At 37.3% G+C, this 72,089-nt stretch overlaps 3 protein-coding genes and 1 pseudogene across 4 annotated transcripts; all 4 read right to left on the minus strand.

The window, feature by feature from the left end:
* Positions 1-18,263: 18,263 nt before the first annotated feature.
* Positions 18,264-22,419, minus strand: LOC122116882 (lithostathine-1-like). Its single transcript, XM_042690459.1, has 6 exons — positions 22,341-22,419; positions 21,948-22,051; positions 19,940-20,061; positions 19,504-19,641; positions 18,698-18,809; positions 18,264-18,504 (listed from the first exon to the last, which is right to left on the minus strand). The coding sequence occupies exons 2-6, from the start codon at positions 22,015-22,017 to the stop codon at positions 18,437-18,439; spliced, it is 510 nt and encodes a 169-aa protein (XP_042546393.1). The 5' UTR covers positions 22,018-22,051; positions 22,341-22,419; the 3' UTR covers positions 18,264-18,436.
* Positions 22,420-34,945: 12,526 nt separating this feature from the next.
* Positions 34,946-37,204, minus strand: LOC122116863 (regenerating islet-derived protein 3-beta-like). The gene is made up of 5 exons (XM_042690434.1): positions 37,126-37,204; positions 36,540-36,658; positions 36,207-36,344; positions 35,483-35,609; positions 34,946-35,212 (listed from the first exon to the last, which is right to left on the minus strand). The coding sequence occupies exons 1-5, from the start codon at positions 37,199-37,201 to the stop codon at positions 35,145-35,147; spliced, it is 528 nt and encodes a 175-aa protein (XP_042546368.1). The 5' UTR covers positions 37,202-37,204; the 3' UTR covers positions 34,946-35,144.
* A 3,141-nt stretch (positions 37,205-40,345) lies between these two features.
* On the minus strand, positions 40,346-41,487 carry LOC122116765 (annotated as a pseudogene).
* Positions 41,488-44,446: 2,959 nt separating this feature from the next.
* On the minus strand, positions 44,447-47,236 carry LOC122116864 (regenerating islet-derived protein 3-beta-like). 2 transcript variants are annotated; one of them, XM_042690435.1, is made up of 6 exons: positions 47,172-47,236; positions 46,800-46,977; positions 46,343-46,461; positions 45,288-45,425; positions 44,940-45,066; positions 44,447-44,724 (listed from the first exon to the last, which is right to left on the minus strand). In XM_042690435.1, exons 2-6 carry the CDS (start codon positions 46,858-46,860, stop codon positions 44,657-44,659), a joined length of 513 nt encoding a protein of 170 aa, XP_042546369.1. In that variant the 5' UTR covers positions 46,861-46,977; positions 47,172-47,236; the 3' UTR covers positions 44,447-44,656. The 2 variants fall into 2 exon arrangements, with proteins under 2 accessions (XP_042546369.1, XP_042546370.1); XM_042690436.1 differs by having other exon boundaries at positions 46,800-46,921; positions 47,172-47,187.
* Positions 47,237-72,089: the final 24,853 nt, after the last annotated feature.

Consider the following 72,089-nt stretch of genomic DNA (forward strand, 5'->3'; position numbering starts at 1 on the left):
TTTTTTTCTTTCAATGATAAAATTCCTAAACGTTCCCTAAAAGTTGATCTCTCTGTCCATTTCCCACTCTTTGTGTCATCCACTCTTCTACCTCTTCCTTTGTCCGAGGTGAGAAGATTTGCCCTTTGAATGGATATTCACTGTCCCAAAGGCTCCCAGGCCTATGTCTTCAGTTGCTATGCTTTGTTTAAGATGCAAAAATACTGGACAGATGCTGATGTGAGTGCTATGCAGTAGACTTGTAGGTTGACAAGTATCACAGGGAAGTGGGTAACTCACAGCTCTGCTGGGATTGATATATACACCTTTGTTTTTCACATCTCACTTTCACCTACCTCTGCCTAATCGTTTTCTTGGTAAGAGGGAAGGTTCAGGCTCCCTCTCATTCTGTCTCTTTCTCACCACAGTTGGCCCGCCAGAAGTGGCTCTCAGGCGCCTGGTGTCTGTCTCAGTGGAGCTGCAGCATTCATCGTGTACACTGGTCAACAGTATTTCAAACAACTATCAATATGTCTGGATTGGGCTTCATGACACCACACTGATGAGATTCCATCTTCTATGTTTATCCCTCATGTGGCACTCAGACTTGAGTCTATTCTCTTGTGACTACCCAAGAAAAATCCTGCTGGAGACAAAGAGCTGAGATGCTAGATGATATTTGGGTTGTAAAGGATGTCCTTGACTAGTTACATGCCTGAGTTCTATAGTTATAATCTTCATGCTACATTAATGTGCTTGTTATTAACTTTTACACATTTCTCACAAGAGACCTTGGAAATCAGCTCTGTGAACTTCATACTGGTTGTGTCTAGTGTTTTGAGGGAATTCTAAATGAAAAGAAGATGCATATAGGTCGTTATCAAATAGAGAACTGATTTTGAGGTTCAGAGAAATTTACAATACACAATCTGTGCATATGCTCTGAGTCATTGCATGTTTTTTATGATTACTGTCTGGGATTTACCAACAGGAGAAAGGGGTCAGCAGTGAATGTCATAGGTCTCTGGGCAGAATGTTAATAGGCTGACAAAGCTGTACATCAAGGTTTACTTCTACAAAGCAGAGTTCTAATGGCCTTTTACTTCAAATGGACACTACTTGTACTTAGAGAATGTACTGTACTTTTTAGTAATTAATGGCTCAAGCAAAGAGAAGATTAGGGAGAATATAGTTGACCTCACCAGCACTGTCAATCAATTTAACTTAGTTGACATTTAGATAATTCTCCATCCAACATTATAATGCACATTATTTTCAAGCCCCTTTGGAACAGTCACAGTGAGAGGCCAAATATATCTGAACTAACTTATATCAGTAGAAATCATTATGTCAGTAGAAATCATTTTATAATGGTGAAATCACAACGGAATTAAACTAGAAATCAAAAACAGAAGTGAAGTGGGGGCGATTTTTAACATATTTGATGATTCAATAGCACAGTTGTCAATAAGACATGGAGAAAGAAAAGTTACAAGAGAACTTAACATAGTATGAACACAATATAAATGCAAGCCAGGTGCCGGTGGCTCATGCTTGTAATCTTAGCTACTCAGGAGGCTGAGATCTGAGGATAGCAGTTCAAAGCCATCTGGGCAGGAAAGTCTGTGTTCAAGCCCCAGAGTTCAAGCCCCACGACCAATATATATAAAGGCAACTTATTAAAATGTATGGCATGCAGAAAGAGCAACATATATAGGGAAATTGATATCGTTAGTTGAATATATTAACAGAGAAAATTAAGTTGATCCCAAAGCAAGAACCCAAGTTTATTCTATAGAAAACTACAGGTGCCAGGCGCCCGTGGCTCACGCCTGTAATCCTAGCTACTCAGGGGGCTGAGATCTGAGGATCATGGTTCAAAGCCAGCCTAGGCAGGAAAAGGCCGTGAGACTCTTATCTCCAATAAACCACTAGAAAATCGGAAGCGGCACTGTGGCTCAAGTGGTAGAGTGCTTGCCTTGAGCTGAAGAGCTAAGGGACAGTGCCCAGGCCCAGAGTTCAAGCCCCATGACCAAAAAAAAAAAAAAAAAAAAAAAAACTACAGGGAAAAAAAGACAGCTTATATGCAAAGCAAACCAAAGAAAAATATGAGAGTAGAAATAAATGAAGTTGGAGTCAGTAAAACAATAAAATATATATAAATGGATAATGCATAGAATACATATTTCTCCTTTGAATAAACATTGGCTAACAAACTAAATGAACAAAAGATTTGATTTCACCTGCTAAAAATCAAAAGGAAATGAATGTGTAATAAAAGTATTAAAATTTACAACTCCAGTAAATCTAAAAGTTACTAATATCAGATATTAAGTAAGGATTTCAGTAGAGTGAAAACACATTCCTTCAATGTGTCTGTCTACTTCCTAGACTTTGTGAATAGTTTGTTACCTTATAGAGAAAAACAAACTTTGCAATATGATTAAGCATTCTCTGGGTGATTATCCTGGATAAGTTAATGTGAACATAGGTACTTAGGAAATCTTAACATCACATGATGTCTTCTCCTCCTAAATTCATCTTATCTCATTGGATCTTCCCTAACTTAATGTTTTCCAGACTTTTCAGGGTTCTGCTTCTCTAGATACCATTGACAAATACATGGCTCCTCTCTAAAATTGGTAACTTTCTTGTTTTCTATCTCTAAAAACTTTTTTGACATAATATCTTGTACATCTCATTGGTGCAATGGGTCCACCTCTATCCCTATTTAAACAATGGGGGGTGAGGGGGGGGGTGGGGAAATGGGAAGGGATGGGAAGGGGAAACAAAGGAGGAGGCAACAATGCTTGATAAGAAGTACACTCATTACCTTGCCCATGTAATTGTAACCCCTCTGTACAGTATTTTCACAATAATAAAAAATAAACCTTCTGAATTTTTTTGGAAGACATGAAAGTTGGCATTAAAAAATAGCCTTTGACATCTCCAGTGAATATGAGACCCTCTGTGTATTATATCCACTGCCTGAATTTGCTCTATTTCTAATTTCAGAGTTTATACCCAAAGGTTCTTGAACTTTAGACTGAACTTAAAACAAAGTGAAATTTATTGATATACAACACCTGCATGCATACTAACTCAAGTAAATAAAAATATTTTTGGAAGGACTCAAGTATCTCTTCAAGTTCCCAATATTTTTTTGTGTGTGTCTTCTTTTTTATTATGCAAATACTGTACAGAGGAGTTACAATTACATGGGCAATATAATGAGTACATTTCTTATCAAGCATTGTAGCCTCCTCTTTCTTTCCCCTTTTCACCCCTTCCCATCCTCCCTGCGCCCCCCACCCAATCCTCCCCCCCCCTCCCCCCCCTCCTCCCGCCCCGGACGAAAGTTGTAAAGTTCCTTTTCGACTTAAGGACTTGTACATCTCATTTTTACAATGAGTCCAACTGTATCCCTATATAAACGATTTGTTTTTTCCCTTCCCCTCCACAAATTATACCAACATCAAATACAGTGAAAGCAGGTGTTACACTGTGGGGGAGGGACATACAAAGCAACAAAGAAATAATCTTATAAAGATGTTAGAAACAATTGCATGAAAGAAAAAAAAAACATTTGGATACATATCTTAGGGTTCATTTTCCTAACATCACCTTATCTAACCTTTTCTGCTTGACTCAGACATATACTAGATATTGCAAATAAGGGAAACCATGAGACCTATGTTTCTTTGGGTCTGGCTTACTTCACTTAATATAATTTTTTCCAAGCCTTTCCATTTCCTAACAAATGGGACAATGTCATTCTTTCTGATGGAGGCATAGAATTCCATTGTGTATATATACCACATTTTCTTGATCCATTCATCAACTGAGGGGCATCTGGGTTGGTTCCATATCTTACCTATAGTAAATAATGCTGCAATAAACATAGTCGTGCTGGTAACTTTAGTGTGGTCTTGTTTGTAAACATTTGGGTAAATGCCCAAAAGTGGGATTACTGGGTCATAGGGGAGCTCTATGTGGAGTCTTTTGAGGAACCTCCATACTACTTTCCAAAGTGGTTGAACAAGTTTACACTCCCACTAAAAATGCAGTAAGGCTCCCTTCTGTCCACATCCCCTCCAGCATCTGTTGTTATAAGAGCTCTTGATTTTAGCCATTCTAATTGTAGTGAGGTGGTATCTCAATGTTGTTTTGATTTGCATTTCTTTTATGGCTAGGGAGGTTGAGCATTTCTTCATGTGTCTATTGGCCATCCTTCTTTCCTCTTCAGAGAAGTTTCTCTTTAAGTCTTTAGCCCACTTAGTTATTGGGCAGTTGTTTCTTTGAGGATTTGTTGTTGGAGGATTTAATTTTTTGAGTTCCAAGTATATTTTAGATATGAGACCCTTGTCCATTGTATGGCTAGTGAAGATCTTCTCCCAATCTGTGGGCTTTCTATTGATCTTGTGAGCTATGACCTTTGCCATGCAGAAGCTCTGCAATTTCATGCAATCCCATTTGTCCAACATTCCTTTGATTTGTTGTGTTTGTGGGTCTCTATTAAGAAAATTTCGGCCTGTGCCAAGGAGACCTAGGGTTTCTCCTATTCCATCCTGTAATGTTTTCAGAGTGTCTGCTTTGTCTCTGAGGTCTTTGATCCATTTGGAGTTAATTCTGGTGCAGGGTGATATATAAGGATCTAGTTTAATTTTCTACAAGTAGTTAACCAATTTTGCCAGCACCATTTACTGAAGAGGCTGTCTTTCTTCCATTCTATTTTTTTAGTTCCCTTATCGAAGATTAGATGGCTATAGGTCTGTAGGTTCATTTCTGGGTTTTCAATTCTATTCCATTGGTCCTGAGGTCTGTTCTTGGACCAGTACCAAGCTGTTTTGATTACTATGGCTTTATAGTAGAGTTTAAAATTTGGTATTGATATTCCTCCAGCAATGTTCAAGCTCCCAATATTAAGGCACCTGACCAAGGCTTCTGGGGTATCAGAGAATGAGCTAACCAAGTCAAAAATGAAGTTACTTTTATTTTGTGTTTCATCACTATTGATTTCCAAAGAACTGGTTCATACTCTTAAGTAGTTTGCTTGCCTTTGAGGTATACACATAATGATCAAACATAGATTATTCATTATGGTTCTACCAAACATTTCACTGAAAGGATTTAAATCTTAAATGCTCTCAGTGAACAGATCCCATTTGCAGAGAAAGTCTGTCAAATGCAGCATTTGTTCAATCCATTGCGACTAGGAATTTGATATTTGTATAAGATTAATGGTGCTATTCCTCCTTCTTAAATGAGACCTGTAAGTGAGACGCAGTTTTTACAGAACTGGAAACCCGATTCCTAAGACATCTACTGAGGCAGCCTCCCATGCTGACCTTGGCTTTTGTTCTGACCTAGATTTCCTTCTTTGCCTACTGACATATTATCTCAGGTACCTTAACTATTCCTGACATCAGACTACACTTCCACAAATTGTCCAGATGGCTACTACACTCACTAATCTCCTTGTATTTATTCAATCCTTATCTGGCCCCAATTATGTATTTTACCTGTTATAGTTTAGATTTTTTCCCTGTCGCTGTGATGCTGTGATCCAATGAACTGGACAAAGACTTGTACCAAGTTAGATTAACAGACTCTCTGAGACTCCTGGATCTCTGGTCATTCCCTCTATTTCTTACTTGGCTTTACATGAGTCAAAACTAGCTGATAGCAGTATGGATCCTCAATACATCTTGGCAAATTACTTGAGTCAGAGGGTTCTGTTTTCTGGTATTTCTTAATATATAAGGTGATAATACACCCATTTTAACATTGAGAGTTCTTCCTTCTATACTTTTACTAATCCTACCACCCATTTACATTTGTCTATTCTTCCAAACTGGTTTATAAAAACACATACTAGCATACTACTGTCAATTAATTGTATATATCACTACTATAATCTATATGCATATTGGGTACTTCCTTTGTACTTACTTGTCATAACTTAACTTGAATTCCTTATAATGTCATTTCTTGAATAATCATCTTTGATCTACTTACAGATTTGTTTAATTTTGCTGTAAGAATATATTTTGTAAATACTCCTTCATTGTATACTTAGGGCATTCCAATGAAAACTTAGATTTTTCCCAAGTTGTTGTGTGAAAACCTACTATGAAAATAATAGAAAGTAATAGGGATTTGTTAGTTTTGGGGTATTTGGCCAAGAGTGGCTTGTTATTTTGTGTGTGTATTGACATTTTCAGTATACTATTGAGATATGGTTTCTAACTTAGTGATGATTCGAATTATCATAACAATTTTGTAAAGAATAAGGATTTTCTAAATAAGAAAATAGAAAATACTACTGTATACTCTTAGGGAAATGTTATGAAAATCTTATAAAAGTGTTATGCTGGGTGAAAATGTTATTATGATTTTATGTGCATATGTGAATTGTATTACATAAAATTATTCTTTTGAATTGCACACAAACTTGTAAATCACTGATCGAGAGCATAGACTTTCTGTTAATTCTGAGTGGATTAAACAAACCACCACTAGAGGGAGAGTTGGACCAGCACTGAGTCTGGTTCTGAGAAAAATAAAAAATTGAGCTGAGTAATAGCCTAAAGATTAAGAGCAAATAATAATAATAATAATAATAATGACATTAGGAAAATAAACATATTTGATCTTCTTGTGTACCTTCTAAAAGTAATGTCTACTATAGTCCTTTCCACAGAAATGAAGGAGCCAATCTTGCAAAAGAAAATGTACAATAAATAAGTAGCAGAGGGGTCGGGAATCAATTGTTCTTAGCTCCTTAGCTAACTAGAGAGGCAGCAGATGCAGAATGCAGTTTGCAAGAATAACTGTATAACCTAGAATTCAAAAGGTTCCTTACATATATGGTAACTGAATCACCTGCATGCCTGGACTGTCCTTTGCCTTCTTTACAATTCTTTTTCTTCCCTTTGAGAGGGAAGGAGACCATTTCCTATGTGTTGAAGGAAGCTTCCTAGTGAAGTTCATGGTGAGGGATAATGTCAGAGCCACCACTATAGCAACAAAAGTGGCCATATATTCTATCTCCAGAGTTCCTGATCTCTCCCAGAGTTTCTAAGGCTAGGGGCCTAGATATGATCCCACCACACCAGTGTCATATATTACCCAGGGGTAGCATAAATTATTAGTGAGTCTGGCATGAGAGTGGGTCCCTCAATGGTAACAATAAAAGCCCTCTACTTGTAACATTAATCAAGCATCATAATTAATTTGATCTAACTTCATGACCTTGACTGTAATTTAAACTGCCAAACTTACCTGGTTTTTTCTTGTTTTCTACACATGATTCTCTCTGGCTCTTAATGAATCTTGGTATAGTGAATAACCTTTAGATGTTTGTCTGAATTGTATAGCCTTATGGAGGTTACCCTAGTGACTTGCATTTAACTAATAGACTATGGCAAAACTCACAGAATTTCATGCTTATAATTAAGCTACAAAAGATTTTGAGTTCTGTTTTGCCTTCATGCTTTTATCTCTTGCTGGCATCTTCTCTTGCCTGCTTAGGTATCCACTCTGTATTTGATGTTGGTATAATTTGTGTAGGGGAAGGGAAAAAACAAATCGTTTAAATAGGGATACAGGTGGACCCATTGCAACAATGAAATGTACAAATAGTTATGTTGAAAAATGAACTTTACAACTTTGGTGGGGGGCTGGGGAGGAGATGGGAAAGGATGAGAAGGGGAAACAAAGGAGGAGGAAACAATGTTTGATAAGAAATGTACTCATTAAGCCGGGCTCACGCCTGTAATCCTAGCTACTCAGGAGGCTGAGATCTGAGGATTGCGGTTCAAAGCCAGCCCGGGCAGGAGAGACTGTGAGACTCCTATCTCCAATAAACCACCAGAAAACCGGAAGTGCCGCTGTAGCTCAAGTGGTAGAGCATTCGCCTTGAGCTGAAGAGCTGTGGGACAGCGCCCAGGCCCAGAGTTCAAGCCCCACGACCAAAAAAAAAAAAAAAAAAAAAAAAAAAGAAATGTACTCATTATCTTGCCCATGTAATTGTGACCCCTCTGTACGGTATTTTCACAATTAAAAAAAATCAAAAAAAAAAAGGAAAGAAAGACTGCTAATATGTTGTGAGTTCTTAAGAACTCACAAGAGAACTTGGAGAGGATCCTATGGTAAGGAACTGAAAAAGACATCCAGAGAGAAATGGGTAATATGTTAAAAAGAAAAAAAAAACTTAGACTAAACTAAGATAGTTTAATATATAATAAAGGACTAGTATAATAAAGGACTATAATAGCATAATAGTATAATAATACTCGTTTATCTAGGAAAGCAGTAAATTTGATGGATTCTTGTGCAAATGAAAATATATAGCCATTGTTAACTTGAATTCAAATGTCTAAATTGGAATTTAGTTCTTTACTTAGTCCTATAACTGTATATTATAGGATATTTGCTATCCTGTAGCAAATATTTGCCTAACATCTATTTTAAATTTTATTTTCTTTAATTTTTTATTGTGAGAATACCGTACAGAGGAGTTACAATTACAATTACATGGGCAAGATAACCAGTACATTTCTTATCAAACATTGTTGCCTCCTCTTTGTTTCCCCTTCCTATCACCTCCCATACTCCCCCTCCCCCACCCAATCTTTCCCCCCCCCCCCCCCCCACCAAAGTTGTAAAGTTCGTTTTTCGACATAACGACTTGTACATCTCATTGTTGCAATGGGTCCACCTCCATTCCTAGTTAAACAATTTGTTTTTACCCTTCCCCTCCACAAATTATATCAACATCAAATATAGTGAAAGCATGGGTTATATCATGGGGGAGAGACATTAAAAATATCTTTAGGTGTACAAAAGAACTTCAATTCAACATATCAATTTATGAGTACAATGCAATTTTATCAATGTCTTTAATCATTCGCCCCAAAGTCTCCCAACCCCTACTCAATTGCCTAGTTCCATTTTTGCAAGTATACACTGAATATTATGTTTGTATTCTCCACCCTGTTTGTTCATAGCTATGGCTGTTATATTATTTCTTGTCTGTCTATAAAGGTGTGTGTGTGTGTGTGTGTGTGTGTGTGTGTGCACATGCACATATACATGTATTCATGTTTGAGAGACAAAGAAAAAGAAATAGAATTAGAGAGTTCCTTTGTTCACAATGCCTACTGGACATTGTGACACACACCTTTTATCTCAGATGCTTGAGAAGTCCATCCAGGATGATCATGAGTTTTACATCATCTAAATAACAAGTTCCAGATCAACATGAGCTATATAATAAGTGAAAACATGTCACCTAAAACAAATAGAAAATCATAATAAAGCAAGACAAGTATATTAAATCTAATCATCACTTCAAGTTAGGAATAATCAAGAGTGATGAGAGATGGATAAGAGCAATCCAAATCAGGAAATGGATGTTTCTTGCATGATGCCAATTATAAATGAATAAGATCGATATGTGCAGTGATTTTGTACATTTTTCTCTGAGCATCTATGAGATAGGCATAAATAATCTATCATCATGAACACTAAGTGAAAGCTGGACTTAAGAGTTGCAAATAAGAACTCAGGAATAAACTTTATGTTTAATGGGAAGGAATCTCTCTCCTTTCCAAAATTTCTAATATTTGGTCTTAAATTCTGGAAAAGAAATGCATATTCTAGTCCTCATTACTCCAAATTTGTCTCTAGCATCACAAAGGAGCTAATTAGAATTGCATATCTTTAGTTGCCACTTTCAAGTATCTGACATAATGTTGTAAATATGATTCCCATATAGCATAAATAAAAATTAAAGGTTGAGATTCATTGTCCCAGAGAACTAATATTTTGGGCAGAATTACGGCACTGAACTTCAGACCAGGTAGGTAAACATCCTTTATGCATAGGCTTTGGTCTGGGAGACCTTTTTGGGGATGGACTTATAGAATGTCAGTGTCTACCTCTTGCCATTCAAATTAACTTCCTATTGTCCACTTTCTTTGTATCAACACCATCTTTGAAACCCAGCCTCATTTCAGAAAATGCTGGGAGCATTTAAAAAGTAGTTCTGTCTGGTATTTTCACAATATCACTTCGTAAACAGCAGTGGCAACCTAGGTGAAGCTAATTTACACATTTGCTAGAAGTGTTTGTGCTAGAGAAGAGAAACAATGTTAAATGATGCAGATGCAGGGGTGGACTGAGGTAGCATTCCCTTTTGACCACAACCCCTCCAGCATGTTATTGTTAGTTTTCTTGGTAAGGGCATTCTCATTAAGGCGATGTGGAATCTGAATGTTGTTTTGATTTGCAATTCTTTTATGGCCAGAGATGGTGAACAGTTCTTCGTGTATTCATTGCCCAGTCTTACTTCTGAGACATCTTTCTTCTGGGCTTTAGCCTATTTATTAGTTGGGTTGCTGTTTCTTTGAGGATTTGTTTTGGGTTTACTTTTCATCTGGGCACTGGAAGAACACCTAGTTCCCTGTGTTGTCTATCTGCACAGTCACAGTGGCCTTTCCTGCTTATGGGAGGCACAGCCCCAGGATTGTCGAGAGGCCCCTCCAGCAGAGGCAGCAGAGTAGAGGGCTAGTTGTTGAGATGCCCCTCCATTGGTTTGTCGGAGGCACTGGTTTTGGAGAACTTGTATACAACCAAAGATGGATTTCTATAACTTTTCTTTCCTTTTATTTTTGTTTAAAGCAGCAAATTTTATGCTTTTGTTGGTTCCCTCCTCACCTTCCCCACAGATCCCATCTTAAATCATTTTCTTCACACCAATCAAACAGGTCAAAGAGAATTGAAAACATCTCCCACCTTCTTGCTTTTCTTGTTTTTATTCTTTTTATTCAATATTAACGTTTTTATATCATTTGCATCTTTATTAAAACTGTGAACTTTCTTTGCCTATCTACGGGCATGTCCATATCTGAAGGAGATGGGTGGGTCAAAAGGGGATATTAAATGAAGTGAGCGATCAGCTCCAGTTGGTGAGGCTGTGGCACATGGCATAGGCCTAGCAGGTGTGACACTACAATTGATGGTGTAAAGTATAAAGGTCTTTTGTGTCTTAATGAAAAAATATTATGATGTATTTTGAGGCAGGTTTACAATAGTGCAAGTCTTAAATCTAACTTTCTTTGGTGTCTCCTTCTAATGCCTACTTGCAGGTCAGCTCTTGGTAGGGAGGTAGTAGGTGATGGGCATGGATCTGAGAGTTGGAAGATAATATAGAAAACATATGGTGCTGAGTTGCTGATTATAATCACAAAGTCACTCAAGGAAGACATCAGATTTTACTCAAGTACATAATAGCTTACCATTAAAACAACAAGAAGTGACAAAGCATATGCTTGTGACTTAGAAAAACTGCTAATTAAACAAAATATGCACATGCCAGAAGCTTACTAAATGTGGTATGCCACCACTTGGATTCCTGGCACCCACAACACCCTCCACCTCCATCTGCCAATGGAATCTGAGCTCTGAAGACTGTATTCCATCTGCTTTTTCACCTGGCAGTGCCCACTCTCCCTTGGGTAAAACCTCAGGAATGCTCACCAAAAAAGAGAAAAGGGAAATCTTTTCAAATCCCATCTACTCCATGGATCTCGGTATGAAGTGTGAACAGCTGGTAGAGAGTCTTGCCAGCCTGAAGCTGACAATTCTCGACACCATCAGGCTCCAAATAAACTGTCCTCTGAAAGGAAAGAAGCAATCACTAGAAGTGTGTCAAGGTTGGCACCGGCTGTTTATTCTTCCCTAGATCTAAAAGCACCCATATCCTACTGCCAAGCTTCAAAAATGTTTAGAAACCTGCAGATTTTCTCAGGTAGAAACTCAATTCCTTCTTTACATGGAATCTATTAGGTGCAATGTGCTCTCATATTTCTGTCATGTTCTTGGTGCTTTCATGCTGTTTATTTCTTTCCCTCACTCTGCTCCTCCCACTATAAATACCTTTGGTTTGAACATTCTATGGGATAAAAATAAAAATGTCATTTCAGGCAAAAAGTAGTGTGTGAAGTCTAATGGAAGGGGAAGGGATTTCTAAAACAAATTCTAGTCAATCCTGAGGACTCAGAACACTGAGCTCAAAGGTAGTCATTAATCTATCTTTTAGGAAAATTGAAATAATCAAGTATACTAGAGTTTTAGTATCCAGGCCCAAACTTCAAAGTTCCACATGGCAGGCTGGAATCCCAACACACCAATCCTAGAGATGAGTGATACTCAGGACAGAGGGTTTACTGTACAGCACAGGGATAATGCAGGAAACGGTAAAGCAAGCACTTTGGCTCATCTTAAAAGTGCCATCATGAGCGTTGGTTTAAACAGAAAATAATTTACGACAGGGAGAAATGCACATTGTTACTGCTAGTCAAATGTGTGATCTGATTGAGCTTTATCTCAGATTGGAGAGGTGTTCAGAGAAGTTATCAGTGATCACTTGAAAGAAATCTGATCAGGATAAGCAAGTCATGTTTGCCTAATTAGTGATTCATCTGAACAAGCTCTGCTATTTCTTTAATTGTGGGCAGTTTTCTCAATCCCTCCTAATGAAAATATTGTAAATTAGTATTATGCTTCAATTCTGAAGTGGCCACAAGATTAATGTTGCTGAGCAAGGACAGATACAAAGATGGATGCAGGGATGCCATTCTTTTCTTCTGCTTTTGAAATTCATGGGCCCAAGTAAGAAATTAGTGCTTCTTCAAAAATGCAGCTTAACTACCTGTTAAAAAAGATTAATTTTACTTGCTTCATGAATGAGCCACCAACTGACCCTGCTCACCACTTTCAGAATCCATTTTTGGTTCACACTCGAAGGACAAAATTTAGCCAGGCTTCAGTGGCTCATGTCTATAATCCTAGCTACTGAGGAGGCTGAGAACTAAGGATCAGGATTCAAGGACAGCCCAGGAAGGAAAATCCATTAGGCTCTGACCTCCAATAAACTATTTATCAGAAGCCAGACAGCACTGTGGTTCAAGTGGTAGAGCACTACCCTTGAGCTCAACGAGGCTCAGGGACAGCAAGTAGACTCTGAGTTCAAGCCTTAGAACTGGCATAAAAGTAAAAAATCTATGCTCTTAAAACTCTCCCTTCCAGAAGAACCATAATTCTACAGGAATACCTGCTGAGCAACCTACTCCCTACTGCCTTTCAGAACCAAATTGTGTGAAGTCACAGAAGAGAAAAAATAAAACTGTAATATTGATACTTTGTACCTTTGGGATATGTGACTACATTTCTTCAATTAACTTTCCTAAAACAAACCACTTAGAGCAAATATTCACCAAGAATTGTCCTAAAGCTGTGACCTGTAGTTAAGAACAACAGGCATTAAATTCTGTTTCAACAGATCCTTGTTACACTTGATGCTATAACCCTGGGTATGAATTTTTTCAGGATTGCTTTAGGCTTTAGAAGTACATGACCCATAATGTATGAAGAGAGATCCATCTGGGTTTTACTTTTAAATTGACAGAGTAATAAAGTAAAAAAAAATCCACCAAAATACATTATACAAATACATCACATTGAAACATCTTTCTTTGTATAGCTAATATATGCTAATAAAATATTTTAAAAAACTCAATAGGTATTGTTCTTATCCAAATAAAAATCAACCAGTATTAAACTTGGATCAAGTCTCAGAGATTTTATATAGCCTTTATATGTATTACCTTACTTAATTATTACATGAAATATGTGAAGCCAGTACTCTTACTGTTACATGTTACATGTTAGAATACAAAACTTTTCTAGCATGAAGTTCTTAACCAAGGATTATTATGAACTAGTGAGGTCTTGGGTCTGACTCCAAACTATGGGTGAAGGAAGAAAGAGCTCCGGCTCACCTTCAGGCATCTTTCTACATTGAGCCATCCTTAATTGGTAAATTATATAGAAAAGAATCTAGTAATCTCAGCTTACTTATGAGGCTTTTATTTTACAAAAATGAGAATGATTACACTGCAGTGCAAAGGTTAACATTATTCAGTTTGACAGGTGGGTTGGTTAAATTAGCTTTAAATTTGTTTGTTTTGATATTGACTAGAAATCTGTACGATTTACTTAAAAGCTAGTAACCAAGGAAAGATATCTCTTTTTCTCTACAAATAATCATATTCTTTAAACTTATCAGAGAATGGAAAAGAAAAGGTCCAATATAGTTGCAACCATGACAGGGATATCTTGTTGAAATAACAACTCTTCAAGCAATTAAGCCACAATGTATTTACAATATATTGTGAAGTAACTTTAATAATCATAAGAACTATTATTTTACTTGAAGAAAACTTCAAATAAACAATGATGTTTTTAGGCACAAGAATTCTACTATTTAAAAAAGCATGCTAATCTAGATAGCTAGTGCACTACAAAGTAAATAAAGTTTTAAAACAAATAACAATTGACATAGCTTCCTCATAAAAATCTTTATTGTCCCAATAACTACATACCCATTAAGATTATTACACTTATTGCTTACAGATAAGAACAAGCTCAATTCCATGTACAAGTTAAGTTAATACATCTGAGGCTTTTCCTGGCAGCTGCTTTGATTCCAAAATAATGCCTTCTTCAGACAAGCCATATCTCATCCATCAGGATTTATCTCATTGTCCCCATAATCCTCAAGATTCAATCTTCTGACCTAATTTGGCCAAGGTTACACAGGCTCATTTCAGGCCATCCCTTCCTTATTCCATCTGGAAGTCTTCTGGGAAGTAGAAAGCAATATTCTGGACATTTAGTGTTCATGGTCTCCAAGTGGGCAATTTCTTGATAAGGTTGTAAAATAAAGATAAGGATATTTCAAAGGTTACAGCTTATGTTTGGTGATGTTGAATATCTTATTTGCTTTTCCACTTTGTAATAGAGATTTCAGAGTTATTGTATGGTATTTATTTCCCTCTTGATTGAATACTTGGCTGGCATGTGAATAACAGGGTGCATGAAAAATTAGACTGGAGGGAAAAGGGGTGAAGAAGTTGTAGATAAATGGAGAACTTTGTGCTTCTACTTATGCTCTGTGGATTTAAGGAAACCTACTTAAAACTTGAACTTTTCTGCTTCAGAGGCAAGTTCTAGTTTACTTAATATACTTTTATCATGTACTTTATGTGCCAGACACATTTCAAAGTGGTTTACAAACAGAAACTCATTTAATCCCCATGACAACGTGATAACATAGGTGCTGGTAGAAACCCTATTTAACAGATGAAGCAGCAGAAGGTCAGAGAAGTATTAAGTAATTTATCTGATATCACAACCCAACTGTATATAGTATCAAGGTCTGAACACAAACAATATGGCTTTACGGACATTTAATTATCTCAAAAACATCTTGCTAACATAAGTCCCATGGTTTCCCTTATTTGCAATATCTAGTATAGGTATGAGTCAAGCGGAAAAGGTCAGATAATGTGATGTTAGGAAAACGAACCCTCAAATATGTATTTTAATGTTTTTGTTTCTTTCATGCATGTGTTTCTAACACATTTATAAGATTATTTCTTTGTTGCTTTGTATGTCCCTCCCCCACAGTGTAACACCCGCTTTCACTATATTTGATGTCAGTATAACATGTGGAGGAGATGGGGACAAACAAGTCGTTTAAGGATTCAGGTGGACCTGTTGCAACAATGAGAAGTACAAAATGTCATCAAAACCAGCTTTACAATGTCGGTGTGGGGGGGAGAGGGGGGGTATGATTGGGTGGGGGGGAGGGGGGAGGCTGGGAAGGGAGGTGAAGGGTAAACAAAGGAGGAGGCTGCAATGCTTGGAAAGAAATGTATGCATTATCCTGCCCATGTAATTGTAACCCCTCTGTACAGTATGTTCTCAAATAAAATAAAATAAAACTTAAAAAAAAAAAAAACAAAACAACTTGCTGATTTTTTTCCTTAATTTCATTAGCCATGCATTCAACCTCTTCAATTCTATGAGACCTAATCTATTCCTGCAAATAACCAACCATAGATCATAGCTATGGCCACAGGCCCCACAAGAAGACTTTAAAAGGGGATAACTGTTAAATCTTTGAGCATTCAGTTGTTAGTCTAAAGTATTTGTTGTTGTTTTGTTACATAGAACAGAAGCACAATCTGAAGAATCATGTAATTTTCTTCTAAAGATCAAGGCAATATGATAAGACTGAATTGGGAAGGAGGAGGAGAGGAGGGATTGTTAGAGGGGTCATTATGATCTAGAAACTTTGTAAGCAACATAATCTTATTAAAATGATAATTAATATCAATAAGAAAGTATTTTTAAGGAAAGAAAATATTAAAGAGAAGGATAGTGAACAATACAGAGGTATACAAAGCAAAGCTGGACTTCTGGTCAGAGTGCTTTTGCCTTAAAAGTCTCAAAGGAAGAAATCAATCCTCTTTAGCCACCTATGTATTAGGTGACAAGGCCCAGAAACTAGGAAGTACAGTCTTTTCATGATACTGAGCTTGACTTTGTTTGGCTGTGAAATGTCAAAATAAAGAAAGTAGAATGATGGTTTCCAACTTTGGGAGACTGTAGAACACAGCTCAGTAATATTTTGTAAGTACAAAAATAATAAGGAGAAATAAAATATCTCCCTAGAAACCTATGCCAAATAGGTTCTATGTGCTCTGAATAAAAGTGAATGTTTTATAATATAATCTCAGAGTCCTAGTTATTTTTTTCCTGTTCCAACTTTGTTTTTCATGACTCACTAATCATTCAAAAGTAAGGGATGACACTGTTCAAAAAAATGTAACTCAATACCTGACTTATGTAGCTGTAACCCTTCTGTACATCACCTTAAAAAAAAAACTGTAGAGTTTGGCCAGGTGCTGGTGGCTCAAGCCTGTAATCATAGTTAATACAGAGGCTGAAGTTCAAAGCCAGCCCTGGCAAGAAAGTTTGTAAGAGTCTTACATCCAATTAACTACCAAAAACTTAGAAATGGAGCTATGGCTCCAAGGGGTAAAGCACAAGCTGAGTTCAAGCCTCAGGAAAGTCATGTATATTTATACTCACCTATATACACAGGCAAACACAGACACACATACACACACACAGTTTAGGATACTTCTGTTGTCCTTTACTACATGAGCTTCCTGAATCTCTCAGAATTTCCACATCTTGCTAGTCTCTATTACTCTCAATTATCTACATGTTAGTCTGCTACCACATACTATGTTAGCGTGTCCTGACTCCTTGAGCCATGAATATTGCTTGTGGTCCAAGGCTGGTCTCTCACACTTGAGTAGTCTCTGTCACACCAATTTGCCAAACTGGATTTAAGTAATATCAGAAGTGTGGGCTTATCCTGGACTCTGCCAGTCTGTTGTTACCATGTTTGCTTGTTTTTTCTTGTGGTAGGGGTTTGCTGCCCCTTTCCCCTAGGAAACTGTTTGAAACAGCAAACTTTTTACTATTCTCTGTTGCCTTTTTGCTTTTGCATATACTTCAACTGTCCTGCCAACTCTTCCTTGATTCTCCATTCTCTTCTTTAAAATATTTTCTCTCCTTTTTTTTTTTTTTACTTTAATCTCATTTCTAGAATCACCTGGAAGAAGCTTCCTATCTGCTATCTTGATCTATTTTGTATTTGTAACACTAAGGTTTTTTTGTTTTTGTTTTTTTTTGTTTTTTTGGAGGGATCCAATTGGGGGGCCTGAACTCTGGGCCTGGGCGCTGTCCCTCAGCTCTTCAGCTCAAGGCTAGTGCTCTACCACTTGAGCCACAGCACCACTTTCGGCTTTTTTCTTTTTGCTTATGTGGTGCTGAGGAATCGAACCCAGGGCCTCATGCATGCAAGGTAAGCGCTCTACCACTGAGCCACCTTCCCAGCCCCTGTAACACTAAGTTTTAAGAGCTAGATAGATAGATCTTATATGTAAATCCCTTGCAAGATTCATGATTTAAAAATATTTTATGCCATTCTGTGAGATGTCTTTAACAATTATGGCTATGTCACTTTATGTGAAAAAATTTCAATTTTGACAAAGCCTTGCTTAATGGAATATAGATAATGGTATCCCAATAACTCAAATGTGTGAATCTTTTTATAGTACCAGACACCTCAGCCATTCCTAAGCCAATAGTGTAGTAATTCATATAAATTACAATGGATCCACAAAAATGAATGAATTGTACATGGCATTATTGTTCTATTTCTTCTCATAAGCAGGGCCACATAACAGGCAAACTATGTGGATAAAGTTTTACAATCAGCTAACGGAAGTTCTAGTGCAGTCACATCTACCCCAACCACCCACATTGGTAGTGAACATAGTGGATACAGAAGACAATTCAGTGAGAGACACATGTTTATTTTTTACTGTGTTAGAGTTCCAGAGACTGGGATGGGTCAAATTATTATGGCAAGTTCAACAGAGTCTGTCTGATTTGCTGAGGTCAAGTTCAATTTTTATTCCATAATAATTTCAGGAACAGGTCTAGAACATCCATTTTCCAAATGCCTTTAGCCTTTGAACTTACAGACAAAGGAATAAGTTTGTTCACAAGACAAATCCTTCCATTTCTTGTATCCTGCAAGCCAATGAGAAGAATCAGAATGAGAATCAGGAAAGAGAGTAGCCCTCATGACTCTAGGACTCAGGAGAGATAATTTTCCATTTCCTGAAATTTACATTGCCCTTCCTCTTGACTTCTACTCCCAGGTTCATCATAAGTGTGAAAATAAAGAGGAAAGCAAAATGTGTGTGGATTCTCTGCTTCTTACCTTCATTTGAAGCCAGTGCTGCACAGTAGCCAGGATTGCTATTGTTTGGAGATCCACTCGTCCAGGCTTTGTAGGTAACTGGGGAACTATTGCTCCAGTGCCAACGACGGTTCTAGAGAAGGCCCAGAAAAAGGACATATATCATCCCCAAAGTGATATTCTACCAAGATATTCTACCAAGAATTCTACCAAGATTTATGGCAGAAATAAACTCATTGTCCACAATCCCTGAATATCATATTGTTTCTTTCGCTTTTGGTCTCATCTTTCTTTCCCTTTACCTTTCAACACATTCCTGAGATCAGGAGACATTCTGGCTTTCACACAGCCCCATAAACACTCCTTACAGAAAGTGGTTCCTGATTTTGCAAACTTGTGGCCCAAGGTCCTCATAGCACATCATGTCTTGGCTGTTAACATATTGTTTGATATAACACCAGGTCACTCATGCCCCTGCAATTGATTATCTTTTGCAAATCACTTTTTTTTCTATATACTCTGCAAAGAGCTCTCATATAACATTGATAAGAAGAAGGTAGGTAAGTGATGGCATATAAAAATGTTTTAATAGAAACAAACAGAATGATTTTTATCCATGAATGCATGAAACACCTAGGAAATTCAGCATTCAGCTCTCTTTCCAGCCAGCTACAGCAAATCTCAATACCCCCAAACACTGCAGAATCAATTGAGAGATGGTATTTATGTGAAAATTATAACAGTTGGTTTTTGTGTTGTCAGATTTTATTCCCCAGCTTTCCTCACATCTGACTTTGGGGTGAGAGTTAAGTATGCTGCAGACTAACCTTTTTGGGATCATAGAAGCCAATCCAGATAAATGAGTTACGAACACCACTGTCATTAATCAAAGAGGCCACAAAGTTGCCTTCTGACTGGTTGAGTACAGATACAAGGTGGCCTGATTCAAAGGACTGACAGTAGATCTGTGAGGAAAAGAAAATGGAAATATTTAAGGAGTGAGAAAATTTAGAAATGTACAGGGTTTTCCCAAGGGTTATGTAGCAGTATAGCACTCATGATGATACTGTCATGGGCCACCAGCAGTCCTGTGTGTGATGGCCCAGATTGATAAGACAGAGTAGAGGGGACAAGCTTGGGGTTGGTGATAGGAATAAGTCCATGACCATTCTTATCTTACCAAAGCCACTGATGACACTGGAAAATGGAAACTCCCCCCTACCATCATGTGAATCCCTCCCCTACATCGCTCTCCTCACTCACATCTGCATCAGCCCAAGTCAACTGGTCTAGGTAGTTGTAATAGTAACAGTGGGAACCATAGAAAATGGAACCTTCTGGGCAGCTCATGCGAGGAGATGGGAGGTCAGACTCAGCCTCCTGGCCTGGGGAAAAAAGAATAAATTATAATAGATTCATAGGGACATGCAAAGGCTAGAACATGAAAGAAGAGCTTTTGAAGTTTCTTTTTTTTATTGTGAGAATACCATACAGAGGAGTTACAATTACATGGGCAAGATAACGCGTAATTTCTTATCAAGCATTGTTGCCTCCTCTTTGTTTCTTTACAGGAGTCTAAGGATGCAATATGGGCATGGACTGACTACTGACTTCTGCCCTCCTGCATATCTTCTCTGTCTCTGTCTCTCTGTCTCTGTCTCTCTGTCTCTGTTTCTGTCTGTCTGTCTGTCTCTGTCTGTCTGTCTCTGTCTCTCTCTGTCTCTCTGTCTCTCTCTCTCAATCTCTCTCTTGCTCAGACATCAAAAAAATACCTCACGATAACTTGGCTTAAGATATTTGTTCCCAGTTCTTCTTCCTCCTTCTTTGCCAGAGCTTTTATTCTGGCTCGAATCTTTCTCATTCTTTTTTGGCTTTCCTTTTTTTTAAAATATTTTTATTGTGAAAATACCATACAGAGGGGTTACAATTACATGGGCAAGGTAATGAGTACATTTCTTATCAAGCATTGTTGCCTCCTCTTTTGTTTCCCTTTCCCATCCCTTCCCATCTCCTCCCCTCCCCCCGCCCCCCCTCCAGCCAAAGTTGTAAAGTTTGTTTTTCGACATGATGTCTTGTATATCTCATTGTTGCAATGGGTCCACCTATATCCCTAGTTAAAGAATTAGTTTTTTCCCTTCCCCTTCACAAATTATACCAACATCAAATACAGTGAAAGCAGGGGTTATACTGTGGGGGGAGTGACATACAAAACAACAAAGAAATCATCTTATAAATATGTTAGAAACAATCGCATGAAAGCAAAAACATTTGAATTCTTATCTTGGGGTTCATTTCACCTAACATCAACTTATCTGACCTTTACTGCTTGTCTCTGACATATACTAGTTATTGAAAATAAGGGAAACCATGGGACTATATTTCTTCGGGCCTGGCTTACTTCACTTAGTAGTATGGAGGTTCCTCAAAAGACTCCACATAGAACTTCCCTATGGCCCAGCAACCCCACTTTTGGGCATTTACCCAAATGATCACAAACAAGACCACATTAATGCTACCAGTACTACTATGCTTATTGCAACATCATTTACCATAGCTCAGATATGGAACCAACCCAGATGCCCCTCAGTAGATGAATGGATCAAGAAAATGTGTTATATACACACAGTGGAATGCCTCCATCAGAAAGAATGACATTGCCCCATTTGTTAGGAAATGGGAAGTCTTGGCTTTCCTTATAGAACCCCCCCCCCCCCATACTTCTCCATCCTACGAATGACTCACTGGATACAAATCTGATACCAGACTAATTTAATATGGTGAACTATAATTGATTAGTGAATAGATGAGGAGTAACTTTATATTTTTTCCCAAACTTCTTAAGAAATTGAGGCTCATTTAAAGAGATTAGAGCAGAAATAAAGGTGAGCAGCAACAACATCAAAAATCTTGTTTGTAGCCGGGCGCTGGTGGCTCACGCCTGTAATCCTAGCTACTCAGGAGGCTGAGATCTGAGGATCACGGTTCAAAGCCAGCCCGGGCAGGAGAGACCGTGAGACTCCTATCTCCAATAAACCACCAGAAAACCGGAAGTGGCGCTGTAGCTCAAGTGGTAGAGCGCTCATCTTGAGCTGAAGAGCTGAGGGACAGCGCCCAGGCCCAGAGTTCAAGCCCCATGACCGACCAAAAAAAAAAAATCTTGTTTGTTGTTTTTTTTTTTCTGTCTGCCTTTTCTCAAATGGATTACTACACATGGAAATGCAGTGAAATCTTGAGGCCTGAGTGGATGAGGGGATAGTCGTGGGGAGCTCACCGTGGCTCACAGACAGGAATATCAGGCATGGAATCAGGATCAAGAATGTGTTGGTCTTTGCCATCTTCATCAGCAAAGTTTCTTGCAGAAGGATTAGATAATCTCTAAAAAGAACACAGGAATGAGGGCTGTAGACATGCAAAGCAGACCATTGGTTATCTCTCCTGTCGTCTCCTTTCTCAATTCTTGAGTTCACAAGTGTCTAAAGGCCCTGGAAGAAATACAACACTTCCCTTGAGAGTTTAGGGATTACAGTCTGTAACTTTGAGGCAGATTTTGTTCCTACTAAGGCTTCAATGATACTACAACTTTGTACCCAAACCACCCTGTATCTTCTCCCAGATTTCAAGAGAACAGCTGATGTTAGCGGTGCTCTCCTTCTGTAACACTTACCTTTCTGCTGCTTTGGTCTGAAGTGTGTTGTCAATGTAGGCAGGGATTGGTCCTATATAACAGGAAGGTCCAGAGCATGTGGGTGGGGGAAGGGACATGGATTAAGTATCAGCAGGCATTCATGGGAAAATGACAGACAGAAATCCTGGAATTAAGAGTAGTCTCTTACTAGAACATCCTGAGAAAGGTCACAGATGAACTCCTCTTCCCATGAAGAGATTGGCAAGCATTCTAAGTCAAATCCAGGCAGTTCCCTCCCCCAGCAGCCGCCACATGCCCCGTTCCCACAACCTTAGAGCAGGTCGCCTAGGAAGCATTCTTTCCAAAATAAATTAATGGTGGCTCTCAAGAAGAGCCGGCAGCAGAAATAAGGGTAATGAGTATGTGAACGAGGAACAGAATGATCTTTCTGTCCACCAGGACAAGATGTAGAACAAAACTTACTTGACTTGCCCAGTATCATACTGTACAGGAAAAGGGGGCTCTGCCTCATGGCCTCTCTTCCAGTCTTTCTCCCTACCCCCTTGCTTTCTTTTCATTTTAACATCCCATGGATTTTTTAAATTGTGAAAATACTATACAGAGGGGTTACAATTACATGGGCAAGGTAATGAGTACATTTCGTATCAAGCATTGTTGCCTCCTCCTTTGTTTCCCCTTCCTATCCCTTCCCATCCTCCTCCCCCACCAAAGTTCGTTTTTCTACATAATGCTTTGTACATCTCATTGTTACAATGGGTCCACCTGTATCCCTATTTAAACGATTTGTTTTTTTTCCCTTCTCCTTCACAAATTATACCAACATCAAATACAGTGAAAGCAGGGGTTATATCGTGGGGGAGGGACATACAAAGCAACAAAGAAATCGTCTTATAAATATGTTATTTCATGAAAGCAAAAACATTTAAATACTTACCTTGGGGTTCATTTCACCTAGCATCAACTTATCTGACCTTTTCTGCTTGTCTCAGACATATACTAGTTGTTGGTAGGAGTGTAAACTTGTTCAACCACTTTGGAAAGCAGTATGAAGGTTCCTCAAAAGACTCCATATAGAGCTCCCCTATGACCTAGCAATCTCACTTTTGGGCATTTACCCAAATGATCACAAACAAGGGAATACTAAAGCTACCAGCACGACTATGTTTATTGCATCATTATTTACCATAGCTAAGATATGGAACCAACCTAGATGCCCCTCAGTAGATGAATGGACCATTGATTCTTTTTCTCTTTTTCTTCCTCTCTAAGTATTAGTGACTCACAGATTACTGCTCAGGCCTTGTTTTATCAGCCCTCCTTGTTGTCAGTTTCCTAAGTAGTCCTCTGCCTACACAGCCTTTTGAGGATCTTCTTGCACAGTTAAAACCACTCAAGACAATGTTGCTACTTTAACAGTAGCTAGAAGGCCCATGCCTTTCTTTATCTGTTGAGCACAGAGACTGATCAAGGTAGTGTTCTCTCTCATAAAAAAAAAAAAAAATAACTAGCAGGTGCTTTCTTATAATCTTCTTAAAAAAAACCAGCTAACTTTTCCTCAGATTCTGCCCCGAGTAGAATTTTTAATTATATTTTCAAGGTAATGAACAGTTACATAAGTAACGTAGTGATTACATTTTTGCCTAACTTTTTACCCTTCTCATTTTTCTTCCTCTCTCCCTCCCCTCAACTCCCCCTCAAGTTGTACCGATCATTTGCAACATATTGTCTTGTGACTATCGCTGTTGCATTGGTTCTCCCTTTGTCCTTTGTCTTACCATTTTGTTGTTCCCCTTCCCTTCCCTAATTCAGATAAAGATATATACAATATCCAGGGTACCAAAATCAAATGTAATAAAACAGAGGATAAACCATCGGGGGGATAAAACACAAAAGGAAAAAGAAATCATGTAGTACATTGAGAACAACAACAAAGGAAAACCTCTTGTCTCTATGTCTTGGAGTAAAAATGAAACTCATTTTCTCAGATGTCTTTGGAAAAAGGTTCTTACAAATCTCAACAATTGGGGGCTGGGAAGGTGTCTCAGTGGTAGAGTGCGTGCCTTGCATGCATGAGGCCCTGGGTTCTATTCCTCAGCACCACATAAGCACAGAAAAAAATAAATCCAGAAGTGGTGTTATGGCTCAAGTGATAGAGCACTAGCCTTGCTGAAGAGCTGAGAGACAATGCCCAAGCCCAGGTTCAGGCCCCACAAGCGGGGGAAAAAAAAGAAATCTCAACTATCCTTAAGGGAAGAATAATACGACAATCTTTGGTGCTATAGACAGTAGACACTGTGTCAGGGTGAAGTCAGTAACAAGAAAAATAAGAAAAGGAGAGATATTTCTTGACATGGCTAAGTTGTGAACAGGTATGCAGGACATTGTTCCAGAATAAAGCCAAGGCAATATGGCTGATACATACATGCATACAACCATACATGCATATATATTCACACGTATGCATATACATATACGTACATACATACATAAAGCATATACAGACATATATGCATGGGCATATATTAAAAACATGCATTTTATACTAGGAGTCCAATGGAAACAACAATACAAATTAAGAGTTATGGCTCAAATTGACTTAGGTAAGGTAATTTTCTTCTACTGCACTGCAAAACAAGAAGTTGGCTGAGGAAAAATGAATGAAGGCTCACAGATTTTACTCTACTTTGAAACTAAGTTAGTCTTCCACAGTTTCACTAATGCTGACAGAATTCCAGGAGCATAATTCCTTACTGTGTGGTGCAGCAGTAACAGCACATTCGCTCTTTCCTCACCTGCTAGGATATCATACAGTTGCATACCTACATGTGCAGATGTGACATCATACTAGATGAATATAACGCTCCAGTTAAGTTCAGAGAGTTAAAAAAGTTGAGCCACAATGATACTAATCAAAATGGACTCCAAGATACCGAGGATTTTTTTGTTTGTTTGCTTGCCTGTTTTTGTTTTTTAATGTACTGTGTGAAGTTAGTTCTTTTTTTTCTTTCTTCTCCTTTCCTTTGGTTTATCTCTTGTTGTCACTGTTTTTTATTTTAGTACCTTGTGTTTTACGTATACATGTATCTGATTTAAAGAAGGGAAGGGAATAACAAAATGTTGAGAACAGGGACAAAAGTTGATCTAGTGCAACAGAGGTACTTACAAGATACTATGTTGGAAATGATATTTACAACTTGGGAGGAGAGGAGGAGCCCAGAGGAGGGAAAGTGGGGGGAAACAAGAGATGGGGTACAATGTTCAACAAGATAGATACTCATTACCTTACTTATGTAACTGTAACCCCTCTGTACATCACCCTTACAATAAAATTAAATTAATTTTAAAAAGTCAAATAAGTAATGAAGACCAAATAGGTAATGATATTTAAAAAAAAGAAAAACTCAACAACTTATAAAGGGTAGTAAGTGATTCTCCTTTTGTTTCACAAAGAGACTTCATTATCATTCTGGAGAGAAAACTTGTCTATCTTCACCATAGATGGAAATACAGTTTAAATCTTTCAAGAGTATACACAGATATACCCGTTGCTGTGGGGGAGATGCCATTTCTATTTTCAGAGGATCTTGAAAGTTCATCTAGAATAAAAGTATCTGTGACTTGCCTTGAAAGAGGCATTGAAACATGAAAGACACATGAGAATTGTCTGTCAACTGGGCATTCTTTTTTCCCAAATAAAAGAAGAGGTCTTTTTCACTTAAAACCTCTAAAGTCTTTGTTTATTTCCTTGTGTATTAACATATTATTTTCCACTGCTGAGTAAATAATCTGAGGTCATCCAACCTGTTAGGTAACCACTCTCCCACCAAGTCTATAATATTCAGAAAAAGATACATACGTTCATACGTGTCTAATCGCCTTGAGATGGTTCTTTAGGAAGATGGCAGCAAACAGATGCTGAAATATTGAAAAACTTTAAAAAATGATGGAATTGAAAAATGAATGTACAGAAAGCATTATAAAACTAGTACCTGAGATAATGAAGGTATCTCGTGCATCTTCAGTTAACATTGTTCTTATAGAACTTTATTTAGCTAATCATTTCCTGAACTCTACACAATGTGTACCTCTCTTAGTGCAATGTGTTCAGCCAAAGCTTAATGGAAAATGTATCAATATGTATTCACCTCAAATATAAATCCTTTAAAAAAGTTAAAAATAGATTAAATCTTATATGTACATTGCAGGCACAAAGATGCAGATAATACATTGAGAAGAACACTGAAGGTCAAGAAAGAATTCATCCATCCCAAGTGTTACAGGAGCAAAATGTTGCACCGTGGGACCACAGCAACTTATGCAAAAGTTATTGTTTCTTGAAAAATACATCTTGTCAGGCTAGAGTATAATTCTAATTGTAGACTACTTGCCTAGAAAGCACAAAACCTGCAGTTCAAACCGTAGTCTTGCTAAATTAATTAATTAATTAAAGAGTTGTCTAAAAGTCAGAAGGCCAAATTCTAAAAACTATTTCATCCTATCACAGAAAAAATTATATACATAGACATTTATCATTTTAGAAAATTAGTTGGAGCCTTGGAGGGTAGAAATACAAATAATGAGATAAAAGGTCACATGCAGAATATTTACACTTAATGTATGCTAGTGATTCACATACTTGAAGTCAACTGAAAGTTTTCATCAAGTTTTTATTATTTTCATGGTCAAGTATTAACTAATCAGTTTGAGGTAAAGGGTAAAAACAGGGTGGGGAGAAATAAAGAATCATCAATAACAGAGAATTTTTGTCTACTCTCCCTACTGCTTTTCTCTCCCATGAATCTTCCCCAAATGTCTGTATTATTCTTAGCTGAATCCTTGTGTCCCTTCCTCAGTTACTTCATCCTTCCATTTGTAAATTTCCAGGAAGGTGTTTTCTTGTTCCTTCTATCTCTTAGGGACATGGGAACTGTGCACCTGTGAGCACTCAGAAGGCACTACTGCATTTCCCAATGCTACTTTCATCTGAAGACAAGTTTGCTCCTACTGAGGGAAGGCTTTCTTAACCCTTTGCATTCCCAGTTCATGCCCAGGGGGGAATGCCATCCCACCATGCCAAGAATGTTGTAAGCCTGCCCACCTGTGTGGCAGCATCTTGGAACTACCTTGCACACTTTTCCACCTTGATTGCTGTTCTTTTCCCTTGGGTGCCATTTTCAGAGCTCTTCTCCATCTATCCTTGTAAAAGCATTCAAACTGGGTTTTGAATGACGGGATAGGAGAGGTGGTTTTCTAATGCTTCCATCTCCTTATCCTGTCAAGTCCTCCTTTCCTGATTTAAAATATAAGAAAATTTTAGTGTTGTTTCCAATGGTTATTTACCTTCAGTTTAACGCTTGTGGTGCAAGAATATGAATAACCATAAACACTTGGATTTTTTCTTCTTTTTAATTGCTATTGTAAAGTTAATGTATGGAGGATTACAGTTACATGATAATGTATGTAGGGACACAGTTACATAAGTCAGGTGATGAGTACATTGCTTTTTGAACAGAAGGAGGAGGAAGTGGGGGAGAAGGTTCAGGAGGCAACAGAAGTAACCAAAGTTATGAGGAAAATTGGAAGCAATTTTGTTTGTTATTTTGTTTGTATTTTTGAGACATGGTCTTGTGTGGATTAGAACTCACTAACTGCCTGCAGCTGCCTTCTGAGTACCATAATGACAAATGGAAACCACCACACCTGGCAAGGAAAGTTATATTTTATAGATGTCACAAGTTAATAGTAAACTGACAACAAGAAAGAGGCCTAACGCTGATTTGAGATAGCTGAATTTGAAATGCCTACTCCTCTAGACACATCTCTACGTTATATTATGGAAGAGAGAATATAATGTTTAAAGATATAAATGTTTAACAAGAAAACCACAAAGCATTTTACAGAACTTTTATTCCTGTTTGACCACAGTAGCAAATTTCCCCTTCCTCTAGTTGTCTGTTTGAATAAGAAAGCAGTGATTTTCAATGATTATATCTCTGGCTTCATTGTTCTTTCCCACTTCTGTAATATAACCCTGGTATTTCTCTGAAGACTCACAGCCTTTCCTTTTTCCTGGAAGTAACCTCTTTTAGCCTTAGATTTAGGTCCTGGAGTGTTGATATATGATCCAAAGAACATAAACATAGCTTCTTTGCCGAAATGATTCTAAGATTTACAGTAACTCACTTTTCCATCACTGGTCCAGCACATGGCCTGGCTATGCTGATTTTCTCAGGTTTATCTAAAAAGATAGAAGCTTAGAAGTTTTTTTTTCCCACATTCAGAAAATAGTCTTATATTCTCCCTTCTGTGACAGATGAAGAAAAAGTAGCTCAGTTGATGCTGGCAACTATTTTAAAACTATGAAAGGAAGCCAGTAAAAGGAAAAAGCATACAGATGACAGAACACAGACAGAGAGTCCTGGGTAAAGAAACACTGTGTGGGCACTCTGAACAGTTTAAGAACCACTTTACAGATAGAGTTTTCAGTTATTTGATCCAATACAGGCCTTTAATTTTTTAAGGCCTACCTGTCTAGCACCTTTCTAATGTATAAATAAGATCATTCAGTTTATAGTTCTTTCATTTTTTTCCATATCTTGGAGTTCATTTCAATTAGCATCATTTTATATGCTTAGACCTATCTTTTTTACTATTTTAATTTTATTGTCAAGGTGATATACAGAGGGGTTACAATTACATAGGTAAGGCATTTCAACATTTCTTGTGGAACTTGTAACCCCCTTCTTCATTTTTCTTCTACTCTTCCCTCAAGTTGTATAGATCATTTCCAACATATCGTCTTGTAAGAATCACGATTGAATTGTTTCACACTTTGTCCTTTGTCTCACCATTTTGGTGTTCCCCTTTTGTATTCTCTTTCTAATTTTTTGAGGAGCTTTCATATTGTTTTATGCAATGGTGTTGCATTGTTTTAACGTAATATAATTGTATTCCCACCAACAGTACAAGGGGATTTCCCTTTCTCTTCATTCTCACCATTTGTTTTATGTTGTTCATAATAGACATTCTAATAGATCAGGTTGCATTTTTGCTTTTACTTTGCATTTTCCTGTGGATATTTATAGCTTCTTTTGAGAAATGTCTGTTCAAATCCTTTTCCCTTTCACAATGGGGTTAATTTCTTCTGATTATTTACTTGTTTAAGCTCTTTATATAGCTTGTATAGTAACCCTTTGCCTGGTGTAGGGTTTGTAGTGACTTTCTCCCACTATTTTAGATTTTAGGTTCATTTTTCACTTTATAGACATTCTTTCATCATATGCATTAGTCATATGTATACATATATATGTATATACATATATATTCACCTAGATGAATATATATTCATTTATATACTTCTGTGAATTGTTTATATATTTCAGTAAATTATGAATGAATTAATTTCTTCATCATTTGATAATAACTTTTAGTCTCTTATCATATTTTCCAACTGCATCTTCAGAGGTAGGCACATACTGACCCTTATTCCATGGATAAATCTGAATCCTGATCTTGTCGGAGTTCAGATGGGCTCTGGATCTGTAAGTACTGGCCTGATGTCGAAAGGTTCAGCTTTGAGGCTAGAGTTAGAGAGAATTCTATTGATGTTCACTGAGATAGGACTGACCCTCAGTCTGCTAGCACATGGGGCCAGCCAGAGGCCAGGAAGTTATAGTGCCTAAGCAAGCACTAGACAGACTGAAAGACTGTCCATATATAAAGCTTGGACTTCTGGACAGGTCCACAGATGTGGCCTGATGTCTGTGGTCATAGAGGCAGCACTGGTGTGCCTAGAAGTTTTTCTCTGCAAGGCCAATTATGCTAAAGCTTCAAGTAGCCAGAAACTGGCTCTACATGAGGAAGCTTAGTGTGTAAGACTTCAGCCAGAAGGTGAGATGGGCTTAGAGACAAAATCTGTAGGGATTTTGAACATGGAGCCATGAGAATTCTTGTAGCACCAGTATGGATCTTAGGACTTACATCACGGGTTCTGAAATACAGGGACTATCAGGGTTTGAGTTTAGCTGGAGGAAACCTGTTTCTGGGATGTCATTTCACTCTCTTTCTACCAAGAGCAGGGTATTTTTCCTCTACTTTGTGCTTCCTGAGTTTAGAGAAGGGGTAAAATACATAATGGGAAACTATCCTTTCTGCTGTCTTCCATACATCAATTCCTTCTTTTTCTCTTTCTTGTCTTTGTATTTATTTTCTATTTATTTTTATTTTATTGTGGTTCTGAGGCTTGAATTCTGGGCCTGGGCACTATCCCTGAGCTTTTGTGCTCAAGACTAGTGCACTACCACTTGAGCCACAGCTCCACTTTAGGCTTTGTGTGTGTGTGTGTGTGTGTGTGTGTGTGTGTGTGTGTGGTTAATTGGAGATAAACATCTCAAGGACTTTTTTTTTTTCCTGGGCTAGCTTCAAACTGTGATCCTCAGGTTTCAGCCTCTTGAGTAGCATGAACCATCAGGGCCTGGCCATATATCTATTCTTATTTCTTGCTACACAAATGTATTGAAATCTCTTAGGGCAATTGTACATCACAGCTATCATCTCTCCACCTCAAAAATTCTGAGAGAAAAGAAGCAGTTAAATGAAAGGCATTGGTAACCATTATAATATAAAAAGGGAGACATCTTAACATTCTGATCTATAAAGCACCTCTTTCATCTCCTTGGTGTCCTGTTCCAAGAGATCCAAAGAAATGACACTTTAGAGAAGTTGATAGAGACCAACCTCATTGGATTTTCCTACCCTAGCAGAAATCCCAGTGGCTCAGCCTCAGGAAGTAGGGGTGAGGGAGTAGAAAAGGCTGGTCAGAAGTAAGTTCTCTGTTTGTTTCTTGTGACACACTACCACAATAACCACAATCTGAGGCACTGAAAGGATTTCTATCCCAGTTAGAGTAATTGAGCATATCAGAATTACTCCACTCCTATCCATTGAGCTCTTTACCATACTGAGTAGAGGATGCTGCTATGGGAAGAGAATGGTCATTAAAGTTCTACTTACATAATCTCTTAGGTAGAGCACATAATTCTCCCTGCCCCAGCTAACCATATACAATTTGTTCTACACATCTTGCATGCTGCCGAATACCTATTATCAAGTGCTACACAATTATCACAAGAATCTGGCAACCACTCAAACATAGTATTTGATAAGCAATAAGTGTATCTGAATATCTAAGAAAATCTTAGATATATAAGAGATAAACATAGACTTTTGATTTAGGATTTTTCTCAGAATAGAGTGCACAGACCCTCAGAAGCTTATCTATCAGACTCAAGTGAGAACTGAGTAAAATTCTCATTCATTTAATGCACATTAACTTTAATGACACCTTGGCATCTGGTCTTCACAGAACTCAGATTTTTAGGTGGCCTCAAGAAATTCGCTTTGCTTCAAATGTCACCTGCTATCTCAGCCTCACATTTCCTGGAGTTTTTCCTGGAGGAAAAAAAAAGAAAAACAGGAGAGTGGGCATGGGCCACAGTAACCACTTGAGAGATAACAGCTCCATTGAGCACAGACATTGCTGGCAGGGGAAGCATGTGAGGGAGGGTCAGAATTAGAAGTAACCAGTGGCACCACTGAGGAAGGAAGGGGAGGAGTGATACTGTGTGAAAGATATGGAGTCCTCACCTCTCTACTCCTATGACTCGCAGCACTCACATCTGCATCTATCCAGAATTTTGGTGTTCAAAATAATGCAAAACAATAGAACTTAAAGGCCTGGGAACTTTGGGGAAAATTGATATGCACAACAGGCAGATCCGTCACAGAGTCTTCATCTGCAGTGGGGGAAGATGAAGAGAGGGATTAGATGAAATGAATAGGGTCTCCAATAAAGTGGTATACTTGGGTACACCAAGTACACACAATGTTTGTGAGGCTTATCTTTTGTATTAGAGTCAATATTCACACCCACTCTTACATTTTCCTGTGCTTTCAGGTTTCTACTTATTTTTTTTATTCCACATTATGTAGAGGGATATTTCATTTTTGCTTTTTTCCTTCATTCCTTCATTTTACTTTTTTCTTCATTCCATTACTCCCCTACTCTGGTCTTACAGTTTTTTATATGGAGTCCTTCTATTTCTCCTTCCCTGTAGTTCATTACTGATTTTTCACACTTTTCTCTTTCCAATGATTAATGGAAATTAGAACTTCCTGGCAAGATGTTGAATTAAGATGATTGATTAGAAGGAAGGCTGGAAGAGGGAGGAATTGCAGGTCATTTCCTGCTGTGAGAGTCTCAACATTACCACATGATACTGATGAGTGTTCACATGAACATTCACACAGCACTCAGTGTGAGATGCAGAGAAATCTCATCTTCTGCCTAAGACAGGGGCATCAGGCAGGGCAGCAGCATTCAGGACATTCTGCGGAGGGCCATAGGAGGCAGCATCTTGCCTGTAATCAAGGAGGCAATGAGTGTCACTTATGCCAGCAGGCCATAGAGGGAACCTACAGTGACACCTTATCCTGTGTCTAGTCCTATATGGATTTTTGAAATAATTGGGATGCATATGCAGGTGAATGATAGACCGTAACTAGTATTTGACATGCTTTCCAGAAGTTGTCTACCAAGAATACAAGACTCTTGTGGGCAAAGTCTGGGAATAGTCCAGATGCTGTCTGTTTGCTGCTGCTCTAAGGTCAGAGATTTCCCCACACACAGCTAAAGCCTGAAACTTCCCGACATTCTCTTTTAGGAGTATACAGACCACCTCTTGGTAAAAATTAAACTCTTATTCTAGTCTGATAAGTGTTATTCCTTGTTTTGTTAAGTAATAAAATATTATTAGAGATATTTTGATCAACTTGGAAAAATTATTTGTATAGGCATGTAGGTATTTATTTTTACCTTGTAGTTTAAGTTTAAAATAAATTAGAGGGCTGGGAAGGTGGCTCAGTGGTAGAGTGCTTGCCTTGCATGCAAGAGGCCCTAGTTCAGTTCCTCAGCACTACATAAGCAGAAAAAGCCAAAAGTGGCACTGTGGCTCAAGTGGTAGAGCACTAGCCTTGAGCTGAATTGCTGAGAGATAGCTGAAGAGCTGAGAGACAGCACCCAGGTCCAGAGTTCAGGTTCTATGACTGACCAAAAATAATAGGATATAAAATTGGGTATATTAAGAATTCAGGTGAAGAAAGACAAATACTCAAAGGGTAAATTGTTGTTATATCTTTATATAAAATCATTTAGCAATAATGGGGAAATTGTCAGAATAAAAATGGTGTCCTGACATATACGTTAGAAGTGTCTAGAATACCAGCAGTGATCAAAAGATTGTGAGATTGAGGTCACACTAGGCTTCATGGGAAATTCCAGTCCAACTTTGACTACATAATGGAACCTTGTCTCAAAAGTACAAAAAAAATGGAGTCACTTGTGTCAATCCTTCAAGAAGTACTAAAATCTAAGATTCTCTGTCACAAGGTGAAGTCTATTATTTAATTTTGCCTTACTATTGTATTTTGCTTTATAATGGTGCTTCTACATTTAAACTTGAATAAACATCCAAAAGACTGTGTTACAGGTGGACCCATTGCAACAATGAGATATACAGATGTTATGTCAAAGTAATGAACTTTGGCGGGGTGGGGTAGTAGGAGTGGGGGGAGGTGGTGGTATGGGAGTGTGGGGGTGGGGGGTGGAGAGGGGAAGGGAAGGTATGGGAAAACAAAGGAGGAGGCAACAATGCTTGATAAGAAATGTACTCACTATATTGCCCATGTAATTGTAACCCCTCTCTATGGTATTTTCACACAAAAAAAGAAAAAAATAGAATGTAACTATTTTTTCCTTTAAGCAAATATTTTTCAACGCAATTAAAAATGTGATAAAGTATTTCATCATAACTTTTCTCATAATTTAACGATTTTATTTCATAAATATGAGTTATATGATCATCATTATAGTCTTTTATTCAGAACTTTCTAACTTACTTTTAGGAAGCTCTACTGGAAACAGATTCTCTCAGATGTTGCTTGTTAGGAAAGTATTGCTTTCACATTTGACTAATGTTGTGGTCTCTAGTTTTTAAAAAAAAATCATTTCAACATATTCAATAATTGATTTCCTCTCATATTTGCTGATGGGTCTAATAATTGTCTTTGTTTCATGTGGGAAAGCTATTCCTTTCATTTCTGACCATGTTCATGATGTGCTCTTTGACAATGGTGTTTTGTAGGTTGAATACAATATGTATAAGTTTGTTTTTGTGTTATTTATTTCATTGAGTATTCCTTGAGGTTATAGAATCTAAAACATAAAATTTATCTTTATATTTAGAAAATAAATAACCAATATCCTTCAATATTTTCCTTCTGTGAATTTCTCTTTTTCTTCTCCTGATATTGCTATCATTAATGTTTTACCACCTAACATGTATGGCTGTGCCATAAGTAGGACAGGTAGGCAGTGTGTAGGTGGAAGGGCTGTCTTTATCTGAGGACAATATGACCCTCCCTGTGAGCATTGCTGGGGATGCATCTTCAGGCATATTCCTTTAGGCCTGGGTAGAATAGAAGAAGCAACTCCCAGAACTTCCTCCTCTAAACCTTCAACCCTCCTACACAGTCTTACTACTAAAACAGAACACAAAAGCCAAAAATATGAAAAAAAAGTCTTTAATATGGATTTTTCTGACCAGAGTCCACCCCAATGGTAGAGGGATTGTAAATTGGATAGAGAAAAGAGAAGAGGGAAAGTCAGATCTAGATGTGGGAAGACCATGGCCTTCTTAGTCTTCACACTTGTTCTCTAGTCTATGATGAGCTTCTTGATGATGCTGGATGCAGATTCCCATTTGCTTAGCCCTTGAATTTGCAGACATAAGGTAATTGTGTATCACAGTTATAGTCTCTCCACTTCAGGAATCCTTGAGTGAAAGAAAAGAAATGAAGTAAACATTGGGGGAGGTAGAGTTTCTGTGGCATAGTGAAGCATTAGATCTGACCTAGGCTTTACGGTCTCATCCTTATCTTTTTCAGTATCACATTTTATAGGAAAGGAGATTCAAAGAAAGGAGAGTAAGAGGAGATGGAAGAATTCAACCCCACATTGCATACCCACAGCATAGGAGGAACAGGCACAGGGGGGAAAAAGGAGAGAGGGGGAAATGGTTGGAGGTGGCTCTTTAGTTTCTTACCTGAGTTTCGTGACAGGGTCCCACAGTAACCACGATCAGCATAAATGGAAGGGTTCCTTTCCCAGTTCAGATAGTTCAGCACATCAGAGTTACTCCATTCCCAGCCATCTGCATTGGGTTCCTCACCCTATTCAGAAGATGCAGCCATAAGGATGGAATGTCACTGGTTCTCGGCCTCCCTGGTCCTTTGCCTGCATAACTTCTGACTTAGAACTATGTCTTCACCCTTCTATAAAGCCTCCACTTTGATTTGTCCCTCTGTGGGATACTCAACCATAATCTCATTGATTGGTCCCATCCAATTATGAGAAGAACTTCAAACCACTTGAAATAATAGGTTCCTCTTTATACATGCACTGCATTTTTTGTTTTCTCTGAACCTCAAAAATAGTGTTTTATTTTATAGCAATAAAACATAAATCTGATTTATGTGTATGATCTGATCTCAATGTGTATGATCTGATCTCCTGAATTTCAGACATCTGCTTATTAACATTACCTCCTGAAAATTGTGTCAAAGCTGACTATAGGCACATTCATTTCTTCTGAATACTAGACACCTTCACAGAACTCTGTTCTTCAGAGAGATTCAGAGGTTTCTTTTGATCCCAAATGGCAACCACAGGTTGCCTTCTTTAGAGTCCCTGGGCTTTTGCAATACAGGCAAGAAGAGTGGGGCACAACAACCACTTGAAATAACCAAGAGGAGATGATGGAATCTCACCAGTGTGGGGTCATGGAGCCCCATCCAGACATATTGGTAGGTAGTCGCTGTGTTCTTGACCAGAGTAGACACGAAGGATGCCTCAGCCCCACTGAGCACAGACACAAGGTGACCTGAGGGCCGCTTCTGGCAGGCCAACTGTGTCAAGGAGGGAAAGAAAGAGAGGGAGCCTGAGAAGGTCAGAAAATGGTAAGTATGTCTTCAGGACATAGACATTAACTCAGATATGCAGATAAGGATGTTTACAGGAGTCCCCAGGAAAGCTGAAGGTTGAAGTCCAAGATTGTGTATTCTTCCTAGTACCCATATTCAGCCCCACCTCTCAGCACTCACATCGGCACTAGTCCAGGATTTGGGTGATTTAAACAAGGCATAGCAGTAAGAGGCATAGGCCTGGGCGCCTTTGGGACAGCTGATGCGAGCAGCAGGTACATCCTTCTGGGAGTCCTCACCTGAGGTGAAAAGAGATAATGACAAGGAAGAAATGAAATGAGTACCCAGGATTGAGTAGAGAGCACAATGAACTGTAGAGTCTGCTTAAGGCCTGCCCTTTGGGTGGAAAATTCTTATTTTAAGTGTGGCCGGCATCTTTATTCATCTAATCATGTTTGATATGCCAGGTCTTAACCTTGGACCTCCAATTATTCTCTTTTTCTCCACTGACTTTCCACACTTTCCTGCCTTCAACCCACCAAAATCAATAAATCAGAGTAACCAGACAAAATGAGAAACTATTTCATTTCACTGATGAAAGAAAGCTGTTATGGTCCCACTACAAGTAATGAAGGAGAGATATTGAAGGTGCTTTCCTTATGGGTGGATTGTCTTCAGCATTACTAATTAGGCAGAAAGGGAACATAACTGTCCTCATTCTGGCTGTGAACGGTTCACAGGGAATCCACTGTAAGATAAATCTCACCTTGCACCTGAGATAGGAGCATCAGGCAGGACAGAAGCATCCAGGACATGCTGGAGAAGGTTGAAGGAGGCAGCATCTTGTCTGTGAGTGAGGAAGCCATCAGCATGATTGAAGGTATCACCGGAGAGAGATAAAGAGAGACATAGACCTGGATACACACACACACACACACACACACACACACACACACACACACACAATATATAAAGATCCCAGCCTTTTGTCCTTTGTCTACTCCTTTATAGATAGATTGATCTTGATCATATTCATCACCATGTGTATTTTCCAATTGAATTGAAGAATCTATATTCTCTATTCATCTAAGACTCCAAAGGCAGTCTTTGATGATTCTCATATCTCTTAGGTTCTCTGAGCAGACCACCTTTCCCACAATCTTAATGTGTACCATAAAAAAATCTACCCAGGCTTTTCTTTTCATGCAGTTCCCACTTACCTGTCTACCAAAAACTGAAGATGGTTTGTCAGCACAGAAAACACTGGGGCTTTTATAAAGGGATCTGTGGGAGGGTGCGTTGAGATAGATAACTGGACTGTGTATAAAGGTCAAAGATCACGGATATTGTTTGACATGGATTCCAGGAAAGTCCCACAAAATGGAGGAGGCGCTTCCTGGCAAGAGAATATTAACAACTGATGTTGCTTCTTTCCTGTTAATAGGTCAGCTACTTTTCTCAGGTACAGGTGAGGTTTGAACTTTAACTTTTCTCACTCTTTGCAGATATTCTGTTCCAAGAAATTTAGGAGTATGTTGTCTGAGGTGATAATTATGTTGTTACACTACTTTGAAAGCCTTATGGCCTTGAATTGTTCTGGGAAATAATTATCAGCAGTGTTTTTATCAACCTGTGAAAAACTAACTTTTTATATCCACCTGCAAAAATAACCTATGCTTATAAAATATAGTGAGTTTTCTATTGATCTTGCTAGCTATGTCCTTTGCCTTGCAGAAGCTCTGCAACTTCATGCAATCCCATTTGTCCAACCTTTCTTTGATTTTTTGTGTTTCGTGGTCTCTATTAAGAAAATTTCGGCCTGCACCAAGGAGACCACGGACTGGGAGAAGATCTTCACTAGCCATACAATGGACAAGGGTTTCATATCTAAAATATACTTGGAACTCAAAAAATTAAATCCCCCATCAACAAATCCTCAAAGAAACAACTGCCCAATAAATAAGTGGGCTAAAGACTTAAAGAGAAACTTCTCTGAAGAAGAAAAAAGGATGGCCAATAGACACATGAAGAAATGTTCAACCTCCCTAGTCATAAAAGAAATGCAAATCAAAACAACATTGATATACCACCTCACCCCAATTAGAATGGCAAAAATCAAGAACTTTAACAACAACAGATGCTGTAGGGGATGTGGACAGAAGGGAACCTTACTTCATTGTTGGTGGGAGTGTAAACTTGTTCAACCACTTTGGAAAGCAGTGTGGAGGTTCCTCAAAAGACTTCACATAGAGCTCTCCTATGACCCAGCAATCCCACTTTTGGGCATTTACCCAAATGTTTACAAACAAGACCATACTAAAGCTACCAGCGCAACTATGTTTATTGCAGCATTATTTACCATAGCTAAGATAGGGAACAAACCCAGATGCCCCTCAGTAGACGAATGGATCAAGAAAATGTGGTATATATACACAAGGGAATTCTATACCTCCATCAGAAAGAATGACATTGCCCCATTTGTTAGGAAATGGAAAGACTTGGAAAAAATTATATTAAGTGAAGTAAGCCAAGCCCAAAGAAACATAGGTCTCATGGTTTCCCTCATTTGCAATAGTTAGTATATGTCTGAGTCAAGCAGAAAAGGTCAGAAAAGGTGATGTCAGGAAAATGAACCCTAAGATATGTATTTAAATGTTTTTTTCTTTCATGCGATTGTTTCTAATGCATTTATAAGATGATTTCTTTGTTGCTTTGTATGTCCCTCCCCCACAGTATAACCCCTGCTTTCACTATATTTGATGTTGGTATAATTTGTGGAGGAGATGGGAAAAGCAAATCGTTTAAGGATACAGGTGGACTCGTTGCAACAATGAGAAGTAGAAGTTGTCATGTGGAAAACGAACTTTACAACCGTGGTGGGGGGGGAAGGATTGGTGGGGGGGTAGGGGAAGGCTGGGAAGGGATGTGAAGGGTAAACAAAGGAAGAGGCTGCAATGCTTGATAAGAAATGTACTTATTATCTTGCCCATGTAATTGTAACCCCTCTGTACAGTATGTTCACAAAAATAAAAAATAAAAAATATATAGTGAGTTTTGAAATAAATTTACCCACCAGGTCTGTAATCTCAGCAATCAGTAGCTGAGAAGAAGTATGTTTCTGTAGCTTGGGCTATGCAAGCTAGTCTCTGTCTTGCAAATAAGTGACACAAAAATGTAAAAATTGGTTGAGGTAGGGATAAGCTTATGAATTAACTTATGGAAAGGGAAATACTTATACAAAGGGAAGAAGTAATACCTCAGATTTTCTGATCCAACATTGTTGCAAGGTCATTGGGTATGATAAGGGACACAAATCTGCGGGGTCTGAAATGGTGAGGCTGAGGTATGAGGATTTCAAGTTCAAGGCCACCTGAGTTACATGCTGAGAGCTATCTCTACAAATAAACAATTAAAAACACAAATAAAGGAAAGCACATTAAGAGGTGATTTTGTACATAAAATCTTATTTTTTAGAGACACAGGATCTCAATATGTGATCGCCCAGGTTGACTTCACATTCACCCTTCTTCAGCTTCATCCTGTTGCTGCGATTGTGAAAGTATCAACATATCTCACCTTCCATAAGCATTATAAGGAATCATAGCCAACACAATTGCCTGCTAGCCACTTCTTTTGTGGGAAATCTGAGAGTAATTAGTAAAATACAAAAAAAAAAATTATACTTTGGCAAGATTAATTAAACAGCACTCAAAACATTCACACAGTGAGACCAATGGAGAATATTCTTAGGAGAGGATCATAAGTGTGGATCACAAAAGCTCTATACCTATGTGCATATGATCCTATAAAATGGTGATTCTTAAAATTGTATTTCTTGTGGTTTATGACTTTAATAGTCATAATTTTACTAAATATTATCTGCTATTTTATTTTTTAAGAATCCCATCAATTTTTATTCAAATTTTCCAAAATTTATACTAGGTGTGTTGACTTCTTCTAAATGTATGGCATTGCCCATTTGAATACTTTGTCTTTCCTGTATGCTTCTTCCTTATGTATAATTCTTCAATAGAAACCCAAATCTTGGGTTGCCCGGTTAGGAGCCTCTGACCTACTGTTCTGATTAAGTTTCTTTTCAATCTTCATGGCCAACATCTGGCTTATAAAAGCAAGCCTCTTGATCTTTACAATCATTTGCTGAAAGGGTGATACTACATTGTTACCAATAAACACATGCCCTAATTTATAATCAATCTTGGCATCTAGTCCTGCGTTTTTTAAAATCAAATTCACAATCTGCCTTGCAGTTTCCCCTGGAGCCCTACCAAGTTTATCTGACACTATAATAATGCTTGTACACTGGTGAACTTGATAAAAAGTCTCAAATATGAGTAGACAGGCATTCTGAGTGAAATAGTCAAGAAAAGTCACTAAAAAGAAGTCATTCACAAGCACCAATTCACATTCCTTCCGCTTTTTCTGAACCCTGTCAAAGTACAAGTTAGCATACAAGCATTCTACAAACTTGGCAATTGGGTCTTTATATGTGTAAGACTGTTGAATAATTTTTACTCGATCTTTCAGCACTTGCTAACATCTTTGATAGGAGTGTAGTGGACAAATAAGGAGAGTATGTACATACTTCTTCTGAATTGCATTAAAGTACTGTGGCTGGTAAAGGAAGACTTGATTAATAATATTATGGTGACTCCTGGAGTTGTTGAAGAAAACAAAGACCAATGAAAGAGTCACCTTCTCTGCTGAAGAGACTGGAGTGGAGACTCCAGTCTCACCACAGAATTATTATCTATGAGTTTCCCGTGGCCCCTCCCAATTACTTGCTATTTTCATTGTGTGGAGATTTGTTCTTATGGTATAAAAGAAATGATGTGTAAATGATTTAGTGCTTTAGCATTAATAAGGCAGTGTCATTAACATGTGTCCTTTCATGTTCATACACTTATAAGTAGATAAAAAACATATATCATCATTTTGCTATGCCCTGAAGTTGATGAAGCAGGGGAGGTAATTAAGTAAATCTTAGTAATGAACTTCCCTAGTTTATAGTCTTTCTGACTAAGTAGGAAGTTTTATGATGAAGTGAAGGAGTTACCTTGTGAAAAAACAAAAACAAGTTTAACACTGATTTGTAACTTACTCTTCTCATAGAAGATGCTTTGTATTGGGTAATGGTCTGAAAGACAAACAAATTATTCACACAGTTCTAGATGATATATTTTCAAAATTGATCAATATAAATTGAACAAATTAATGAGTTTCATTGTGTCAAACAATATATATTCTGACAATCTAGCCCAACTATTATTTCTCTCTTCATTTTCTTTTCTTTCCCTTAACTTCTAGTCTTATTTCTTAATAGTTTCTCTTTTATTTTCAGTCATTTTTAATGTTTCCATGCTTAGGGGAGGCCTGTCTTTCTATGGATAGCCTATTTCAATTAACAGGATATTCTTTGATGCAATCCACTAAATTTGAATATGCAAGTATATCTTCTGTGTGCTGTCTTGGATTCCTTTAGTGATCTTTGATTCCAAGGTTGAACCTTGCCATGTCACCTAGACTGGCTTAGTGCCATTTGTACTTCCATTTGTTTAAGTTTTTTTTTTTCTTTTTCACCTTATTTGCCTATTGTTGACTAGATTACATATTGTTTTAGTGTATAGTGTTTAGCACTTTATATATTCTCTATTTTCAGATGAAGATTTTTTCGAAAATTTTCTCCTATTCAGTAAATTGTTTCTTCATGCTGCTAATAGTTTTCTTTGCTTGAAAAATCTTTTTAATTCAGTTTAGTTTCACTTGTTAAAGCTTGTTTGGGTTTTATAAACTATTGATATCCTACTTAGGAAATTATTGCTTATGTTAATATCTTAAAGTATGTTTTCTCTGTTTTCTTCCAGTATTTTCAAAGCTTATGATGTTCCATTAATGTCTTTAGAACATTTTTAGTTATTTTTAATCATGGGTAGTGATAGGAGTCTAATTTCGACTTTCTGAATGTGCCTAGAACTGTTTGTCAAAATGGCTGTATTTTACCCAATGTTTTTTTTTGCTACCTTTATAGAGACTCTATTGCTAAATAGGCATGGGTTTATTTGAGTCTTTTTTTTCTGTTCCATCAGCTTATGTGTTATTTTTATACTAATACCATGCTATTTTATTAAGATGGCTTTTTCGTTTGTTTTAAAATTAGACATAATGTTATTGCTTTCACTGTTCATTTTGTTGAGGATTATTTTATGCTAAAAAGTGCATTTTAGTATTTCTTGTAGAGCGGAATTGCACTGTGTATGTACATCATTTGTAATAATATGGCCCTTTTCATAATATGCATATCCATGTATATGAGCTGTCTTTCTTTTAGTATCTTCAACAACTTCTTCAGAATTTAAAATTTTTCATTATACACCATTCTCACCCATAAGTTAGATTTGCCACTTTGTTGAGGTTGTTGCTAATGATACTGTTTCCTTAATTTCTTTCTCAAATAGTCATTAATGGGGCATAGAACAGTTCCTATTATGGTTTTTACATTTTATATCCTGAATTTGATTATCAATTCTAAGAGGCTTTAGAGTTTTCTTAGGATCATCAAACAGAAATAACAGAAACCTATTTATTTCCTACATATATACTTTTGGTTTCTTTCCCTTGCATTATTGATCTTGCTAGCATTTCTCCTACTACATGAGTAAGAGTCATGTGAGTAGAAACTGCAGTCTTATTGGTGATCTTAGATGTTATGGGTTTATTCTGTATAGCCTTTGTAATTTTGAGATATATTATTTTAAGGTAATAATAATTTAATAAGAGCTTTTACCATAAAAACATTATAACTTTTATCAAAGTCTTTTCAGCATCTAATTTGCACCTATTTTATGCATGCTTTCTATAGTTGCTTATTGTATGCAGTACTGTTTGATGTAACATTATGTTTACTTGTATATGTCAAATCATTTTTGTGTCTCTACTATGAAATTTGCTTGACCATATAGATGATCTTTACAATGTGAAATTGAAATGGGCTTCAAGTGTGTATTGAGAATTTTGCATTTTCAGGGCTATTGGACTCGGCACAATTTTGGTAGATCGAATGTTCTTAGAAATGTATCAATTTCCAGTTTGTTAGAAAAAAGTGTTCTCAAAGAAGTCTCTAATTATTTTCACAATTTTATTGGCCTTTGTATTTGTACCACCTTTTTCCTCTCTAATGTTATAAATATATAATTTTCCCTTCTTCTTTTGGTCAGTTGGTTAAGAATGTATCACTTGTTTATCTGTTCAAAGAATTAATTTTGGATTCACTAACTCTGTACATATTTAGGCTCTTGTGTATTAATTTCTGCTCTAATATACTTTCTTTCAATCTATTACTTTGGAGTTTTTTTTATTTTTGTAGGAGCTTAAGGTCCATTATTGAGCTATTCATCTGAGATATGTCTGAAGGCTTTCAAGTGAACTCTAATAAGTATAAACTTTCCTCAACCATCTGCTGTTCAGTATCACTGCATTTGAATATTTTCTATGGTTCTTTTTTGTTGATTTGTAGTTTTATTTTGTTGTGATGTGATAGAACACACGGGGTTAAGACAATTTTTCATGCTAGTAAAAACTTGCTTTATACACTAAAATGTGATTCGTTTTGGAGAAACTTGTGCTGAGAAGAATGAGTATTCTGTAGTTGTTGAGTGAAATCGTCTGTAGATATATGTTAAGATCTTTTTAGGTCTACAGTGTTACTTAATATTCAAGATTCTTTGTTGATTTATTTTTGCCTGGATGACATATGTAATGTTATCTTATGATGGATGTCTTGGAGTATTTCCAAAGTGATTGGTGTAATTCTTAATGACATTAGGTGCATCAAACAACGAGGATAAACGTAGGCACTGAGCATGGGAAAGGCAATGTCTACTCTGTCTACTGCACCATACTATGCAAGCAGGAATACCCTCTCCTCACAGAGCACTGGATGGAATGCATCATGAATCATCATATATTTTCCTAAGATGTAGATGAATTTGAAGAGGGAAATTCCAGAGCTCCTTCCCTAGTCACTCAGCTACACTCAAGTAAGCCACATTATAAAAATGTGCGCACAAGTGTTGAAAAATAATGACAAAGTTTTTATTGCATCTGTCTGACCATCATCTGACCAATAATAACACAGGCAAAGGATTGAAAGAAGGCTGGAGAGGAGGGAAGAGGTTGGAAAATCAGTGTGGGATATGGGGAAGAAATGTTATTCCAGTTGAGATTTGCATTTGGTCCAAGTCAATATTCTTAAGAAACTTGGCTTCTGAGGTCCCACCTGCCTATCCTTTGAACTTGCAGACATAGGGCAATTGCACATCACACTGAACATCTCTCCATTTCAGAAATCCTGGAGAAAGAGAAGATGTATTGTAAATACAATAAGAAGGTAGAGATTAGTATCCTCACATTGACTAGTGACTCCCTCTGTAAGGAAGGATATTCAAAGAAAACAGATATAAGAAAAGATGAGAGAGATTAAATACATCTTAGCTTATAAGTGCAGGCCCCAGGATATAGGAGAAGGAGAGATGGCTGGTCAGTGATGGTTCCTAGGTTTCTTACCTGAGTTACTTGATAAGCTCCCACAGTAACCACGGTCTGGGGCAGTGGAAGGATTCCTATCCCAGTTGAAGAAGTTTAACACATCAGAATTACTCCACTCCCATCCATCTCCATTGGGTGATTGACCCTATATAGAGAAGGTGCCAGCAAGGAAAGTTAATGGACTTTAGAATCTGCATGCAGGATATATTAACTGGGACAATGGATTCATCTTTTCACTTGTTCTTCAGGACTTCTCTTTACCCAAAATATTATTCTAAGTCTCTGATCTCATGTCCCTCCAGAAGAGTGTGCCTGGAGCACATTAACTACTGGAGAGGTAATAGAGATAAGACAATGGGACCTCACCAGTGTAGGGTCATGGAGTCCAATCCATATGTATTGGTAGTTGTTCACAGTACTCTTCACCAGAGATGACACGAAGGATGCCTCAGCTTCAGTGAGCACGGACACAAGGTGGCCAGAAGGCCGCTTCTGACAAGCCAACTGTTAAATGAGGGACAGAATGAAAGGTAACTTGAAGAAGGTCAGATTAGATGTAGCTGTCTCTTCATGACACAAATATTAACCCAGATATAAAGCTAAAGCTTCCAGCACAACTATGTTTATTGCAGCATTATTTACCATAGCTAAGATATGGAACCAACCCAGATGCCCCTCAGTAGATGAATGGATCAAGAAAATGTGGTGTATATACACAATGGAATTCTATGCCTCCATCAGAAAGAATGACATTGCCTCATTTGTTAGGAAATGGAAAGACTTGGAAAAAATTATATTAAGTGAAGTAAGCCAGGCCCAAAGAAACATAGGTCCCATGGTTTCCCTTATTTTCAGTAACTAGTATATGTCTGAGTCAAGCAGAAAAGGTCAAATAAGTTGATGTTAAGTGAAAGGAACCCCAAGATAAGTATTCAAATGTTTTTGCTTTCATGTGATTGTTTCTAACATATTTATAAGATGATTTCTGTTGCTTTGTATGTCCCTCCCCCAGGATATAAGCTCTGTTCTCACTGTATTTGATGTTGGTATAATTTGTGGAGGGGAAAGGAAAAACCAATTTGTTTAAATAGGGATACAGCTGGACCCATAGCAACAATGAGATGTACAAATCATTATGTCAAAAAACAAACTTTATAACTTTGGCTGGGGTGGGAGAGGGGGTGTGGGAGGGAGATAAGAAGGGATGGGAAGGGGAAACAAAGGAGGAAGCAACAACGCTTGATAAGAAATGTACTCATTATCTTGCCCATGTAATTGTAAACCCTCTGTATGGTATTTTCACAATAAAAAAAGTATTTATGTAAGTCCCAAGGAACAGCTGAAGTTTGAAGTTTGAGATCTTGTATTCTCCCCAATATCCTTATTTGTCCCTATCCCTAACCCCACCTCTCTGAACTCACATCTGCCTTTGTCCAGGATTTCGGTGTCTTAAACAAGGCATAGCAGTGGGAGGAATAGGCCTGGGCACCATTGGGACAACTGATTCTTGGAGAAGGCAGGTCCTTCCGTGGGTCCTCACCTAGTGGGGATGGAGATAAAAAAAATGAAGTAAAATGAAGAATGGAGATGTGTGGTGAGGTCAGCTCAGAGAATTCTTATGAAGCTTGTCTTCTATTTCTTTAACTCTCAACTAGTTAGAGCATTCTGAAAAATTGGAAGTTCTTTTCATTCAATTGATGATAGACAATTGTAATAGGTCCACCATTAGGGACATGATACAAGGCAGAATGGAGTTTCAAGCAATTTTGTTGTTTGCAGTAGATTTTATTCAACATTACTAAATGGGACACTCTGGTCATTCCTCATTGTTATTGTGAATGTTCACAGAGAATACAGGGCTAGTCAGAGAAATTTTACCTTGCACCGGGGATAGTAGCATCAGGCACAGCAGCATCCAGTACATACTAGAAAACGCCATGAGAGTCTGTGTCCTGTAGGTGATTGAAGAGGCAATCTAGAGTCACTCAAGGACAGGAGGCCTTAGAGAGAACACACAAAGTTCCTTCTGTCTCAGCTCTTTTTCTCTGATGTAGTCCTGAAAGGAAGCATTGACCTTGATCACATCTATCTAATTTTGTAATTATTGTATAAATGGTGGAACGTACAACCTCTAATAGCTCCTATAGGCAACATTATCAGTTCTATGAATTCCTGCACTTTGTGATCTTCTTCAAATGTATAGAGAAAATGCCCTGTCTAACAATCTCATCCTGATGCACCTCTACTTACCTGTGTTGCAAGAATCTGGGATGGTTTTCAAGGAGGAAAGAATGGGGCTTTTATAAGAGAACCTGAGGGAAGAACATTGAAATGAATTGCAGGAATGCATATGCATGTCTAGAGTCATGTGTACTGCTTATCATGGACTCCAGGAGATTCCCATCAAGTGGAGCTGTTTTCTGGTAAAGCCTGGAAATAACCACAGATGTTGTCTTTTCCCATTAGCAGACCTGCTCTGTTCCCAGGTGCAGGTAAAGTTTAAACTTTCCTCATCCTGTGTCAGATTTCTTGTTCTGGAAACATAACACTGTGATGACATATATGCAATTAATGATGTTGATTCAAGGTTTTGAAAATATGAAAAGTGTGGATAGTAAATTATAATATGTATCAGCAGTGGATTTTGATTCAACCCAACAGAACGTACATCTATAGGCTTTCACATATCTTACTTTATACCTAGTTATAATATTTAAGTAAGTTCAGTAGTGAAATACCAGTATGTTAGGCTTTAAATATATTTACTACCTGGGGCTGGGAAAATGGCTCAGTGGTAGAGTGCTTGCATTGAGTGCATGAGGCCCTAGATTCAATTCCTTAGCACCACATAAGCAGAAAAAGCTGGAAGTGGCTCTGTTGCTCAAGTGGAAGAGCGCTAGCCTTGAGCAAGAGATGAGGGACTGCACCCAGGCCCAGAATTCAGGCACCACGACAGACAAAAAAAGAGGATATATTTACTACCTGATAGAATAGCCGTATTGATACAACAAGAAGGAGTAACTATTCTGTTTGCTGCTTCCTCTTTATAGTAAGTTGTAAATTCTGCTTGTGCATCAAAATTTCAACCAGGATTCTCAGCAAACACAGGCAAACAGAGCTGCCTTCCAAACACCTCGCTGATGGAGAACTGAACAAGCAGATCGAGTTTACCATGGTGCTGTGTCAGAGGGATTTCCTCACTATCTGATCAGTTTTGAAGTCATTTGGTTGTGTTTAGTTATAAAGCAAAACAAAACAAAAATATCAGTTCTAACGATAAGTTGCAATTCACTATTTGCATGTGAAATGAAAATGGGTTAATGAACAAATTCCAGTTATTCACAAAGGTGTAATTTATTGACATTTCTTAAAAATGTTCAATGCCAGGAGTTAATAAATGAGATTTAAATTTCTGTTTTATGTATAGTCATATAAATACAAATAATTCATTGGGAAAGGAATTTGGTGTCTTCAGTAATTTTGAAAAATGGAAGAGCACCCTGAGGTGTGCATAGTTTTAGAATGCATGAATAGTGTTTAACATTTGCTTCATGGAAATAAATTAGATGAGACAGCTTTGATGTTGGAACACACAGGCAAAAACAGCAAAATCCAGAAGTTGGGAAAATTAGTCTTTTCACACCAAAGAAAAGAAGAAAATAAAGCAATATGTCTTACTACATAAATAGTACATCTATCAAACTCAATATGTGTATCATGGTCCAATCATAATTTAATTATGCCTATAGGCAAAATACAACTCTGAAATAATTATATAGAAGTTTCTTTCTCAATATTACATAACATTATTGTCACACATTTTGATTATTCTTGTGCAAAATGCCCCCAAGACTATTATTTGATTTCTGTTAAGTAATAGCTATCTTTTTACTTGTTCTAAAAATTGAATACATATCTCCTTGTTCCTTTTTCATACCTTTTAATACAGTTCATCAACACATGTGTATTATTGGACCTCTTTCCTTTCCCTTAACCAAGAAACCCTGAATAAATTTACTGACCTATCTATGTGGAGCAGGTCTAATGCAGATGGATTCTTTCAGATGTTGTTTACTGGGTAAAGTCTTTATTTCCTCCTCTAACCCCACACTCCTTTGAGATCCTAGAATCTAGGACCTGAAGCAAACATACACTCAGCACCTGTTCTTCCATACTAGTGAACCGTTACCCTTTTGTTTTTGTTTTGTATTTTAAGGATCTCTCTATTATTTCAGTGGCTCTCCTTGACCAGAACAACATCCTGCTCCTAGTCCCAATTACCTCTGATTATAGACTTATCCCCCCTCACCCAGTCTTCTCCTTTTGTTTAGCTCTAAATGATACTATGGTCTACAAAATTCTAATTTGGTCATTTTTGCTTTGCTTTCAACACACCCCACAGTTGATTTTCCTTCATGTTAATGGAAGAGAAGTCTAATTATTATGCTTAGTCTACAGGGGTAAGTAAGCTACCTTCTAATGTTCTGGCTTCTACAAGATTATCTTTGTCCTTGGTGTTGTACAGCTTAAATTTAATTTTTTTTCTTTATTTCTTTGTGGTTTTTATCCAGTTAGTTCTCAATGAGATTCCTGGACCTAGGTGGAGTGTATGGCATGCCTATTTATTTTAGAAAGTAAATATTCACTGTTTCTTTTTCTTTTTTGGGGGTCCGGTCATGGGGCCTGAACTCTGGGCCTGGGCGCTGTCCCTCAGCTCTTGAGTTCAAGGTTGGCGTTCTACCACTTGAGCCACAGCTCCACTTCCGGCTTTTTTCTTTTTTTTTATGTGGTGCTGAGGAATCGAACCCAGGGTCTCAGGCATGGAAGGCAAGCGCTCTACCACTGAGCCACCTTCCCAGCCCCACTCCACTGTTTCTTAAAGCTTTTATTTTCCTCTTTCTAATAATCTTGTTTTACATAAGTTTTACCATTATAGCTACCATTCAAAAATTTAATATTCTGTTCTGCATTTCTAATCAGTTCTCTGTTTGCATTTGTATATGAGAAGTCACCAAATCTTTAAACTCCAATGTTCTTTACTTAGTAGAGTATCATTATGAGCAATAAAAGATACCCCCTCTCTTTTTTTGTATTGTGCTAATTTGTAGCACCTTTTATTCTATCTTAAAGTTATGTTTCTCTGTCATCATTATGTTTCTTATTCCTATTTTCTATGTTTTTGTTCTTTGTGTTTTTTTTTGCTTTAGATCCCTTACTAACATAAGTGTACTTACTTTAATTCCTCACCATTATCTATTGCTTTACAACATGCGCCATATATAAGATGAATTTTGTTATTTACTTTCACCAACCTTAGTGTGTGTGTGTGTGTGTGTGTGTGTGTGTGTGTGTGTGTGTGTGTGTTCACACAGTACTGAAGCTTGAACTTTGTCTAATACTCTATCCTGGATTGTTGATTCAGGCCTTGTCCGGGCTTGTGCTGTAAAACTTGACCCATGCCTCCAGACTAGCTTCTTGCTGGTTAATTGGAAATAGAATCTTTCTTACTTTTCAGAGTGGGCTAGCTTTGAACCATAATCCTATAGATCTTATCCTGCATGGTTAGGTGTATAGTAATGAGCCTTCAGCACCCAACTCTTAAACTCCTTCTTTTTCATAAAATAAGTTTTATATTTTCTATTGAATCACTGATTATATGGTATAGTGTGAAAAGAAAAGGGTGTTTTCTCAGTAGGTACATGTTCATTTTACTTACTGAAGAAATTCACTTTTGCTATCTCTGTTGCCTTTAGAATTTCCTAAAATCTCCTCATGAAATAGAGTCCATGTTTCACCATTCTTTCAGTATTTCACTTACCATTACAGCAGATATATGTTGTGGTGTAGTGTGTATATCATTATATGAATTTTTATACAATCTCATGACTAAGTCTCAGATTTCTATAGTTTGTGTCTTAGGAGTGTGACTTGAAATGGTGATCTCACAGGATATAGACAAGACTAGAAAGGTGGAGGAGGTTATAGTCAGATATTTTACCAAAGATATGATAGATAGATATATTTTACTAGAACTAACCCTTCATAAAATAGAATATTCTAGGCTGGTACCAACTGATTGCTTTCCTCCACCTTAGAGCCATGAGGAGATGATCCTTGGCCCTTTATTATCAGAACTTAGTGGGTCCCTGGATACACACTCTATGAAATTGCTGGGTCTTTACTAGGACATTGATCTTCAGGAGTCTGTCACTATGAATACTCCTCCAAACCTAGCGTTCAGACATTCTCAGAGTTATCTTTGAGATATTCTTCAGAGTATCTGGTTCTAGATATTTCTATACCAAGTGAACAGCAATGAAAGGGTTCTAAACTTACTGCCTTTGTAAAATTCATCAAAAGGTTCTGCCATACTACTTCAACCTTGGGTTAGACCCCAAACTGTTAATGATTTAAATTCATCTTCAGACTTTTTTCTTTGATAAAGGAAGAAGCAATGTTCAAGAATCTTTCTGCTGACATTAACTAAAGCATTTTTACTGTTTTGTTTTTCTGTGTTGATCCTTCAGTAGAACTAGGTTTGAACTCCGAAGCTTGTGCATAGTAGGGCAATGTTATACCTAGCAATGAATACCCCTAGCTCTTTATTGTTTCGTTATAATTCAAATAAGGTTTCAGTTTTCCTGGAACATACTTGTACCATGATCCTCCTACCAATGGCTTCCCATAAAGCTGGGATTGTAGACCTGGACCACCACACTAACTGGTTTATTGATTGACATAGGATATCACTATCCCACAGCTTTTAGAAGAGCAATTTCTACACCTATAACTAGTGCCATCTTTCATAAGTAGAGCTATCCTTTCACCACAGGGTATTTAATTATTATGTATTTACATTTAAATGTGGGTAGAATGTGGAAGAAACAAGTACTAGAGTTCCTTTCCCAGCCACTCAGTCCTGGTCCAACAAGCCACAATATAAAAACAAGAATATAAATGTTGTAAACCAAAAACAAAGTTTTTATTAATGTTCTCTTTCCTCAGGTCACAACAATAGAGATAGAGGATAGAGGAAGGTTGGAGGGAAGGAAAGTGGCTGGAAAGACTGAATGGGGTGTCAAGATTGGCAATGTGGGAAGTACATGAACTGCTTGGGTGAGACTTCAAACTTGGTAAATAGTCAATAGCAAGCTCCTTAAGAAAGCCACCTGATGAGTTTCCACACATTTAACCCTTGAATTACAAACATAGGGTAATTAAACATCACAGTGAACATCTCTCCACTTTAGAAATCCTGGAGAGAGAGGAAAATAAGAAGGTAAAATGAATACAACATGGAAAGTGAGTCTTGGGACTATAAAGAATAAATAAATCAGATAAAGGGCTAGGTTTTAGCTTTGTTTCTTCAACCATGATTCACTCTATAGAAAGGACACTCAAGAAAAAACCAGTTATGAGAAGACATGAACAAAATCAAATTTAGAATACATCACCTAGCACACCAGGGTCCATGAAGTGCAGGCTAGGGGTGTGGGGGAAGGGAAGATCACTGTTCAGGAGGGATGCCCTGATTCTGAGAATCTTGACAGGCTCCCGCAGTAACCATGGTCCGAGGCAGTGGAAGGATTCTTCTCCCAATTGAAGTAGTTTAGTACATCAGAGTTACTCCATTCCCATTCATTTCCATTGGGTTCTTCACCCTGTATAGGAGAATAAGCCAAAAAAGGAAGTTAGTGAACATTAGAAACTTGATGAAGGATCTTCTAGCTGCAACCCTGGATTTAATTCCCAGTGGCATGACCTTCAGTCTACTTATCCATGTCCTGCTATGAGCCCCTAAGTGGGTTATTCTTCTTACATCCTTTACTTGTATTGGGAAATCCCACTAAATTATCATAAGAACACTGAATGAAGTATAACTTAAGTATTCCTTTATATGTATATGACAAGAGTATCAGTATATATGACTGATATTTGCAGATCCCTCTGTGCCTCAAAGACAATATCTATTCTTTAGAAATTATGGATCTTATCTTCACTTAAGATTCTTTCACAAGAGTAAATTTAGAGCCCCTGGAGCTCAGATAAATGGTTTCCAATATTTCATATAATAATTGCATGCTAACTAACCACAAGCACACTAAATTTATGTGAAGCCTGGAGGCCTCCATAGACTTCAGCTCTGTAATTATTCTCTAGTACTTATCATCACTCCCAAATGTTACCCAGTATCTCAGCTCCAGATCCTCTGTGTTTTTGCTCATGTATGAATAGAAGAGTGAGCCTATGGCAAAACAATCCCTTCAGACACAATAAAGAGAAGATGATGGAGCGTTACAGTGTGGGATCATGGAGCCCCCATCCAGACATATTGGTAGCTGTTCGCAGTGCTTTTGACCAGAGAAGACACAAGGAGGCCTCAGTCCCACTCAGCACAGACGCAAGGTATCCTGACCACTTTTGGCAAGCCAACTGGGAAAAGAAGGGATGGAAATAGGAGAAATTTAAAAGTTCACTAAAGGAAAGATGGGGATGAGGTGGGAATGAATGATGTTATCTGAAATAAAAAGATGGACATCTCCCAGAAAACAGTGGTGATGTTTTAGGCTACTTTCCCTGTGAGCCACTGTCTAACAAAACTCTTTCCCATCTCTCAGTACTCACATCTGCAGCAGTCAGGATTTGGGCATCCTAAACAAGGCATAGCAGTGGGAAGCATAGGCCTGGGAGCCTTTGGGACAGCTGATGAGTGGATAGTCTCTTCACAGAGTTCTCACCTAGGATGGAGGGAGAAAAACACAGAATAGTAATGTGAAAATGGGAATTAAGTGGTCAGTCAGCGAAGGAATGTTTATGAAACCTGTCTTTGAAGAAAAAAGTCCTTTTATTCTATATCTGAAGAAATTCTGTATATCATTTCTGCTTCTTTCCTACTCCATTACCTACTGTGCACTTACTACATGCTAACAGATATAACATTCTCTCTTGCATGGCTTTTCTTTTTCTACCTCTTAATAGCAGTTTTTCCTTCTGTCCTTCTATAACCTACCAATAAGTGAAAATACCCTAATGAATTAGATATCACTTTCTTCGTGTTGATATCGGATGACTGTGGTGGATTCACCACCAATAACTTGAAGAAAGTCAGCAAGAAGGCAAGACTGTAGACAATTTCCTAGTGTATGGATTCTCCTCACCATTATTACATGAGATACTCCAATTATTCTTCCTCTTGAATGTGAACCATATTAGAGAAACCAGTGCCAGATGAAAAGAAACCTCACCTTGTCCCTGAGATAGGAGCATCATGAAGGAAAGCAGCATCCCAAACATTCTGGGGAGGGCTGTAGGAGGCAGCATCTTGTCTGAGAGAAAGGAGAAAATCAGAAGCCCTGAAGGAATGGAGACCATAAAGAGGATAGGCAGAGATCTGACTTCCTTGTGAAGTCGAGAAAGGATATATTGACCGTATCTTTTTGCAAATATTGAATTAGTGGGTATTGTTCATTCTCTTCTTACCCTTCTTCAATCCTATTATTCTGGGAATTCCCATGTTCTTTGAACATAGGGTCATTCATATATTCTCTTCTACATATCTGCAATAAAGCCTCTTCTAGGAATCTCATCCCAATGCGTCTACACTTACCTGTGTTGCAAGTTTCTGAGATGGTCTGTCAGCACCAGAAATAAACTGAGGCTTTTATAAGGGGACTTGAATGAGGGACATTGAAATTTATAACTGGAATGTATATTCCAGTCAGAGGTCATGGGCACTGCTTGGCATAGATTCTAGAATATTCTCAGCAAGTGGAGGAGACACTTACTGGCAAAGCCTGGCAATCACCAAAGATGATACCTTTTCCTTTTAGCAGGCCAGATCTATTCCCAGGTGCGGATGAAGATTGGGCTTTCCCCACCCTGTATCATATTGCCTGTTCTGGGAACTTAAAGCAGTGATGGCAAACCATGCAACAAATTATGCCAGTAAAAGGTTTTCAAATATTTACTCTTGGTTAATTAAATAATATAAATATTATCAGGGGATTTTTGATGAACCCTAAATAACTCACAATAATCAATATATGTATATCTTTCTTTGAACTGAAATCCAAGTGAATTAGCAATTGAATATTTGCTTATTTATTGTCACCAAAATAAGGAGTAAATATTCAGGTATGGTGCTTCAACTTTGAAGCAAGATATAAATTCTATGGAGTCGGTATTCCATCCAGGATGTTAAGGAATTGCAAATGAACTGATCTTCCTTCCAGAAACTTCTGTGCACGAAGAATCAGCAATAGGACCCAGTTTACTCTGGTGTTGAGTTGGCCATTCCATACCTCAGAGTGGCATCCTCAGATTTTAGATACTTGTGGAATCTTATGGCCTATATAAATGATGGTGAAATCTTAATCTTCATAAAATTACTAAATGTTATTTTCTGTTTTTAACACATAGCCAATTTTTGATGAGACCACAGAATGGAGACTTGAGAAATGATCTGGTACTAAAGCATGAAGTACATCAGTGTCATCAATCTGTGCTTTTCTACTTGCAAGTAGTAAAATTATATCATCTTAAAATGCCTTTGAACTGGATGCAAGAATGAAGGTAACTCATATATATAAACATTGCTAATTTACTAGGTTATGCAATTAAAGTGAAGTCTGCTTACTAAAGTTCATTGGTTTTCTCAGATTAAAACAAAACAAAAATAAGGATATGGTATTGTTCAAAACAAAATTCACTCTTTATCTTGTGAAACTGTAATCCCTCTGTAAATAACCTTTGTAATAACAATAAAATACATGAAAAAATAATATTTTTGTGTTGGAAATCATTGTTGTAATGTTGAATAAATCTTTCTAGAATAACAAGTCATCAAAGATACCCAAGGCATTCACATAGGTATGTTTTGATAGGCATTCAAAAATGATTAATATAAATACTAACCAACTTAAAGTCATGCTTTAATACCTTGTAAGAATAACATCAATAATTTTCTGGAAAGTTAATTTGGTATTCTCAGTAATTTTCTTTTTTTTGGTCGGTCGTGGAGCTTGAACTCTGGGCCTGGGCACTGTCCCTGTGCTCTTCAGCTCAAGGCAAGTGCTCTACCTCTTGAGCCACAGCGCCACTTTCGGTTTTCTAGTGGTTTATTGGAGATTAGAGTCTCACGGACTTTTCTGCCCAGGCTGGCTTTGAACCGTGATCCTCAAATCTCAGCCTCCTGAGTAGCTAGGATTATAGACGTGAGCCACCAGCACCCAGCTTCTCAGTAATTTTTTTTTTTTTGTCGGTCCTGGGGCTTGAACTCTGGGCCTGGGCACTGTCCCTCAGCTCTTCAGCTCAAGGCAAGCACTCTACCACTTGAGCTACAGCGCCACTTCCAGTTTTCTGGTGGTTTATTGGAGATAGGAGTCTCACAGTCTCTCATGCCCGGGCTGGCTTTAAACCGGGATCCTCAGATCTCAGCCTCCTGAGTAGCTAGGATTACAGGAGTGAGCCACTAGTGCCTGGCTATTTTTTTTTTTAACAGTGTTAAAGAGTGCTCTGACATGAGACTATCTGATTAATAGTTAACACTTACTTCATGGGAATACACAAGATGAGATGATTTTTATGTTAGAGTACATGAATATAATCAGCATGTCCAATAGGTGGGAAACTCTAGTGTGAAAAGATTCACTTTCCTACCAAACAAATGCAAAAAAACAAAGCAACATGAACTCTTCTTTTGTAAGAAATAAATTTATCAAATGCAATATGTGGAGCATGGTTTAGTTACAATTTCATCATATCTATCAGCAAAAAAATAATTTTGAGACAATTGGGCACACATTTCTTTCTTCTATCTCATAGAATGATATCATTGCCATTCATTTCATTTATGCCTCAACAATCATACTCCTTTCAGCAATAACGAATTTCTGACTTTTTTGAAAAATGGAAAATGTATCTCCTTAGACTTTTTCATGATTATTTAATGCTTTAAATAGATCTGTGTTATTGGGCTTCTATCCTTACCTCTCTTTCTGTATAAATTCTTTGAACTATCTTGTTGAGTGAGTCTCCTGGATGTAATTTTTTTAAATATTGCTTACCAGAGTAAATCCTAATTTCTCTTTGGTTTTCCTCCCCTCTGCAGTACTGAGGATGGGACCCAGGGCCTAATGCATACTCAGAAAAATGCTTTATTACTTGGAGTTCCTGGCCTTTCGTTTTTATTTTGGTTTTCATGAAGAGTCTTACTACCTTTGCTGTGATTGTCCTAGAATAGGAGATTCTGGGGTCTCCTTGTCTCAAGTATCTTGGAAGATAGGCTTGCCTAGTCACATTGGGCTTTCTGTTTCATGCTAATAGAATAAAGATATAGTCTAGAAAATACTTCTTTCATCATTTTTTATCTCTTTTATTTCATTCAATAGTTGATCTTCACGCAAGTTGGCTGACTAAAGGTCTGGTGTAATTAATACCTAAGTTTTTTAAAGTTGAGCTATCCTATAAAGCTCTGGCTTCTTTCAGTATTACCACTTTATCTTGGTGTTGTTCAGGTTAAATTAGATATATAAATGTTTGTTTGTTTTTCTCACATGGTGATAATTGAGCTTACTATATGTGTCACTATTTATAAGTATCACACAGACATTTAATATTCCGTTCTATTTCCTTTCATTTGGATTTGGTGTGTGTGTGTACAGTGACAATATAGACAAATCCATAAGCTCCTTGATTCTTCAAGTGGACATGTCCAATTCACTTATAAGGAAATGAAAGATAAATCATATGTATTATTTCTGATCTGTAGCATTGTGTTTTTCTTCTTTTTATAGAGTTTCATTTATTGAACATTTCTCATCTCTATTATCTGTTTTTCACATTGATCCCTCTTCAGCTCAAGGCTAGTGCTCTACCACTTGAGCCACAGTGCCACTTCCCGTTTTCTAGGAGTTTATTAAGGTAAGAGTCTCATGGACTTTCTTGCCTGGGCTGGCTTTGATCTGCAATCCTCAGATCTCAGTCTCCTGAGTAGCTAGGATTATAGGCATGAGCCACAGGCACTCGGCTCATTTATTTAATCTCATAAGACAATCTAAAAGGAAACATGCATCTATTGTCTACAAAAGCAAGTTCTTAAAAAGCAGCAGAAGAAACTTCTTTTTGAATATATTGTTTTAAACCTGTAATGCAATTTTTCATTTAACAGACCAATAACAAGAAGGTATACTTTAAAAGTTTAACAAGTAAGATATCATGCTAATTTGAGGGCTGAGATAATTTGAAGGTATTTTTAGGTATTAAAAAGTTATTGGAATCAGGGAGGGGTGGCTTATGTCTGTAATCCTAGCTACTCAGGAGGCTGAGAACTGAGGACCACAGTTCAAAGCTAGCCCTCGCAGAAAAATCCGTGAGATTCTTATCTCCTATTAACTACCAGAAAATAGAAGGTGGCGCTGTGGCTCATGTGGTAGAGCATTCACCTTGAGCTGAAGAGGAGGGACAGAGCCCAGGCCCAGAGATCAAGTCCCACAACTGACAAGTAAATAAATAAATAAATGAAAAGCTATTACAGAAGAAATGTAAACACAAATCCAGAATGGAGTTTATCTCAAGCTCTTTAATAATTCAGAATCACTAAGAAAAGAATAATTTAAGGTCAAAAATTTGAAATAATATGTAAGTAATATCTAATAAGTAAATTAATTGAATTTTGTTAAAATAACATTGCAATACAGATTAAAAACATGAATATGGACTGATATTAGGTTATGCTGGAATTTAAGTTTCTTCTCTTGTGATTTTACTATTATAATCATAATATATATAACTTATATATATTATATATGATATATAATAAAGCTATAATAGAGCCTAAGAAACTCCCACTCAATAATACCATCTGTACTTTTCTCATCATTATTATAAATTAGAAATGGAAAAATACTTATTATACAGAATCATATATGTACAAAAAGAAACTTTACAAAACAAAAAAAGAGAAAAAAACATCAAATCATTATAAAGAAATCCAGTATGTGTTCCACAGTTGGGCTACTTAATAATGATTTAGGCCAATAAATTAAGAAAAAAAATCACAATGAAGTAATGAATATTTGGGGTCCAATTAAAAGAAAATCACATCTTCAGAGTTAAAAGAATGCTTAAGACATTAGATGTCAGAGCCTGAGCAGTTGTTAAAATGTTATAACTGTCAGCTGGGTGCTGGTGGCTCACGCCTTTAATCCTAGCTACTCAGGAGGTTTTGATCTGAGGATTGCGGTTCAAAGCCAGTCTGGGCATGAAAGTCCCTGAGACTCTTATATCCAATAAAACACTTGGAAAACTAGAAGTGGTGCAGTGGCTCAAGTGGTAGAGCGTTAGCCTTGAGCTGAATTGCTGAGGGACAGCATTCAGACCCAGAGTGACAATAAATAAATAAATAAAATGAATAAATAAATAAAATATCTTATAACTATTAATCTTTCACTCATCTGTAATCTCTTTCACTTCTGGCCACACCAAGTTTAGATTCTGAGATCTACAAAGATGTAGATCACATATAGAGTGCTCTCCGTAATCTTTCACCAGTCTTTTACTTGCTTTACTCTATGCCCTTATCTGCTCCCTTACCAGTAATAAGTTAGTTAAACTCAGAGCATTATTAAAGTTCATTACAACTGAGTCTGGTTTAATTTTAGTTGAAATAAGATACTATAATAAATCTTACAATTGTGATGTCCTTCACTGTAATGTAAGATTTTTATTTCCTATCACTGACTCATTGAAGTCACTCAAGTTGAAAGTGATCTGTATTTGTTTTATTTGTACTTTTCAAACATACCTATGTGCTATACACTGAAAAGCTTTTCAATTTTTATAACAAGTTCCTTTGGAATAATTTAGAATCCCCTTCTTGGCAAGAAAGAAGTCTTTATTCTTAGAATAACAATAACAAATGCAATCTGCATAAATCTATAGTGAATATAGTCTAGATTGGCAAAGAACTAGACTGGTTATAAACGATGTGCAAAATATGCATGAAGAAAGGGCAGGGGAATTGGTGTCCTATTTCCCCCTTCTATTGCAATTATATCAGAATGCATTTTATTTTTTCCTGAGACATTTATGCTTCAATATTTATCTTCTAGTGGGGACTTTAAGTAGATTTCTGAAACATTTTATTTAATCTTGTTCTTCCCATTAAAAAGATCATTTTAGTAATAAAGCTGAGGTTTAGAGTCATAACCCCAGCAATAACAGTGCCTCCTCAGAGTTACCTCTGCCTCCCCTGGGTATGCTTCAGTTCTTGCCCTTAAATAAATGAGGCTCAAGTCATAGCCCTAGTGTATAATAAAAACAAATGAGTCAAAACATTGTGTAAAACCCACTAATATTTTAAAATAGTCTCATTTTGTTTAAATGCAAAAAGGAAAACTCTTGTACTTAGTTGTCCTTGATTTAGAAGCTTGACATGTTCATAAGCTGAAATTTCATTAATGAAAAATTAGAAAGCCACTCCTTAATAAGAAGAATTGGCCTATATTATTCATGTTGGAAGCAACAAAAATATGAAAATCAAAAAATATCATTCCAAATGGGCATTTGTGACTCATGCCTGTATTCTACATCAATTAGAAGGCTGAGAGTTAAGGAGTACAGTTTGAAGCCAACCAGAAGAGACAATTAACCATCAAAAATCTTCCCCCTAGATATTTCCTCTGTTGTTACTGTATTTGATTTTGGTACACTGGTATTGTATATAGTTTTTTTGAATTAAGGAAGAGAAGAGGGGACTAATGCAACAGCGATATATAACAAGACAGTACGTTAGAAACAATCTGTACAACTTACAGGGGTTGGAGGGAGGGAAAGTAGGAGATAATTGAGGGAAGGAGTAACAAGTTTGACAAGAAATGTACTTATTACCTTATTTATGTAACTGAAAGTCCTCTGTGTATCACCTTGATAATAAAGAAAATAAAAGAGAAATCCAGAAGTAAATGTATGGCTCAAATTGTATAAAGCCAGCCTTGAGTAGACATTTCTAATGGAGAATATGAGGCCCTGAGTTCAAGCCCCAGCATACACACACACACACACACACACACACACACACACACACACAAATGGGTATCTTGGTTCCTTCTTCTAAAACATAGACAGCCATGATATTCTGGCTTTCTAACTTATCTTTCTAACTTATCAACCTCATGACCATGCCTGGCTAGCTGAGTTGCCAGGCCTTCCTTCAGACTGCCTTCTCTTCTTGATTCTATCATGTTAAAAAGCATAATGAGATATAGACACCTACTCTACTCAAACATAAAAATGATTGACATTATAACAATGGAAGTGACTCACTGATTTCTGGCTCCATGTCAGAGCCCAGTGAATGTTTGTGCCCATCCTATCCAATTACAGTAATAAATCTAGCTTCTTCTGACAAGGGACCATCATAATTGATGGCTGTGTTTCAAAGACAAAATAGTCAATATCCTACACCAATATTCCCATCCATTTCTCATAAGCCATGCATGCAATTTATGACCCTTTTACCTCCAGGAATCTATTGATTTTTTTTCCTAACCATATAGTAAACTTCTTTGATTGCTGGCTCTCAGCATGGAGCTGATATTTAACCAGCAAAATTATTTTAGCCTTTACATTAGTAAGTGATCTGCAATTCTTATCCCGTGCCCCACTTTCTGAAAGCTTCCATTTATAAGAGAAGCAATGATTTGCAGTCTCACATTGAAAAAAATTTAAAAAACACAGATCAGCATTTCTTCAATCTAGCAGCTCTGTTGAACATAATTATCCATAAACAAAATTCTAAGGTGATACCCCAAGTTTTCTGCTCTATTTAATTCAAACATACATTATGAATTACTCTGAAAGAACTTTGAAAATATAAATAAAGCTACTAATCATCTGATCTTAAAATAAAGAGATCATATTGCACAGATTAAATAGGCCCAAAGTAATCACATGAGCACTTCAAAGCAGAAAAATAAGCATGAGAATGGCACACCTGAAATCTAAGATGGTTGGAAGACAGACATAGGAAAATCATGGTTCAAGGCCAGCCCTGGGCAAAAGTATATTCCATTATATGAAACACACTAAAAGACTAAAAAACGGTAAAAAGACTTAAAAACATTAAAACTATGTCTAGACTGGTAGAATTCTTGCTTACACCAGACCTTAAATTCAATCTTTGGTACTGCCCCACCCCCAACAAAAAGGAGCAGAAGATAAAGTCAGAAAAGGAATGGAATGACAAAACAGAATTGGAGGAGGAGATATTTTAAGTAGGAAAAGAATTGCACTCATAATTAATATCTAAAAACAGAAGCAGGGGAATGAGCTAAGGAATGGTACTACTTTCTAGCTGTAAGGAACTGCCAGCTGACCAATAGCAAAGCAGAAGAGGGCTGAGTCCGGACATAAATAACTATATTACACTAGCAATCAGAATTAGCTTGGCAGCAGCTTTATCTTCAAAACCCACAGCAAACAATAAAAGCCTAAAAAGATAGGTGAAACCTGGAGGAAGACATGCTATGGCCTAACTGCTCATCTACAGGACCATAAGATTCTAAAAGATCATTAAGTCAGTAAGTCTATGATCATTTGTCATAGAAGCTGTGTTACTCAGCTTTCCATCACTGTCACAAAATACCAGAAAAAAAAAAACAAACTAGAAGTGGAAAGGCTTGTGATTCAGAGTGTTCAGTGCATGGTCTCTTCTCCTTGTTGCTTTGGGCCTGTGACATCACAGTACATCATGATGGAAATACATGGTAGAAGAGATCTCTTTTACCTCCTGGTAAGTGGGAAGCATGGAGAGTGGAAGAGGAAAAGTTGGAGTGCTGATATCCCTTTCAGAAGCACTTCTCCAGGAGCACATCCTCTCTTCTTCCTTTATGTCACACTCTGAAAGGTTCCTCCATATTACAATAGCAATCACAGACTAGTGACCAAAACTTCGACCACAGGCTTTTGGGAGAGATTTGAGACCCAAACAACAAAAGCAGCTATACAAAATGTAATACTTAATAATTTTTATATAAAAGGGAAGATTTTTCTACAGAACATTAAACGTATGTCTCGTCAACCTAGACATCAGCATCCTCACCTTCATGTGCCTCATTCCATCATTGTCCCTCCTATGTTGCCCGCACCACGAATTTCAATAACATTATCATTTAATGTGCTCCAGAGGTTTTGTTTTTTTTTTTTTTTTTTTTTAAGAATTTTATCTTGTCAGGTGCTGGTGGCTCACACCTATAATCCTAGCTACTCAGGAGGCTGAGATCTGAGGATTGCAGTTCAAAGCCAGCCCCGGCAAGAAACTCTGTGAGACTCTTTTTTTATTATTATTGTGAGAATACCGTACAGAGGAATTACAATTACATGGACCAGATAAGGAGTACTTTTCTTATCAAGCCTTGTTGCCTCCTCTTTGTTTCCCCTTCACATCCCTTCCCATACTCCTCCTCCACACACGATTCTCTCCCCACCCCCCACCAAAGTTGTAAAGTTCATTTTCTACATAACGACTTGTACATCTCATTGTTGCAGTGGGTCCACCTGTATCCCTATTTAAATGATTTGTTTTTGCCCTTCCCCTCCACAAATTATGCCAACATCAAACACAGTGAAAGCAGGGGTTATATCCTGGGGGAGTGACATACAAATCAACATAGAAAGCATCTTATAAATATGTTAGATACAATTGCATGAAAGGGAAACAACAAAGAAACATTTGAATACTTATCTTGGGGTTCATTCTCCTAACATCAACTTATCTGACCTTTTCTGCTTGACTCAGACATATACTAGTTATTGCAAATAAGGAAAACCATGGGACCTATGTTTCTTTGGGCCTGGCTTACTTCACTTAATATAATTTTTTCCAAGTCTTTCCATTTCCTAACAAATGGGGCAATGTCATTCTTTCTGATGGAGGCATAGAATTCCATTGTGTATACATACCACATTTCCTTGATCCATTCATCTACTGAGGGGCATCTGGGTTGGTTCCATATCTTAGCTATGCTAAATAATGTGGCAATAAACAGAGTCGTGCTGGTAGTTTTAGTGTGGTCTTGTTTGTGATCATTTGGGTAAATGCCCAAAAGTGGGATTGATGGGTCTTAGGGGAGCTCTATGTGAGTCTTTTGAGGAACCTCCATACTACTTTCCAAAGTGGTTGAACAAGTTTACATTCCCACCAACAATGCAGTTCCCTTCTGTCCACATCCCCTCCAGCATCTGTTGTTATTAGAGTTCTTGATTATAGCCATTCTAACTGGGGTGAGGTGGTATCTCAGTGTTATCTTGATTTGCATTTCTTTTATGGCTAGAGAGGTTGAGCATCTCTTCATGTGTTTATTAGCCATTCTTCTTTCCCTTCAGAGAAGTTTCTCTTTAAGTCTTTGCCCACTTATTTATTGGGCAGTTGTTTCTTTGAAGATTTGTTTTTGGGGGATTTAATTTTTTAAGTTCCAGGTATAGTTTAGATATGAGATCCTTATCTGCTGTATGGCTAGTGAAGATCTTCTTCCAATCCATGGGCTTTCTATTGATCTTGTTAGCTATGTCCTTTGCATGCAGAAGCTCTGCAATTTCATGCAATCCCATTTGTCCAACCTTTCTTTGATTTGCTGTGTTTCTGGATCTCCAATAAAACAGAAAACCAGAAGTGGCACTGTGATTCAAGTGGTAGAGTGCTGGCCTTGAGCTGAAGAGCTGAAGTATAGTGTCCAGAGTTCAAGCCCCAGAACAAAAACAAAATAAAAAAGAAAAGAAAAAAGAAAAAAATTATCTTTTTAATTTAATTCATTTTGGGGTTTTTGAGAGTCCCATTATGTTTCCCAGAAAGACCCTAAACTTGCAATCCTTTTCTGCTTGTCCCAGACATACACTAGTTTTTGCAAATAAGGGAAATCATAGGACCTATGTTTCTTTGGGCTTGACTTACTTCACAAGTATATGTCTGGGACAAGCAGAAAAAGTCAAAAGCTATGTATATATGACCAGATAAGATGATGTTAAGCAAAATGAACCCCAAGATAGAGATGCAAGTGTTTTTTTTTCCCTTTCTTGCTATTGTTTCTAACGTATTTATAAGGTAGCATGTGTTTTTTGTTGTTTTTGTTGCTTTGTATGTCCCCCCACACACACACAGTATAACCCCTGTTTTTCACTGTATTTGATGTCAGTATAATTTGGGGAGGGGAACAGAAAAACAAAATGTTTAAATAGGGATACAGGTTGATCCATTGTATCAATGAGATGTACAAGACACTGTTGAACAATGCACTTTGCAATTTAGGCAAGGGAAGGGGGATGGGGGAGTGTAGTTGTGGAAGTGGAAAGGAAGGGATGGTAAGAGAAAAACAAAAGAGGAGGCAACAATGCTTGATAAGAAATGTACTTATTACCTTGCTCATGTAACTGTTATCCCTCTGTACAGTATTTTCACAATAAAAAACATATTAAAATTTTTTTTTAAAAAAACTTGCAATCTTCTAGTCTCAGGGCTGAATTACAGGCTGAATATCTGGCATCTGTCACTAAAACTAGTTCTCAGAAAGTGAAGGAAGACTTGTTTTGAGAAACCTCCTTGAAACAGTAGTAACCCCAAGTCTACAATTCAAGTCCTGAAACTGAAAGTCTCTCAATCGATATTAAAATGCCTAATCATGTAACCTGTGAGTCAAATGCAAAGAATGGTGATCATACAAGGAAAGAGATCAGTCAAATTATCACCAGGAAAGAACTAAAGGACCACAGTACCCATTTGGGAACACACAAGATCTATTGCCATGTAATGATTACACCCAAAACTAGACGCTTCAAACAATAAATATTTATATAATAGTTTTTATGAATCAGGAATGCAGGTGAATCTTAGAACAAATAACTAGGGAGAAAATAGTTGAATGAAGTTTTGAAACCAGAGTTTTTGACTCCATGAAAAAACTCTTGGGATTTGATATGTCAAGCACAGGCATTCACCCACATATCAAATAAAGTGATGATCACAGAGTAAAGAGGTTTTATTACATGGCAGATCAACCATGGGAAACAGTACTTCAGGCCATCTTCAGCTATATTTGAGTACAGACATCAGCCTGAGTTTTAAGTAGACAAAGATTTAGGTGTCTCACTCTTGATATTTATTTCAATCCCTGTTTTAGAAAAAAACTTTCAAGAAGTTTTCATTATCAGAAGAGTAGCTGTAGTATATAAATAATTCCTTGCTGCCTGGTGTATGGTCTATCCACAGGTTTTCTGACTTTTCTTCCTATAGGGACAGTTTGAGTTCCTTGTCATAAGTATGTTAACTAATCAGTTCTGTCATTCCTAGAAATCAGAGAGCCTGAAAAGTGGCTATAAAGATAATGGCTTAGAGCAAAGGCAGGTACAAAATGAAGGTAAAGATGACAAGCTTTCTTGGTCTTTTGGTTAACCAATGGGCTCAATTAATTTGTGTTTTCCAGCAACAGTTATTTTCAAGAATCTCCTATACTTTAATTAAATTAAATGTAAACTGTTTTGAGTGCACATATTTTTAGAAATAGCTTGAGTGCTACAAATATTGAATTTTTGCTCCCTCCTCATTTTAATTCAAAAATATTATCTTCAGTGACTAAAAATTTCTGTGGGAATGAATTTTCCCCTTCAATGATTTATTTAAATCATTCTACTGCTTTCTGGAATTTAATATTTTTTAGATGAGTGATTCTGATGTAAATATTTTCCTCTTTTCTATAGAAGTGTTTATATTTTTCCTAAACTTGAGTGATTATTTATTCATTTTAGCTAACTTATTTACTTTTCATAGTCTTCTTTCTGAAATTTTTAATCTTTCTCAAGCCTGTCCCTGAAGTTATTACTGTTGCTCTCTGATCCTTAGTATTTCCTAACAAACAGGTTGTATTTTTTTCTATTTTTTAGTCAAAATATGATACATATGTGATACAGACAATGAAATTGGAACATTAAGAGTCTGTAAAATAGAAAAAAATAATAGAAAAAAACACAAAGAAAAATTAGTAAAGAAATAATAATTTTAAAAGTATAAAGAATTATAAAAGGGCTATATTTGAATAGTTTTCTAAGTTTACTGTGTTCAGAGTAGGAAGGAGGAGAGACAACTTAAAGCTCAATGAGTATGTTTCAAGAATAAGAAAATGATAGCCATCATCTAAACTTTTCCCTGTGTTAATCTTTCCAATTCTATCTTCAGCAGTCTCTTCCATTAATTGATAGTTTCATGTTCTTTGGAAATGCAAAGAAATTGTTGAAAAAGATCTTTTCTCATTTTCCAATGCCAACATGAATTTTTCCTATGAGTTTTGCTTCTCATAGCAAGTCTTCTGTTTGATACAGCAAATTCAGAGCCCAAGTTTGTATTGTCTGCGTTTTTTATTCATCGGAAAACAGAAAAGTTATAACTGGAACATCATCTCTGCCCTAGAAAATTACTGGAGGATTCCATTCAGATCCTATTTTTTTCCTCCGCATACTTTTCATTTTCTGCTTAGTGCATGAGCAGAAGGGTTGTGCATTGGTGGTTTGTAATCTGTAAAATCTGTGTTGCTTGGATGTGGGAGGTGGCAGCAGTGTCTTGAGTGAACAGGCAAAGCGAGCATCTGGCAGCTGGCATCTAATTTGGGTAAGTTCTCTCTTAGCAATTGCCAAACTTGAAATCCCATCTGCCTGAAGTCTGTGTATGCTCGCTTGATTACAAGTATTGGGCTACTTCAGACTCCATCCATTCCCCTGCTATGAGAAAAGCAACTCACTTTTCAGAGAAACCAAGGACTGTGAAATTCCCAATAGACGCAAACTTTGTGTTCCATAGTTAGCTTATCTCAACTGAATTTCATCTGAGCTTGAACTTGGACCTTAGCTTATTAATTTCTGGTCCATCTTATATCATTTAACATATTTTCCAAATGAAGAAATCAAAATAGCTGTAGCAATACTTTTTGGAGGAGTACCAGAAGTTGTTTAAATGTATAAAAATAGAGAAGTTAGGTAAAATTTTAGTTAAGGCTTTACCTGCTACCAAAACATACTTTTTCTAAATCTCTGCCTCTGTCAGTTATAATTGGATATTATTAAGGTTGGTTGGTGGAAACATTTTATTACATTATTTTCTATCATTTATATATGAATATTAAGTATAAAAGTTAAAATGAAATCCCAATGGGGAAATTATGTGTATTCCATCCTACCTTTATCATTTACAATTGTTTTTGTGATCTTTTCCTTCTGTGGTCTTTCTTCTATATTCAAGCTGTGAGGAAATGTACTCCCTATCTACCTTTGACTTGACACTAATTTTATGTATCTGAACAAGTTTGTCATATACCTGTGACAGGGTGATTAAAAATGAATTGCATCAGGGTCCCAGTGGCACTCACCTGTAATCCTGTTTACTCAGGAGGCTGCTATTTGAGGATTGTGACTTGAAGCCACCCAGGCAAGTAAGCCTGTGAGACTTTTATCTCCAATTTGCTACTAAAAAAGCCAGCAACAGAGCTTTGGTTCAAGTATTAGACTGTTAGCCTTGAGCATAAAAGCTCAGGGACAGCTCCCAAACACTGAGTTCAAGCACCAGTGCATATGCACTGGCTCAGAGCCAAGTTTTGAAATTTACTCTCCGCTGATAACTCTAACCCCTCTGTTGAAGTTATAACAGTTTTTTACTGAAGCCATGTTATATAATCTTAGAGATATCAAGATCTCAGTCCAAAAGATTGGAATACCCTTCCAATTAATAAATGAGATTATTAACATGAATTTCACAGTATCATGGCATCATTATTTTACAAAACAATTGGGGATATGGTGTGATAACAATAATGTTCCTATAAAAATACCTAGTGACTAGCAGATTCATCTTGAATTTGTAAGAAAGAGAAAATGATACTATGGCAAGATGTGTGAGTACCACATAAAGCTGCAATGGTTCTGCTTAATACAAAATGACCCCCACGGGGTCATGTGTAAGTTTTTAGTCCCAAGCTAGTAGCTCTATTTCAGATGGTGGTAGATATTTCAATGGATACTTCTCTAAGCACTCAGTCCTGAATGCTGATAGAAATACACAATGAATCTTGTGTGTTCATGTGGTTTCAGATGGTAACAAACATTAGTAAGAAAGGAAGAAGAGGCCATTCAGGCTATATTATACCAATGAAATTATTGAACTATTATTTTGGCCTAAGTCTTTGAGGGAGGCAAAGTTAAAAGTGATGGATTAATTAATCTAGTGGAGAAAAGGATACTGTTTATTGTATAATGGTTTCAGCCAGACTAACAGTAAAAGAAAGGACTAGAATAGACCTAAGAAATCCAAAATTTCTTCAGAAATATCTGTGGAAAGTTTGGGACTAAAGAAGACATAATTTCTAGGGAAGTTATCAGCATTTAAAAAAAAATCAAAGTATTTTTCATAGGCATGATGTCTTCAGTGTACCTTGGAAATTGACTAGAACCCATCTATCATAGTCTCAAAAGTATCCAACAGTGAGCATGTTTGACAAATTTTCCCTTGAAAATGCTTGTTGAACATGCACATCACACAGGGATACTTATAAATTTGTTTTCCCAAGATTCATTTTGTTGTAAGGAAACTCAGTCATAAGAAACAGAGAAGCCACCACTTAGGCTAAATTATGAATCTTTATTGGAGAGCTAGTAGACTGTTGGTGGACTCTTGACTCAAAAACCAGCAGCCACAAATGCAGCTAGCACAAAGCTTATATTGGCCAAGACTATATAAGGTTGTGGAATTAAAGTAACAGTGTTATACATAACCAAAGCAAACCATATGAAGACATTTAAACCTAATAGAAAAGCAAACCATCTAGGGAAGCAATCAGAAGAAATCAAAGGCCAATTGTCTAGGGGAAACATAGACCCAGTCTCCTTACTTCAATTTCACCATGCTCTCCCACTCAAGCCAATGAGGCTGTCGGCCAAAGGGACCTAGTTACTGCTTGAATTGGTAGAAATACCAATTCATCCACCTGATGCCGGTTTACAGGCATGTATGCAGAATAAGAGTTCCAGGACATGTCCTCTCATATTCCAAAGGAACGCCCAGGAAGACAGATAACATGTGACAGGGACAGAGTTCCTGAAGACAGCTCCTGAAAGAGCAATGTATGAAGATGTGGGAGTGAAACTAAAGTTGCAGTGGAGACCCAAGTAAGTTGGAGGTGGTAGGAATGTGGCTGGTAGGAACAAAACTCCAGACAATAAGGGGAGTTAGTCCAAGAGTGAAAGGCCATATGGGGAACATTACAGTTTGCATTACAATGCCAAGGTCTTTAGTGCTAGATACCTAACTACAGGACTTAGTGTTACCTCTGCTAGATTCAATCTTTCTTTGTTCCTCTCTTCCTTGCTAGTCTCCTAGTACTTTTTCCTTGTTTTACTTAATTTTGTAATAGTAACTCATAGTTAACATTTTGCTTTGAGTCTCAGAGGAGACTTTGAACTTGAACTTTTGAACAATATTGGAACTTTTAAGGCTATGGGGACACTCAGAGATTGACTAAATGGATTTAGCATTAAGAGATAAAGGAAGCATGAAGTTAAGGTTGAATATGAAAGGGCTCCCACTGGTTCACATCTTGACTGTTTTGTCCTCAGTGGATGTCATTATTTAAGGAGAGGATAGAAAACGTAGGCAATCAGGTGTTGCTGGCAGTAAGCCACTGGTGTGTCTCTGAAGATTGTATCTTGTCTTTTAATGCTTCCCACCACCCCCTCTCTTTCTGTCTGCCAAGACAGAAGCTGTTCCTCTATTCCTGATATGCACTGAAACTTCTGAAACCCATGAGCTAAATAAATCTTTTAGGTTGTTTATGTCATGCATTCTGTCACAGTGTCAAGAAAGCTAATATATCTTCTGCTGTTTTAGGCTCAAGCAACCTGAGATTACTTTAAACCTTGTTTTAACAGTCATAAATAATTGCAGCTTATATAACATTAGCTTGTATAGACCTGCTCTGGATGGAGTAGGTGGGGAACTGGTTGCACGAAGTAGGTGCCTCTCTCTGTGAATTTTGCTCTGTAATTTGGCATCCCTTGTCTCTTCCTTGCCAGGAAACAAAGCCTCTACTGATGCCAGCTGTATCAGACTACCTTTATAACATCTTTACTGTCAACTCAGTTTTTCGGCAAGGTGTTGAATTTTGACTTCCACTCTTGGAATGCTGAAGCTCTAATTTATTTCCATATCTCTTGCCATTTTCTATGCTCTGTGTTTTAAAACTTGGGTACTTTTGTTACTCAAACTCAAAAAAACTACCACAGCAAGTGAGGAATAATGTTTAGCCCTCACACACTTTGGGCTACATGGCCCACTGTATGACAAATGATCTATGCCATTGCATATGATATTATATTTTACATCTCCCATCTCCTTTCTTGAGCTTTGCATGCTACTATGTTTATATCAACTCTTGGCTTAGAGTTAGTGATGACAGTTGTACTGAAACTGCCAACCTAAATACAGTGGTCCACAGATAACATCCAGTTCAATGTTTGCCTTGGAGGTTAACACAAAGGGATCTGTTTTTCAGAGGATAGAGGAGAAATCATGAGCGCATTTGGGGAAAATGCAAAAAAAAATGTTATGTTTGAATTACTTGAAGCATCTTCAAAAAGTGAACATACATAGTCTGTAAGTGTCACCGCAACTACTTCATTATAGATCATTTTTTAAAGGGTAAAAGAAATTCAACCTAACAGCTGTTACATTTTAACTTTTAACACCCTATCATCTTGTGCTGAAGGAAGCACAGTCAGCCAAGTTAGGAAGACATGACTACTGATGCTCTGATCTACAAAGATTTTGTTTGTACCTCTATTAACTTTGAGTGTTGCATAACCATAGCTCCGAATCTCCTGTGTTGTATAATTTGTGTTAATCCATTTCAAATATTTACTGGCGGTATCCAAAGATTAAAAATAAAGAATTTGGTTTCTCTAAGAAAGCTAAGTTTATATACATTTAAAATTTCACTACAAGTTTGTTTTTCATGTATGTTATGGGTTGAAATACCTTGTACATAGGAATAATAATAAGAATAGACAGTTTTTTTCACTTTGTGTTGTGCTTTGCTTCACTTATAATATGATGTAGGCTTAGATACTACAGCCTCCCATTTC

This window comes from Dipodomys spectabilis, unplaced genomic scaffold, assembly GCF_019054845.1.
Source record: "Dipodomys spectabilis isolate Male_0828 unplaced genomic scaffold, ASM1905484v1 ptg000137l, whole genome shotgun sequence".
Lineage (NCBI taxonomy): Eukaryota > Metazoa > Chordata > Mammalia > Rodentia > Heteromyidae > Dipodomys > Dipodomys spectabilis.

What these genes read in the sequence shown, in the direction of transcription:
- LOC122116882 (XM_042690459.1), bottom strand. Translation starts at nt 22,017, where the DNA reads ATGAAGATGGCAAAGACCAACACATTCTTGATCCTGATTCCATGCCTG. An exon ending in ATTCCTGTCTGTGAGCCACG is followed by an intron (nt 20,062 to 21,947) that starts GTGAGCTCCCCA and finishes TTTTTTCCCCAG; the next exon opens with GCCAGGAGGCTGAGTCTGAC. An exon ending in GCTTCTATGATCCCAAAAAG is followed by an intron (nt 18,810 to 19,503) that starts GTTAGTCTGCAG and finishes GGCCTTCTCTAG; the next exon opens with AACCGTCGTTGGCACTGGAG.
- LOC122116863 (XM_042690434.1), bottom strand. Translation starts at nt 37,201, where the DNA reads ATGCTGCCTCCTTCAACCTTCTCCAGCATGTCCTGGATGCTTCTGTCC. An exon ending in GGCTCCATGACCCCACACTG is followed by an intron (nt 35,610 to 36,206) that starts GTGAGATTCCAT and finishes TCTTCTGAATAG; the next exon opens with GGTGAGGAACCCAATGCAGA. An exon ending in GACCCTGTCACGAAACTCAG is followed by an intron (nt 35,213 to 35,482) that starts GTAAGAAACTAA and finishes CTTTCACTCAAG; the next exon opens with GATTCCTGAAGTGGAGAGAC.
- LOC122116864 (XM_042690435.1), bottom strand. Translation starts at nt 46,860, where the DNA reads ATGGCGTTTTCTAGTATGTACTGGATGCTGCTGTGCCTGATGCTACTA. An exon ending in GCTACTATCCCCGGTGCAAG is followed by an intron (nt 46,462 to 46,799) that starts GTAAAATTTCTC and finishes CATCCCCACTAG; the next exon opens with GTGAGGACCCACGGAAGGAC. An exon ending in AATCCTGGACAAAGGCAGAT is followed by an intron (nt 45,426 to 46,342) that starts GTGAGTTCAGAG and finishes CTCATTTAACAG; the next exon opens with TTGGCTTGTCAGAAGCGGCC.